The sequence below is a fragment of the Electrophorus electricus genome, chromosome 20 (assembly GCF_013358815.1).
Source record: "Electrophorus electricus isolate fEleEle1 chromosome 20, fEleEle1.pri, whole genome shotgun sequence".
Classification (NCBI taxonomy): Eukaryota; Metazoa; Chordata; class Actinopteri; order Gymnotiformes; family Gymnotidae; genus Electrophorus; species Electrophorus electricus.
Window position 1 is genome coordinate 3,080,244 of NC_049554.1, and position 72,089 is coordinate 3,152,332.

Genomic DNA, 72,089 nt, shown 5'->3' on the forward strand with positions numbered 1-72,089 from the left:
CTTCTAAATAAGCATTTCATTACGTTTACTGTCATCTGGTGTTTTATGAGTCAGAGGATATGTGGCTAATGCAGTCAAGACACCATGTTTGTTTGTTTACTTTTGCTATTTGAAATTTATGCTTCACTCAGAACACATATTTACATAAACAAGAGCCACACCAAATGGTTTCTTTTAGTTAATTTTAGTTGTTTGACCCAGTTTAGATTAAATAGCCAAGAGGTGAAAACACGTTCTCCACATTGTCCACATTAAGACTAACAGTAAGTAAGAGAAAGATAATTTTTATTGTCATTATACGTGAGTAGAATGAAATTTTATTGACAAGCTTTCAAAAGTAACAAAATCTACATTTATACATTTACTTGGACATCAGAGTGGGTAGAAAGAAAATATATTAAAATCTTTCATGGTTGATATTTACAATAGAAATGACAGTTTAACATAAGCAGCAGGGCGCTCATTGACTCAAGATCACAAAGCGAATTACAATTTATATGAACAGCATTGCGAATTACAATTTATATAAGTCTGGTGAAGCTTTTAACAAGTCCAGTGAAGCTTTCTATAAAATGTTCATTTAGGTGGGGTGTGAAACTCCAACCTGAAAGTATTTGATACTTTCTTTTATTACTTTGTTTAAAAACCGGACTGTTTCAAAGCTCTGACTAGAGCTTTGACTTGCTGGGTAGTGTGTGTGTGTGTGTGTGTGTGTGTGCGTGTGTGTGCGTGTGTGTGTGTGTGTGTGAGCAAAGAAGAGTTGATGTACCACGGCCCTGTCAGTCTAGCTAATCATCATGGAGACCGAGTCTTTTATCTCCGCATCGCAGGACTTTCTCCTTTGACTTTGGAGGTGCCTCCGTTCCTCCTCTGGACGATCTGAGCTTGCTTAATCTGCACAGCTCTTTCATCTCCTGCACACCCAGCACGGCTCTGCGCTGGAAGGAGCATCGTCTTCCTCCACAATTAAAATGCTTCCTGTCAGCAGGTGTGATGAGGCCAGGACACCTAGGTGGGCCCCAGCTGATGATTCGTTGAGCAGCGATGGGCTGACCAGCAGGGGTCCAAGCTGAGGACAGTGACAGCTGGACACCAAGCAGCAGCTTCCCTATAAAAGCAATGTCACCTCCAACCTTCAGAGGTCCCCTGAAAATGTCAACCTCTCCGGGACGATCAGTGGAAGAGATGATAGGCATCTTTCTCCCCTGCTTTGATGGATCAATGGTTCTGTCTCATATTCTCTCTATCTAGATAATGGGGTTTAATGGGACCTGTCGCTTGGGACATATCCACTGAGATAACAGCGGGGGTGTAGGGAGGGTCTGGAGGTCTCATCTGTTTTGAGTTTGCTCCCCCTTCATTAAACATCCCCCTTTTCCTGTCACAATTTTACTACATTTTGGATAGACAGGCCAAGCTGGAAATATTAATTAGACTCAGATTACATATGCGGCCATCTGCACATGGCACAAAAGAGCAGGATCTCTGCTGGCAGGGATCATTTAACAGTGTACAGGGAGCACGGCAGGACCACAGGGGGGTTCACATATGGATTAGATTATTAATTCAGATGTCCACTAGAAGCCACCTGAAAATAAAAGTTGAGATGAGTGAATACAGCATAGACATCATTAATGCTCAAGCCTGTAATTGTCTGCTACTACGTAATGGTGCTGTAACATATCTAATTAATCTTATTAAGGGTTTTATAACACCTATATGCTCACCAGCCACTTTAAACAGTTTAAACAGCACTTTTATTAAATAACATCTTGTAGTGTACAGTTGATGTGTATTGCTCAACTGCTGACATGCACAGCATGTCTTAGTCCTTCAGCAAGCATTGTTATCTGACCACAGGACCGCTGTGTGTAAGGAACAATGGCACATGTAAAAACGTCAGCAACACCATGTTCCAGATAACCTTGTAGAAGCTCAATATCCACTACCCTTCCACTTCCAGGTTGTTAATTGCTACTAAGAGAGTTGTGCTGAGAATGGCCCAACACCCAAATAAAATCCACTGGGGAACAATCCACCTGGCACAGACATGGGTGTGTGTTTGCGTATGGTTGTTTAGTTGTACAGATGCAAAATGCACATATATGTAGAGTAGAGGGAGAGTGTAAGCAGAAGGCAGGTATTTCTGACACATTGGCTGGTTGAGAGTAATTGGTTGTGCTAGACCTGAAAAGAGGGTTTGAGCAGGACAAGCAGAGGCATTTCAGAACCTTTCTGTACTGAGAAACTCTGGTGAGAGCGTTTAAGGAATTTGTCTTGGATGCTCCCATACTGTTTCATTGTGAAGATGAAGCGCAGCAGCTTCTAAGCTCCCTGACGTTACTGACTTCCACAGCACTTACCACCGAAGAGCAGAAACACCACACGTCTTAGCAGAACCCACTGGATCCTTAACGGCATTCAAAAATCAGTTATTTCCCCAGCACATGCCACACTATTACGCATTATGGGCAATAAGACCGTACATTAAACCCCTCCAAGAAACCAACATGAGGACTTCCTCTCATAAACAAAGAGAACTAGCCTTACAGGCCGTGGCCCGTCGGGTCTGTTGGCAGCCTCCTCGTCGCAGCCAGCTGTTGCTCATGTGAGTTGTTCTGGTTGGCTCGGCACAGGTGCAAGGTCCCGACTCCTGGCCTCACCCGTCGCCTGTTCCTCGGCTGTCACCAGGGTGTCCCGCAGGGCTGGTGGTGTTAGCACTGCCTCTTCCCGCGCCCCTGCACCAGGCTGTCCCGCTGTGCGGCCGTCTGATGCTCTCCCGAGATAAAGACGCTGGAACAGGGCTGGGCTTTATGGCTCATGTTTGCGTCTCACCCGGCTCTCCCGTGAGCAGGGCTTCAGTTCTCCAATCTAAAGACTCAAAATGCGTGGTGAGTACGCTGCACCCTACGTAATGACCTATGATGATGATAAGTGTCTTTACTAAGGACTGTCTTTACTCTGACATCAGAATCTCAAAAGCATCAGCATTATGTTACAAAGGCCCTGGTGTCTGCTCACATGCTGTAAAAGGGAAATATATATGCTTACTCAGCTTGTAGTGGAAAGCAGGTTATTTGATGTATTACTGGTCTAACTTGATTCATTTGTATATTGAGTTATCAGACTGTCATCCAGCTTGTTTCCTTATAGCAAAAAATAGCTATTTGCTTTTTCCAATGTACCTCCTTGAGTCTAAACTATTAATCCCCCAACAGAGTCATACACGAGTTCAGTTAATGCACTATATTCCAGAACTGTGCACACAGACTGACAGGAAGTTTTCTACAGTGTCCTTTTAGAACAAACCATTTAGCTACACTCTAACCCATTAGACATGCACACACAGCCTGGGGTGATGGTGCCCATCTCTGAGGGAGGACAACCCCCACGCAGCTCCCCCGGGGGGACCTGTGACCAGGTGTCAGCCATCAGGTGTGAGCAGTCGGCCTGCCAACACTGTCTTTAGCTCCACAGAGAAAAGGAGACTCGGGAGATGGGGACAGCCACAGCCAGTAGCATCTAAGGGTGTTCTTCATCTAAATGCTAATCGTCCTACTGCCCCAGAGTGGAGAGAAGGGAAACAGAATAAAGAGAGCTTTGTCGACCGGATGTCTCATGCATAACAGTGGATGGAGAAATCATAGTGTGGATATTTAGCGCAGGGTTTGCGAAGCCTAGAGCACTTTTTCAAGGGGTGCTTATGATTATATTGCATCTGCATATGATTGGGGTGGAGTGAGGTTCTATGTGTGTGAGGTGGGGGCGGGGCTGTGATTTTAAGTGTTTTGCACTTATTATAAGCTACAATCTCTGAAATAATTTCAGCCATTCAGTTTTTCATTAAGCAAATGACTGAATTGGCAGATTTGAAATTGTAGCCCTTCAAGCTGAACTTTCTATTTGATAATGCTATGGTCTATTATTTCGTTTTGCTACAAAGGATTTTCAAGGCTGCAAACCAAATCCCACTCTAACTTCTCCGGACTGGGCTTACAGTGGGCATAGCGGTGACTCAGTGGCCTCTAACGGGGCAGGACAGGGCTCCAAGGTACCATCATTCAAGGAGATGGCAGTGTGCACCAGCGAGACCCTGGGCAAAGTGATCGGGTTACCCAGAGCTTTTAGACATTGTTAGAAATCATTGCTATTGATCCCCTTCGAGCAACAGATGGAGCCCAGGGCCCCTTTAGGGAGCCTGGCACTGGCGACCTCAGACACCGTAACTCCAGAGTAAACGAGATCAGCTAGGCTCAGTATCAATACTTTTTCTATCATAAAATATCAAATTAAATATTCATTTTTGGGCCATATAAAATATGATGATTCTGCATTATTATTGCAAACTCAGCAGAGCATAACTGTGCTGTACTAGTACCAGCATTAATATCTGAACCACCTCCATGCCTTACTGAAGCTGGCACATATTGATATTTTCAGAATATGTGAGACAATGACAACAACAAAAAATGCTTTTGAAATAATTAAAAAGCAAATCAAGAAGACATGCAAAAATGTGTATTTTTTCAGTATGCCAAATTAAGTTTAGATTGCAGTGTATAACCCAGGTTGTTTCATTTATACGTGCTTTTATATTTTATATTCCATACTCTATTTCTTCCATACTCTATTTGTTATATGCTATTAGCAAGGAAACAGCAGGATTTCCAGTCTGAGTTCTTTCCAGCACCCAGATACACACTGGCATCATTGCAGAGTATCACTGACTATTCGTTACATGTTGGGAGAGGACCAGGATATAGTGTATCGTTTCAGCCTTGCAAGCACACGCCTGCGAACAAGCACACAAGCGTGCCGTACGTCTGTCACACAGACACCGCCGCCCTGCCCCATGACAGCACCGACAAGATCAGTTGAGGCTCTGGTGGTCAAAATGAAAATTAATACGACAGCGGGGACCAGGGAGCGACGGTGCATCAGAGGCTGGCGCTGTGAACGGAGCCCTCCTTTCAAAGACTCGGGGGATCTCCGGGGAATGGTCCCTGAAACGGGATCCCGTCCTTGAGCTCATGTAAAGAGACACGGCAGGGGAGAGAAGGCAAGAACTTCCAAGAAATCTTGTCAGATAAATGAATTTAAAACCCCAGCAATCTCAGCTGCTAGCCAACACAACCTATGTGTCATTTAATTAATTTTCCTCCTTCATGACTTCATCTGAGGCATCTGAGTTTCTTCATCAGTGCTAATCACCTTTCAGTGCATTTTTTTTTCTGTTAGCAGTATTCTAGTGTTATTTTAGTGTAATAAGTCTAGATACATTACTGCAAAGTATTAACATTTAAATTCCTTCTCAACTACTTATCAGAACTTAATAAAAGCTTGGTATTTTAGTTTCTGTCCTTCCTTATAATTCAGGGTATTTCTTGGTGTAGGCCTACAGTAAGTCTGCAAGTCTGGCACAAGTCCGACCATTGTACACGAAAAGATCTATTACCCTCTTCTGCCAATCTCCTGCATATTTCAGACACATAGCTGGGCTTATTGGAGTGCTCTGAGCAGTTCAGTAATGACATTCACCACCTGGTGCAGGTCTGAGTAATAGCCACCACAGGCACTGACAGACACATTTACAGGACTTTTATGGGCTTTTATTATATAACTGCAAACTAAACAAACATTGTTTGTCTTTTTAAAACATAAAGTGATGTATGGCTTGTGTGTTAATTAGGTTTTAAACAAATGGTGTCAAGAGATTTTCATTAAGTGTGAAGGGGGGGTGGGGGGGGGGGGGGGTGGGACGGGTGTACACTCCAACCCCCACACTGAAGAAAACTGCTCCTGTTCTGAGACAATACACTGTGCGGGTGTCTGATAACAAAAGAGAGGTGCATTTTCATAGCTATTGTAGCTCTGTCCTTATTATTCCATGTGACGAGAGAGTGGAGACACAGAGCGAGGGAGGGGCTGATGTTCAGCCAGGAGAAGGTGGATTGGTGCAGGGTTAGCGCGAGGGAAATGATAGGAGGGGGATGCTTTAGACTGTGAAAGGAGTGAGCGAGAGAAACCGAGCGTATCCCAATAAAGACATATCTTCTTGTGACTGTCGGCTTCTGCCTGACCAACAGAGTACTGTTAGGAGAAGACTCGGTCCGGTCCCTTTATTACAGGGCGTTAGATGCGGGCAGCATCAGTCACCCCCTTGCGCATGATCGGCAGACTACGCATCCCCTCTGCCGGGAGTCAACACAGCATCGCCGAACGAGGAGGAACGACTGCGATCGCATCCTAATTATTAAGGTAGGAGCACGCTTTCAAAATAACGCCTAAAGCCGAGCAATTTGTTGTCTCGGTTACAGACACATTTTTTTTGCACCTCGACCTGTTTTTAGAGGTAAAATAGGACGATGCGCCCCGATCTACACGCTGTTTCGAAAAATACAGAAAGGTCCCACATCCAGCTACAGCAACTGATTGCGCAATAGGTTCCTCGGGCTAAGGTATATTCTATATGTATTTGCAAAATAAACATAACCTAGCTACAACCCAAATACTTTAAAACGGAAATGACAGTTTCGTCGGACAGCTATTATATACATTGGGTTTACGCAGCTGCCGGCGAATAAGAAGCTCGTGTAGTTTTCCTTCCCTTGTCACTGAGAGGAAACAGCTCTCCTAAATATAACCGTCGCCCAGATTTTTGCCCAGGGCGAGAGGAGAGATAACTATGCTGCTGGAACAGCACTCTAAAACACAGGTGCGATCGCTGCCTTATGCGCCTTAAAAGCACTTATGATGGTGACTAATGTAAACGTGTAAAAATGCTGCCAGTTTTCAACGGCACTTGCCGTAATTACTAATTATAAAGCATCCCCTCCTTTGACTTCTGTTTTGGGAAAGATATTTAAAGGGTAATTACGAGCTTTATCAGCCATATCATTCATATTATATGTGAAAGTTGCATACACAGACAATGGAGTAATGTTGGAAGGAATGTACACCCATTTAGCTCTTTTTTTTTTTTCTCTCCATAGCATCCATCATTGGAGGCGAGGTAATGGGCTGAAGTTTGACTGCTTAGTTCTAATTGTATAGGATGAAAGTATGACTGCCGCACTTCTGAGAGATTTACTGATAACACTCAGATTTAGAGATGGAGAATGCCTTTCATTCTTTAGCATAGACGGTAACTGGTTATAGTAATGCTGTCTTGTTCAGCATAGAACAGTGTGCTTTTTGTTCAGAAATTTCAAATGACATTAGTTTAGTGGCAATCATCTGCAATTTAGTCATTCTAAAACTGCCATCATTTTAGCCCAGTTCACCAACAATATGTTCATACATAATTCAGTCAAGTTGCTACTTGAATTATTCTTTGCAATATAATTTTATGATTTCATGGTCTTTGTGTATGCTCCATTTAAATCTGACCTTTTCTGAGTATCCAGCCCGGTTTGCCTCTCGTAAAGCTGTCTTAAACATCACAACGCTAACAGACTTCGGGGACCAAACACTCCCACAGAAACTGCCACCTCAAAAGTGCCAGTGAACAGCACCTCTTTGTACTTAAACCCTAATTCCTAACAGTATCTGCAGAATCCCCCCAAGTGCAGTAAAGGGGCGACTGAGTCAGGAATCACGTAAGCAAGCTGAGGTGGTGTCACACATCACTGGTAACAGGCTTTGGGACTGGATGTACACTGAAGGTGTTTGGGGAGTTGGCACGCCTATGGTGTCAGCAGCACTGACAATGGTAACACTGGCCACAGTCAAGCAAATCAAAACCCAGTGAAGCAGGATCAGAAAGCCCAGTGTGACCTGCTAATGCTGACTACATCTGGCCAGGGGTCAGGAGCTACAGCGGTCCATGTGCTCAGGTGTTTCAGCAGAACTGAAGACGAAGCGCTTATTTGGGGGGTGGCAGTGTGAACGTGAGGGAGAGCAGAGGAAAAAGAAAGAAGGCTGGGAGCCAAACGACAGCCCAAGGACGAGCGTGCCGGTCTTTGCTAGCCAGATGCTTGGAGAGACATTGTGCTGGAGATAATTTAGTCGAGCTTCAGGTTCGTCCATGGAGTTGCCTATGACCTGGAAGTATATACAAAATAATGCATTCAATTATAAATTGATGCATGTAAATATCAAATTAAGCATGTAAATACTGCCTCATGCCTCTCGGGAAAAGGGCATGTATATGATTAAACATTCCTCACATTCATGTGTTTTCCAAAACAGGCAGAGCTTGGAGAGTGTTTTTGGGGAGACTGAGGGGTTTGAAGCTGAGGATGTGCCCTTCTGAGGGTTTAGCGTTGTTTATGCTCTGTCTTTTCTTCAGATCTACTGAGTTTCTTTCTAAATGGATGTACTATGGTTCTCTTTGTCACTATAAGGCTGTGGAGACCAGCTCAGATCTACTGCCCTGCAGAGGTTAACTCCAACACAATTGACTCTAATATTCACACGCTGCTCAGGGGTTTGATTAACTGGAACAGGTGTTAGATTAGGGTTGGAACTAAACTCCGCAAGGTAGTAAATCTCCACTGCCAGACTTGGGAACCCCTGAAAAAAGATGTGTATCTGTGTAAAGTGTGCATATATAACTAACTACTGGTTCAAGACAAGTACATTTCCAAATTCCTTTATGTAATATATTTCTCTGTTAGGATTGTATCAGTTTTTTTACATGTCAGTCAAATCTCACTGCATGTTTACTGGGGTTGACTGACATCATCTAGCTGTATAAATGTGCTTCAGATGAATAACAGTGATATCAGTTTGGTTCGAACCTTTTTGGCAGCTTGTCAGACACTCTCATTTCTTGCCAGCTTTATTGATTGTTCCTACCTGGCCCACTCTGATACAGTCTTGACTCCTGACTTTCATACAAGAGGGAATGGACCAATCCTATGAGGAAGGGTGTCACCGGGGTTCTAGAGGATGAGCAAATCAGGAATCCCAGTGGAGCATAGTTTTGTTTCCTGGGAAAAGGGAAGTGTATCACACCTGGCAGATCATATCTGCCTCAGCGTTTTGTAAATCTTTAAAAATTATTCCATCTTTTGCAAATATGTATTCCTATTCCATCATATCTAAGAGCTCTTTAAGGAGCAACTGAGAGCCTCATACTATTTTGTATAATAAGCTGCTCATTTAAAGAACTGAGAGTCTGCAGTGATGTGGGACAGAATTACCTGATGTTTGCTGGTAGAGCATTCTGTCTAGTCGCTGAAAAATGACCTTGTCCAAAGGCTTCAAGTCCATACAAGACAGCTAGAATCATGCACTTACTGCAGTGAGTCAGTGAACTGTTTGCAGATTTTAATAACATCTTCATCCTAAGAGCAGACTTACTTAACCTTAACCAAAATACATCTGGATCAACAGTGCCTCAGGGAACATTATTTACTACATCATTTGGTGGCAAGGCCACCAATAAATAAGTCTGACCAAAGAGTGCAAGTCACTTTGGATGGTCAGATGTCAGAAGGCCATATATGTCTGTGTCCAGGGTCAAAAGATCAAGGGTCTCTACATCTACCATGTCATGTAGCTCCAACTTAGATATGAGTAACAACAAGAAAGGGTGTTGTTGTGTGTACGGGTGGAGGTAGGGGCAGAAGAGAGCAGGAGGTTCCTTCATCTTTACTGCAGAGTGTTTCAGGACAGATGAGGCTCTGTTTATGTCTGGTAGCTGGAACGACACAGACACAGAGCCTCCTTTGTCTTCCTGGAACGACACAGACGCTGCGCTTGTCGCCGAGACCGTAGCCTGTTCGCTGTGACATCACTGTGCATGTTTATCGCTCCCATCACGCGTGCAGCTGTCGGTGGATCTGGCATCATTTGGTGCTCAATGGACCTCATCACAGTGGGTGGGTATCAATGAGGAGTGAGAGCCCCGTCACTCAGAGCAGACTGGGAATGTAAAAAAACATCAAAAAGGGTTAAAGGGTATGTGTGTGACCTTGGATTTCAGGGTCCCTGTCCAGTGCTCTGCTGATCAGAGAGAAATGCATGAGAGGACGTTGATGGATGAAATACAGCTGTGTCTTGTATATATGGATTTTGAGCTGTATGACTTATCAAGGAGTGAAGCACAAAAATCCATGAAAACACACAAAAAAAACCAATCAAAGCCTTTGCAGAAAGAACAGAACTGTTCTAGTAGCTTAAAAAGAGGAGGAGAAAGAAAAATGGTATTATGGTACTATTCCTGTGAAATGTCACCACAATGCAAGGGTGTCCTCTCCTTGAAAGAGGGAGCTTAACATTACCCTCTATCAGGAGTCCACCACATTCCTGGTACTCAGCACTCACACACTGTCATGTTGATGTGTCAGACACGGACTGGCTCTTGAACCTCTGCGAGGGCATTTGACTCTCAGAGGTCGCATGCCCTCCTACGCTCCCTCTCACCAGTTTCAGCCGTGCGCTTTTGACTCCTGTGGCCAGACAAACACCATCTTGCACACCATCTGCTTGGTATGGGGGGGGGGGGGGGTAGCGGGGAGGGCATGCCATTATGTGCACAGGCACGAGTCATCACAGCCAGAGCAAGCGGCACGGTCCTGAGCAGGAGCTGTCTGCTGTGGTCTCGCTGTGTTCTCTGTGCATGCAGAATGCATCTCAGAGGCACATCAGCTCATGAGGTGGACTAAGAACTCATGTGGTGATATCGCTTGTCAATGAATTGTTGGTGACAGGTGTCCCACTTCAACATACTAGGGTCAAATACTTTTTCATTGTTGCAACAATTAACTTTCAGTTAAGAATTCTAATATAAAGTGCAAGCACTGTTGCTATTTCCAGTTCAATTTGCTTTAGTGCAATCTTAAGAAACGCATAATAACAAGTGGGTATTGTTCGATTTTGCTGTTTCTCTCTGAGCTGTACTTGGGGAACCACTGGAAACACATACAAAGTGCAGTCACAGGAAAGGTCACGCATTGTGATGGTATGTGAAATCTGATCCATTCGAGCCACAGAGGATGACTGGTTTCCATCTTCCGCAGAGGTCAGGATAAAACGGGTGCACTCAGCGCTGCTTCTCCTCCCAGAGCTGTCTAAGTCGCTGAGCATTTTAAAAACTCTCTTTAAGCTCCTTTCTCCACGGAAATGCCAGCAATTAGTCGGATATCACTTTATTACTTTTTATCCAAATTCTCCTTGCTGTGAATCATGTTAGTAGAGATGGTGCAGCTAAGTGTAGCTAAAGATTTAATCTAATTTCTGCTCCAGTGTGTGGCAACATGGTGGAATATTGATGAAGGCACTGATAAGTAATGGATGAGTGGACAGTATATTTATTTGATTTTCAGTTAGCAGTGTGGAGTTAGTTTGCCTCTGTATGCTGGTCTAATGGCAGGACATATGACCTTGCCCCATATGGAGATAATAGCAGCAGAATCCATGGGAGAAAATAAATGCCATTTCATTACATAAGGTTAGAATTATTGACCCCCGGAGTAATAGTCACGTTTTCTGACAACTGGTCTAACCTCCACCTCATTAGCATGAGACATAGCTTGTGGCTGGAATATGAAGTACCAGAGGGGTTAACCGAGACCTGCTGAGAGGCTTAGAGAGGCACGGAGGAGAATGGTCACTATCTTGTGAAAGTGGGACTATTAGAGCCTGCATAAGAACACTCTGTGCACCTTGCTTGTAAACAGATTGATCTGTCAATCATTATTCAAAGAATATCATTTGTATTGTCTGAAGATTAAGATGATTAGGATCTTGTTCTAAAAAGGTGGCACCTGCCTGTCGCAGCCCATTACAGACTGTTTTTTAAATGTCAGTCATGCTTTCCAGTTCTGCTTTAACTTAATGTCATGCTTTGAATCGCACAAACCGAGCCTAACTACTCAAATAAGTTCTAATGAAAATGGGGGTTTGCAGATGTGATTTGACATGTTCTTCACTGATGTACGAAAATGGCAAATTTGCATTTCAAATCGTTTTTTAAATAGCCAGTGGAGCCGGCTCGTCACTGTGTCCAAGCACACAGTGCAGCAAGCACCTGGGTAAATGCTGAAGCATGACTACCCATTACCCTTAAAGCGTGTTGTCATCGCTCCTCCACTGTTTTCTCGAAAAGACTATCATGTGGGTTACGCGGGTTTATAAAACCTGGAGACAGTGATAGGGTTTATAAGAAGTTGATCACAAGTGGTATGGACAGGTGACGTGTAATATAAGAGAACTAGGATCCCATCTTCTCTTCTTATATTGTATATGAGGCCATGCACGAATATGCTTTTTATCAGATGCATTTGTAGCAGTTTTTAAATTTATTTGGCAAAGAAGATGTTCTTTGCCTTGGTAGATCATAATTGTGATTCCTCTCACAACTGCATCGTAAACACTATTCCAAGCAGGGACTGCATGTTTGTACAGGGACTAGATTGTCGCTGACACTGGCAAGCTAGTTTTGAGATCACGGCGAGACTGGCTGATGTTCTTGAGCAAGAGGCTATTCAATGGACTGCTTAGTTTAATGGACTTGTCTTTCCACATCTGCAGTGGCCCTGCTGATTTTAAGCAGGGGGTACAGGCAGGGGATTGGTAGAGACCTCAGAACTGGAAGACATGTTGCTCGAGCAAAAACTCCCTACACAATGAGGTTTTTTTGTTTTTCTGGGTGAGAACTGGCCTAATCTCATCCGGAGTCCAGGACCACATGGACCACCTGCTGGATAGGCAGTGAGCCATCAGCAGAGGGCAGCACTGAGAATCTCATCGCTTCAGCCAGAGAATGACTTTTTATAAGGGGAAAGATGAAGTGATGAGAAACGTAGAGAAAGTAATACAGAGTTTGGAATGACTGGGAATGATTAGGAATGACTGGGAACATCTACGTTTGTGTGTGTGTGTGTGTGTGTGTGTGTGTGTGTGTGTGTGTGTGTGTGTGTGTGTGTGTGTGTGTGTGCTAAAAGAAAGAAATGCTATTGATTTAATTGTGAATTTGCCATACTGCAATCAAATGTAAGCAAAGCATAGAAGCCTCTTTGGTTTCTTGTTCCTCAACCCAACTATATACAAGAAGACAAATTCAGTGTTCATACTGAGCACCAACTTAGGTCAGCAGACACAAATCTAGCCAATTAATTCTATGAAAACCTGTCCTGCTGCTAAGGGGGAAGCTGGAAGTGTTGCCACATCTTCAAACAGATGCCAAGAAAGCAAGCTTTTGATCCAGTCAGGCAGCAGCCAGCCTTCAGAACGCTTCTTCTAGGTGTAATTCAAGAATCTAGGGCTAATACTGTTGCTCTTCCTCACTTGAGCAGCTGTAAGTGACTGTTGGGCGTTGATCTGAGCACCACTCCTGTGAAGAGCACATGACAAGTAGAGGTGTATATTTACACTTTATCAACTGACTTACCACAATCCACAGTCCACAGTGAAGCGCTTTGTGCCATGAAAGGATGTTTTTCAGGCCAGGAAAGATGTGTGAATGCCAATTACAGGTCCAGGAAGGGGTTCTGCTGTGCTGTTGAGAGATATCACTCCACAAACTCTGTACACATACTGGGAGGACCTGATTGAGATCAGTGTAGCACTCTATTACTGAGTGCAGCCCAGCCAATTACCCAGAGCTATTTTGGAGAGGCTTCTTCCAGATGTGGACTCCTGTCTTAATAGCTCCTACCATCGAGTAGCAGGTGACAAATTAGTGGGAGGAAACAGGAAATAGAGGGAATGTCGGGTAGCTGAAGCTATGGGTTTGAGGTCAGAATATGATGTCAGAGCTCATTTGAGTATGTAAGGCTTAAACACTTGAGATGGCTGTTGGGAAACTTCCCGGAGCTGCTGTTTCAACGGCTCTATCAATAAGAGAAGGTTGGAAGGGGAGCACAGAGGAACACGTATGTTATTTTTCAAAAATGTGTGGACCAAAGGAGCAGAGCCATTTCGGGAGCTGCTCATGCTGCAAGCCTGCACACGCAGACACTCTTCCACACGTCTTTATTACCTACCCTCTTTCTTCCAGACATTTTCACTCATAACCAGCCAGGTTCTCACCTATTTAAAGACTTCATTTGCTGTTCTGATCTCTGTTAGCTGAATGGCAGGACCTGGCTGACAAGAGCACCAAAGTGCAGAGTTATTAGCAGTGAGTGAGTGACCCTGACTATCATGTCGCTCTACAGGTACCAGCAGGGCGTCTCTCACCTGGGTGTGACTGTGGAAGGAGGATGAGGTTTCTTTTGATTCTGCTAGCTCTCAACTCCCTGGAGCCCTGCCTTGCAGCTGGTAAGCAACCCCGGCCCCCTGCGGCCTCTGTTCTGTGACCCCTGCCCTTTCCTCGCACTGCCTGTTGCCAGTGAGATGTAGGAAGTCAAAGTGATGACGGGGCATTAGTCTGGTAAGCACGTTTGTATGCGTGTCGAGGAGGCTAGAATCTACATAAATCACTGATTGTGTTTTAGGTTAGTGAGTGGAAATGATTGGATTGTCTTGAGAGACATTTTCATGAGTTCTTTTCTTGGGATTGAAATAATTCACCATTAAAGGTTAATGAAAAGTCAATGCTGCCCTTTATTGCAATTAAACATGCCATTGCAGATGTAGGCTCCATTGCAGAAGCAGTCGCAAACCATTGCCTCACTAAATTTCTAACTGACAATTTTGGATGCATTTTGCATGAATGAGAAATGATATGATTGCTTACGGATTAGATTAGTGTCTAAAGGCATGAATATCTTTAGAAACAAAAGGTTCTCCATCAAGTCTCTTCATCAAGCAAGCAAAACTAATGACAGTGATTCAGCTAGCAGTGCTGAGAAGTCACTGTGTCTCACTCATTTCCTCTACTGTGTTTATAATGTGCATTAGTGGAGTATAACCACACAGAACATTTAATGCTGCCTCAGGCAAGAGCTGATGCACTGGGGGTTGCAGCTCCTGAGGAAGGTGAGTGTGAACAGGGAAGCGTTCATGCTGGAATTCAGTTATAGGATGAACCACAAGCAGCGACTAACTCGGGGAACTGGCCGATCAGGAGCAATCTCTTCTCCTCTCCTCTCCTCTCCTCTCCTCTCCCCTCCTCTCCTCTCCTCTCTTCTCCTCTCCTCTCTCCCCCTCTCCTCTCCTCTCCTCTCCTCTCTCCCCCTCTCCTCTCCTCTCCTCTCCTCTCCTCTACTCTCCTCGCCTCTCTTTTCTCTGCTGTCCCAGATTCCAGTGGGCCTTGCAAGTAGACACGCACTTGCACACATGCACAAGCACACAAATTTACATGCTCACTCATGCTCTCACACACACACACATGCACACACACACACATACACACACACAGTCACGAAGTCTGAATTGTGGACTGTAAATTCATAATTCATGAAACAATGGCCACACCCGCAAATCATTAAATCCTTGTGCACAAACCTGCATCATAAACAGTTGCATAGTACCAATGCAAGCACATATTTGAAAATGTTCCAACACATACACACACATATACAATGCAGAAATCATAACCCCTTTCTGTAGTCAGATATACATTCTCTCATACGCCCCCCCCCCTTTTATAGCAACCCTTATAGTCTCAGTCTCTGACCCAGTTCACATTGCACTAGACGTTTTTGCTGCTACCTATAGAACAAATGCTCTGTCTGTGGATCTCTGCTTCTTCTTTCCTTGCCACAGTAGTTGAGTGAATTATATCTGATAGCATGTATCCCCGGAGGAGTACTCCAAATACCCCACCACCACCACCACTGTGTGCACATTCACCATCTCAGCTCCTCCATTTCTTGGCTTCCACCTGCTGTACAAATTAGATTCCATTCAACAATGCAGTGGCACAGAGGCACAGAGATCATGTCATTTGTAAATATGCTTCTGTAATCATGTTGGTTATATGGCCCAGTGTCTTGTGGAACACCTTTGAAATCATTGCTGTTGTTTATTTTCGTGTGATGCTTTAGTTCTACAGTATTTCTATTACAAAGTGAAAACTAGTGCTAAATTATGTGCATGCTAGTTATTGGAGACAGCCATACAATGTGTGCGGTTGGGACTGGATTAATGTAGACCACCAAAGACGTTCACTCACTGTTGGTAACGCTGCAGTATAATGGAAGCATATTGGTACAGAGTCAGCAGCTATTATTGCAGAAATATGTTGTATGCTCTTTAAATACAGGAAATTGCTTACCAGTCAGTGAGTCCACCTAGATGTACCTAGTGTCTACTTGGAATTAAATTACTTTTTGCTCTCTGTATGTGTGTGTTTGTGTGTTTGTGCGAATGTACTCACACGCACATGTCTTAGGTGGAGATGTGTGTGTATCGGGTCATGACAGTGGGCCAGTGTTTGAAGAGCAGCCCTCTAGCGTGATCTACCCAGAGGGGCTGCCTGAAGGAAAGGTCACCCTGAACTGCCAGGCTAGGGCCAGCCCGGCTGCTTCCTACAGGTAACACATCCTGGTTCCACCTACCACCTAGGAGCATATAATCCACTCAACAACAGATGATCCCAATAGACAAATATAAACTTTATGCCTTCCAGATGAGTTAAATGTATACCTATAGGGCACATTATTAGTTACCCCTGATTCATAAATGTTTTTAATATAGGGGTACATGTGGCCTATTTGGTACTGACCAGTTTCTGACCTGGAGAAGATTTGAACGCCCCATTATCCCTGATATGGTAATGACATGTTTGTAGGTGATGAACTATTACATATGAATTAGACACACCAGTGTGTGGAGTTTTTATACTTTGGTTAAGAGTGAAATAACCAGCCAGCAGAAACAAACCAGTGAAGAAGGGCAAAAAGCGTGATAAGCACAAACTGCACAGCAACAGATGGGCTGCAGACTATACCTGTACACCATCTATGTACACCCGCAAGGTGTTTCTGAAAGAAATGGCGTGTCTAATAAAGAGAGCATTGAATGGATGTGTTCAAGTATTTTAGAAAGTGGTGCTGCACTGTCTGAATTCCACACACAGAAACTACAAGTTTATACTCTATTTTCCAAGCAGTATTATTCAGGGAATCTGCTATGAACCTTCTCCTTTCTCTGCGGTTCGGTCCAGGTGGCGTGTGAATGGCACAGATGTGGTGACAGTAGAGGACTCCCACTACACAATGGTGGCCGGGAACCTTGTGATCAATAACCCCCAACATGGCCGTGATGCTGGCTCATACCAGTGCCTCGCCACCAATCGCTGCGGAACAATCCTGAGCCGTGCTGCTAACCTCAAATTTGGCTGTGAGTGACGCTCAGAGCTCCATTAGTCTCAGCCCTAGTGCCCTGGTGAAAGCTAAATTCTGCAGCTGTATTATGTTGGACTCAGCAACTTGTGTTAGCTGGCTGATGGTAAAATAAGTTGGACGTCTCATGATGGTTTGTCTCTTTTAGACCTCCATGACTTCCCTTCAGAAAGCAGGAGCCCTCAGACAGTTTATGAGGGCACCGGAACATTCCTCACTTGCCAAGTGCCAGCTCATTACCCAGGTAGTCTGGAGGCCACAGATGAGCCAGCAATTCTGGGCAACTTTGTATGCCAAGCAAGGAAAAATGACACCGCCTCACCTATCCTCTCTCGCCAGCTCTCTCCTACCGCTGGATCCTCAATGACTTCCCAAGCTTTGTCCAGCCGGATGGGGGTAGGTGGTTTGTCTCCCAGGTGACGGGCAACCTGTACCTAGCCAGCGCCAGAGCTAACGACACAGGCAATTATTTCTGCCTCACCACAATCAACATGGATATCAGCACCAAGAGTACCTTCAGCAAAGCTATCCAGCTGACAGTGCAGCCTGACGGTCAGTGCTAACCGCTAACCTTTAGCCCCTCATCTCTGTACAACTGCCTACGCATATATTCCTGGTTATACATAAAGTTTCATTGTGACAATGTCTTTGTTGAAAGTACAATATAAATTGAATTGAATTGAATCATATAAGATTACTCACTAGACAAACAGGAGCTTGGCACCCAGTTCATTTACAGCTTCTTTGTCTGTTTATCAGACACTATTGATATTCAATTTAGATTACATTTTCACTGGAGGTTACAAATATACCATGGTGTTTTTGCTTTTGGCATTTGGTACTTCAGTTTGCCTTCGGTGTTTGGTTTGCAGACGATATTTACGATGCCAAAAAGTTGCTTTTGTCCTTTTTATGTTCTTTTTTTTACCGTCTGATCTTTAGCTAACCCCAGGAAGTCAGCCCCAAACATCCGTGTGCGTTTCCCCTCTGAGACATACGCGTTGGCTGGCCACACCACACAGTTGGAGTGTTTCGCCTATGGCAAGTACGTGCTCTTGGTACAGAAAATAGGGCTCCCTGTGGAACTCGCATTCATCACCTCTACACCTGCAAAATGCTGTAAACACAATGCTGGCATGCAATCAAAGCTGTGCTTTCTATTTATCTTTGTCTTTCTCTTCCTCCAGTCCTACTCCCAAGTTGCGCTGGAGGAAAGTTGATGGGTTGCTGCCATCTAAGGTTGGAGGCACTGCAGATAGCCCCATTCTTGCCATTCCTGACTTGACCTTTGATGACGAGGGCATATATGAGTGTGAAGCCTACAGCTCAGAGGGTCGGGATACACACCAGGGCCGCATCTCTGTCCAAGGTAGACTTCAAACAATCTAATCCTAAATGTTCTGTTCCTAGTGGTCTCTAGTGTAACTGTTAGTAATAACAAGACTTCATGTAGCCGCAATAGATATAAACTAGCCTATAAAAATAACAGCATAATAGGGTTATGTGGACAAGGAAGAAGAGTCAGAAGATAACATTACTGTTGGAGAAAAAGCAGTGCTTAGTCTCTAAAAGGCCCACAATGCCAAGCAAAAGCTTGACTGAACTTAACAGAGGAAATGAGCCAAGCTAACTAGGAGAAATGCACGGCACAATGATGGTAGCACATTTCTATACACTAAGAAACTAAACAGAGACACAACTAAACTGAACTAACACATGTCCATAATTGACCTGTTCAGAAGTCATCAAACTTGGCGCATGGCATTTTGGGAATTTGTGCTCCTCTCCACTCTCCCAACTGCTCCTTAAGTTTAAAAAAAAAAAAAAAAAGCTCACAAAAACTGAACAAACCTTACGTAAGTGCTGATCATTCTATAATTCTTACAATTCATTCATTTATTGGCCAACGAGTTATTGTTCTTTCCTTATTCAGCTGCGTTTAACACTTCAGTAGCGCTTGTTCCAATTGTTCGGATGAATGAGCCCTATTATTAAGAGTTCATAGAAACCCTTTGGTGTCGAAGTGGCAGACCGATTCACTCGATCCTGTTAATTAATGTTTGCACCATTCATAATGTGCGAGAATAAGTCTCCGCTGGCAGTTACAATGTGAATCACTTGGCCACAACCCAGACCACATTAACATCTTGGTGTAGCAATCATATGAATGTGTGTGTGTGTCCATGTCTAGCCCAGCCAGAGTGGCTCCAGGTGATGAGTGATTCAGAGGTTGAGATCAGTTCAGAACTGAACTGGAGGTGTGTAGCTGCAGGTAAACCGAGACCTATAATCCGCTGGCTTCGCAACGGACTGTCTCTAAGCACTCAGGTCAGCCACACGCACACACACACACACACACACACACAGACACACATAGTGGTAGAGAGTAACTGAATACCCTACATCATAAGCAATGGAGAAGCTAGATCAATGCGGGTGATCACAACACTCACATTGCTCACAAAAGACCCTCTGAACATTTTTGAAAGAACTGACCAGCATATTTCATTAAAAAAAATCTAAGTTAACAAAAATAATGAATCTATTAAAAAGGACATATACATGTGGATCTGAATTTGGCCTCTTTCAACCCCATCAAATACAGAAATGAAAAAGACATTGAATAATTAATTTGTGCTGCCCGGTTGTGCAAAGTGGTGCAAAGTAATATACACAGAATATACATATAATATTGTAGATATTTACTTCATATTTTCTATATATATATTTCATATATATTTCATATTATATATATATATATATATATATATATATATATATATATATATATATATATATATATATATATATATATATATATATACTTTTAATATTCAAGAGTTGTTGAACCTGTTATAAAATTGCATATGTATGCATGTGTGTACACACACGCACACACACACACACACACACACACACACACACATATCCTGAGGTACCCATTACAACATGTGGTTCCAGCCTTATCACCTGTCCTGGGTGTTATCTCAAACAAACTTGCCACACGTGTAGCTGTGAGAGCTCTCACTGATAGGTGATTCTAAGCAAAAGGCAGTGCAGGCAGACGTATTTCTGAAGGTTTAGTCCTGCCTGGGAGCCTCTGCAGGGGGCCCCAGAGAGCAGGTGGCTGACAATGATAATGTCACACAGTGATATTACTGCCACCTCATGGACAGAGCTGTTACTGACGTACACACACACACACATATATACACACACACACACACACACACACACACGGTCTGTCATTCACACACATACACAAATGCATGGTGCATACATACACACATACAGTAGTGTCCTGCGTAACACAGCCATTCTTTCTGGTTATATTGAGCATCTTTATTGAAATTGTATTGTGATGATTTTATGTCCTTGTGCAGGACCGTACGGAGGTGAACAATGGGCATCTGAAGATCAACAACCTGGCCCTGGAGGATTCTGGGATGTACCAATGCGTGGCCGAGAATAAACATGGAACCATTTACTCTAATGCAGAACTCAGGGTTCAAGGTGAGTAGAACCACATTCAACAAACACATTTTGCCAGAAAAAAACCTGATACTAACTTGTGTTATTTCACAATACTAATGAAGGTAATTCTCTCCACTCCACTACTACCTTCTGTTCTCTTGCTGTATCTACTGCAATGTCCAAATCCTGTTTCACCTACAGTCATACCACCACCCTGATTGTGGCTGTGTTTGTGGTTAAGTCTTCCTAAGACCTTCCTCCTTCCTCTGCTCATACTACGTGATTGTTCCTCTCCTCTCCTCTCCTCTCCTCTTCTCTCCTCTCCTCTCCTGCCTGTACTGGCTGGGTTATGCTCTCCCAGTCCAGGCTCCAGATTTTAGGCTGAACCCAGTACGGAAACTGGTCCCTGCAGCACGTGGGGGTCAGGTGAAGATGGAGTGCAAACCCCGTGCTGCACCCAAACCCACGCTCTTCTGGAGCCGAGGCACTGAGCTCCTCACCAACAGCAGCAGGTAACACACACCATCATCTCTCACAGTCTTCCTCCCTCTTTAAAGTGGTGTAAGAAGTGCATACTGTAAGGGAGAAATGGGAGCTAGACAATCACACTGTTAAAAAAATATTTAAAAAAAGCTCTCACACCAAAGAATTTCAGCTGATTTCATCATGTTTGGCAGTGTTGAAGTTTTTTTTCAAGATGGCCCAAACAACCCGACCTTGTTTTGCGCTCTCGGAATTCAATATAAAGATGAAAAGATGAAATAGTGATTGCAGCAGCTGGTTTCTTATGCTGGATCAGCCCCAAGCTGTGCACCTGCAGGTGCAAAGAAGTAAAGTATGATGTAATGGCATGCAGGGTAACAGTGACTTCAGACGGAGTTCTGTGGATCTACAACATCAGCAGGGCTGATGAAGGGAAATACACCTGCTTTGCTGAGAACTACCTAGGCAAAGCCAACAGCACCGGCCATCTTTCTGTAAGAGGTATGCCACCATAAACATTGAATTGAATGACTTGATAACAATGAATGGAATACATTGATAAACAAGTCAATATACCTGTATAAATTAAACTGTGAAAGTAGGCAAAACACACTGCAAACCTAAGCATTTCACTTTTATGCAACAGATGTAAATGTTAGTGAACATCTCTTTTGACACCCACCCAAAGAACCAAGAGCCTGTATGTTACATAAAAATATATATTTAAAAAAAAGTCTGCTTCTTGTTGTCGGACAGGGTCAGGCCAAAAGGACATCACGAGCTATGTCCTCTCTACTGAGACAGTGTAGGGAATATCCCCTGAAAAGACTCTATGGCTACATCCACTACATCTCATCTTTTTTATAGATGTCTGTCATACACTTTCCATCGCCATGTCAAGAAAGATTCCTCAGTTGAGGACTGGCTATGGAAAGAACAAATTTGTGAATCTAGCGTTACTGTCACACCATTCATGACCTTCGGTACTCCGATCAAAACTGACGTTATCCCAAAAGATCGCATAAGGCTGGTCTGGCTGTCCATGTCGCTGATGTCCCACTTCCACCGGTGCGCCTCTAACACTGCATGTCATCACTCACCTTCTCTTCAACACTCCTGTCCTCTCACCACTTCTTCCTCTTCCTTGATTTCTTGGCTGGGTGTTGAGCTCCTTTTTACCAAACATAGAGTGTTCCTGCGGTCTGTTTCACGCATGCACTCACTTTGCATAATAGGTCCCTCATTAGAAAAATGAGTCTGGAATTCAGATCACTTGTGTTTAGACAATGACAACTATGTGCGTTAACACTGAAGGTCCAGGGGTTCGGTGTTTTGAGTGGCTGTGCTTTCTGTTAGACAGCATGAGGCTGAGTGTGGTTTGTGGTAACACCTGGGTTTAGAGAAATGAGAATAGCGTTTAGCAAATTTGCAAAAATGCGTGTTTCATATTATGCAAAAAGAATGATCAGTATGGCAATTTTTCTGTAAAATTGTAATATACCTGTGATTCTTCTGCTTCTTTTCTAAATCTTGTATGGACACTGTACTCATCTTCCTCTGTTTTCTAATCACATCCACGCTTAGATGCTACCAAAATTACCCTGGCTCCGTCGAACGCTGACATCAACCAGGGAGAAAATGTTACCCTGCAGTGTCATGCATCACATGACCCAACCATGGATCTCACATTTACCTGGTCCCTCAATGGGGTTCTTCTGGACCTGGAGGAACCAAATAGACACTACCATCGCGTGGAGGGGGTAAACTGACTCTGCTCCCTCTTTCCATCACATAATTCCATAAAATCAATGCCATCAGCACAGAACACCCAGTGTTTCTGTTCTGTCTGGTGAAGTGTGGTGTTTTGCTCTAAATCAGAGACAATAGGCTTTGTTTGGTGAGAGTCAGCAAAGCTCCAGTTTCAATCATGAGCTGGCTTTGACTTTGTTGTGACAAATTGTTGTGAATTTCAGAAAAGGCTTCTTATTGTGAGATGATGATGTTTACTGTGAGTTTAGCAGGGTTAGTTGTTTCTTTTTCTGCGATAGGGTGTACTTCAAAATGAAATTGTTTTTCTACAGTTCCTATTCACTCTATTCTATATCAACAAATCTGTGGTTCTGCTAGGTATTAATATTTGAAGCATCCATAAATAAAAACAAAATTTTTTTGTCGAAAAGTGGAATTTTCATCCTACCCTAACGTTCTTTCCTCACTTTTTCATGGCTCGTCATCCTCCACAGAAAGAGACCATTGGCGACCTGGCCATTGTGAATGCCCAGCTGAGCCATGCAGGCACATACACGTGTTCGGCCCAGACGGTGGTGGACAGCGCAGTGGCGTCTGCCAGGCTGGTGGTGCGAGGTGAGGGGAGTTGGTGGAGGTGAGGGGAGGGACACAGATGGGGACCTCATTACAGGTCCATTACAGCTCAGGACAGAGGCAGGCCTCAGGCTCTGGCTGTTCCACTAGAGCGTTTCCTCTCAATTTAGCTCTGCTTGGTATTTCACATCCGAGGGAATTGGTCTGTTTCCATTGGCATAACAGGCATATAGGCATAACAAGTGGCATATGCTTCCGATAAGTAGACCAGCAAACTCTTTGACGCAGTTTATACTGCTTCTAAAAATACAGAGCAGCTCATGGAATCTTATGGACACTTTAAACCTCTGAGGGATGTGTTATGGCACGTTCATTCATTTGCTGAGTCTGAGTGGCTCTGGTGTGCGGTAAATTGCAGGGTGTATTCTGGACAATCGCCAGTAATGACAAAGTAGCTGTCATTTGCTCTCCCTCTTCCTCTCTATAAACTCTCTCTCCAAAACCACATGCTACCGTATCAAAATGTCAAAGTATATTTTCCACCAACTTGTGGTAATTAACCATATACCGTTTACAGCCAATGTGCCACATAATGATTTGGTACAGTGTCCAAAATATCTATTTGCTCATGATCTAACAGTACATACTAATAAAATGGTAATATAAGTGTATAGTAAGTAAAGCTTTTGTAGTATGTGTATAACTGATTAAGTATGTAGCATGTAATATGTGGTTTGGAACCTTAGTCTCTTTCTCTCCATTGCTGACTTTAGGACCTCCAGGGCCCCCTGGAGGTTTGGTGGTAAAGAGTGTGAATGAGACATCAGTGGAGCTCAGGTGGAGTCGTGGCTATGACAACCACAGTCCCATTGGGAAGTATGTCATCATGGGCCGGTCAGAGCACTCACATGACTGGAAGAGGATGAGGACAGGTGAGGCACACGTGTTCATTGCAGTACTCAGTGCAGCTGAGAACGCACTTCTGAATATGAGAAAGTTTGGCGGCAGCACATCTATCTTAAGCTGTCAAAAAAACAAAACATGAAATGTAATATATTTAACATTAGACTCTGCTGATGCCAGCTGCTGCTTTTAATTTGTGCACTGGAGACTGTTAGGTTCCATGACACTGTAACCAGATGGTGATTTATCATGCAATGCACATTAAGACCCCGCTAATATCGAGGGCAATGCTGAGTCCGCACGTGTGATTGACTTGCGGCCCTGGATGGACTACGAGTTCCAGGTCATCGCCAGCAACATTCTGGGCAGCGGGGAACCCAGCATGCCATCGCAGCCTGTCCGAACCAAACAAGCAGGTTAGGGGAACCCCCGCCCCAACTAATCCTGCTCTAACCAGACACCTCAAACCAGACTATGGCTTGTTTAGCCAGAGGGATTTTTCACTGTCCTCATGGTTTAGTACCAATACCAGACTTGGTTTCAAGACTAGGCTTAGTTTCAGTTCTAAAGTTCTAAACAGACCTTGCTATACTTTACTGTGTTCTTTAAAAGAATATTTGAGCATTTTTCAACCTAAACTCTATCTACCAAAAATCTCTTTTCTAAACATAAGGTTAAGTGCAGTTCCTTCAGTAAACATTTAGTAAACATTTAAAATATGTGATAATATGATGCAAATTTGTCAGTGTAGCATTACTGTCACACCATTCACGAACTTCAACACACCAGTGGAAACTAACACTAATGTCTTATGATAGGCACACAGTACATGAAAGAGTAGCTTTACCAAAGTTGTTTATACAGTATGACTTTGTGTCTGTTGTCCCAGCGCCTACAGTAGCACCCAGTGGCCTGGGTGGGGGAGGTGGAGACCGCAATGAGCTTATCATCACATGGACAGTAAGTGTGATCTTCTCACACACTTCACCGCTTTCACCTTGAGTTGTGTTCATATGGCCTTTCTTTCACTTTTTTTAAAGCCCATGGCAAGGGAATATCAGAACGGAGATGGCTTTGGCTACATACTGGCGTTCCAAAAGCTGGAAGCCCCGATGTGGATGATGGTGCGTGTGCCTGGTGTGGAGTCAACACGCTACGTCTACACTAACCAGAGCCTCTCGCCGTACTGCCCTTTCGAAGTCAAAATCAAAGCGTACAACCGGAAGGGCGAGGGCCCTTTCAGCCAGATAGCACTGGTCCACTCTGCAGAGGAGGGTACGACATGGAGCACAAACCTGTAACCAGCCTCATAAATATGCTGTACTGAAACACACTTAGAGGCTTACCCATATTTGTATATATTTGGACTATAACTATAATGGACTATAAACACCATTTACCTTGAAAGTAAAACCTGACTCTAAGCTATTCTCTCTTTTTTGGGTGGTCTTTCTAGTTCAATTTGACTAGCTGATTTTTACCACTAGAGCTCAGACCTAGAAGTGTTCAGGCAATCGCTCACTTGGCGTCCCAGTGTACACTCTTTTCTTCATCGTCTGTGTCTCTGTCCATCTGCACCAGAGCCCACAGTGTCCCCTCGCAGGATCAATGCCACGGCTCTGACGGCCTTCGATATCCAAGTCTCCTGGGAGCCCGTGCAGCACGTAAGCGCCAATGGCGTGTTGCGCGGTTATGAGGTTTGCACAGACCTTACCTTACTTACTCCTCACATTCAAATAGTTAAGCTTTGCAAACACCATCAACTGATAAGCACAGATGCAAAGAAGAAACAAAAGAACTGTGATTTATGCACAGGTCATGTTTTCATATAACCCCAGAACATGTTTCTTCTTAAGCTATTATCGAGCATTGGCTTTATTTATTTATTACAGCTGTTTTCTTTGATGTGTCACAATGTGTTTATCTGCATTGAGCAAGCTATATACTGCTACATTACTTAAAGTGAACTTTGTCTTGCATCATAAAATATCTGTGGATTCACTGAACAAAAACTGTAACTCATCTTTATTCAACCCTTTACTCTTTACTCATTCTGTACTTTATTGCCAGTAGAGAGATATTCCATTCCATTTTCATCACATTCACCCATTCAGAGTGCAACTTTAGCGACTTTGAAAATAAGGTGCAGAGGATAAGATATTAGATGGAAATGAAAAGCCTAGAGAAAGCTTTACCATTGCGTTTTCTTATCAATCTTAAAAACAATAAATGATTCTAAGCGATGTAGTATTGTTGGGATCTAGAGACACAGACATACACATCCATGTTTTTGATAACTACTGAGGTTGTGCTACTATTCTAATGGCATGTAGATCCGGTACTGGAGGCAGCACGAGAGAGAGGCAGCGGCAGACCGCGTCAGGACAGCAGGCCTAGAGAACATGGCGCGGGTGTCAGGCTTACGACCCAACACCCTCTACCATGTGACTGTTCTGGTGTATAACAGCGCAGGCACAGGGCCGCCCTCCCCCCGTACCACCGTCATTACAAAGAAACCCCGTAAGTTTTACTCTGGCCGTTGGTCCGGAGGTATAAAAGGTTTCTGGAACCTCTGATGTTGCCACTGTTGATTCTTAATTATCCAATTAAAGTCCTTTTTGTGCTAAAGTGGAAGCAAACATAAATACAAATCCCAGAGGCTATAGCAAGTCTGTAAAACCAGAGAGTGAATGTACTAGTCTCACTTAAGAGCCGGAACTAAAAAGAACCTTCTTTTGAGCTTAAAAGTGCTGAATGTTGGGAATTAGAAAAGTGGGATGAACTGTAAGTTCTTAGCTTTACCTGCCACGGATAATCATAAATGCTACTTTAATGTATTCATGATGTCTCATGGGAATGGCCTTGTTGTTGAGAAGAAAGTGAACACTGCATGACTTCACTTACTATGCATGGCCTCATGTTCAGCCCCTAACCGTCCTCCTGGAAACGTTTCGTGGAAGACAGATGGTTCCTGGGTGACTGTGCGATGGGACCACGTTAAATCTATGGACAATGAGTCTGCAGTACAGGGCTACAAAGTGAGTGACAGTCAGGGGCATGTGCATGTTGGATCATATGTTACGTGAAACATAACACGTGTAGAATATTTACTAACCCTAACCCTAGAGTCTTCTTTAACATTACTTCATAATTGTGACATGACGAGTTAGGTAACTTGAACTGGTAGTCTCATTTAATGAACTGGCAGTCTCATTTAATCAAAAGTGCATGAAACATGCCTTGTGATGAATTAGTTCACGTGTCAAATTTGTCTTTCATGACACATGACAGAATTAAGCAGCCATCAAAGCCTTTCAGACTGTGGTTTCTTCACTCATCACTACCTTTCTGTCTTATTTTATGCTCAGTGTTTCTTTAGAGTCTACCATGTTAGAACTCTCAGAGCAAACCACTTTCATGACTGATTCTGTGTATTAGACAGGCTTGAAAAGAAGCAAAGAAGTCCCCTTAATTGAGGCTTTGTGTCATAAACTAGAATTTTATCTGTGAACTTCATCTGTGCATGTATCAGATGAATATCATCAAGTTTTTATCCAGCTTCCAGTGTGACTATTTCTAACTGGAATGCTACACCTGTGGATTACCATTGTTGCTGTAGGTCCTGTACAAGCATGAGGGTCAGTCAGCCCTCAAAGTTCTGGACAAAGGCAAGACATCAGTCAACCTCCCCCTGCCCAAAGACAACGGCTACGTGTTTCTGGAGATCCGCTCTTGGGGAGAGGGAGGTGATGGGGCAGCTCACGAGATCATAGTATCTCGAGATTCAGGTATCAAAGTGTTCATGAACAGGAGAACAGAACAGACATTCTCAGTAGGATGCATTTAGGCCCGATGTTTCCAAGCCCCCTGATAGGTATATTTGTTTAGCATAGTCTACATGAGTGGAAAGGAAAGTTGGGTGGAGGTAATGCTGTTTCTGCTTCTTGCACAGGAACTGGAATGATGGTTCAGAAGAACAAGGCAGGCGTTCACCAATCACATGGCACCTACCACCTCCTGTCAGCTGCACTGGCTCTCACTCTGATTGGCCTATCGGTACTGTGATAAGCCGATGAAAAATGGTTCTCCCGCAAATACTGCACAGACATTGGCTGATTGCTTTCCAAGAGGGGTGGCACTTCTGGGCAGTGGGGGCTATGAGTGGGGAGACTGGGGTAGTTAAGTAGCTGGAGTAAACAAAATGGTGAATGAAAATGGTGAATGGTTTTATTCTTTTGTATAAAAAAACTTTTTTAACAATGACAACTGGTCATTGTGGAATGGATGAAGGACTGACTTGTGATTGTGTTGTAAACCTCGCCTTATGAAGAAGTTTTCTTTTTTGTCGTTTCCTTGGAAATGGGCAATGATCATACAGTAGTTGGTACTAGGTTTCTCAAATTCAGCCATCATTTCAACATACACAGAGAGTTCAATAAGTCTGCTATTATTTTAAGATAGTGCTTGGATATGTTAATGGAGGTATTCCTACACCACACAAATGTAAAAATCAATTTCTAAGTTGATGCTACTGTATGGCAACATGAGGATCAAATCTAAATGAAGATCCAAATGAAAGTTTACCTTTTGATTGTTATGGTAAAAAAAAGTTTTGTGTGTGTGTGTGTTTGTGTGTGTGTGCACGTATGAGTGTGTGCAGGCATATGTGTGTGTGTATGTGGGTTTGCACCTGTGTGTGTGTGTGTGTGTGTGTGTATACATGTGATTGTGTGCAGGCATGAGTGTGTGTGGGTGTGTGTGTGTGTATGTGTGTGTGTGTGTGTGTGTACATGTGATTGTGTGCAGGCATGAGTGTGTGTGTGTGTGTATGTGTGAGTGTGTGCAGGCATGAGTGTGTGTGTGTGTGTGTGTGTGTGTACATGTGATTGTGTGCAGGCATGAGTGTGTGTGTGTGTGTGTGTGTGTGTGTGTACGTGTGAGTGTGTGCAGGCCTGTGTGTGTGTGTATGTGGGTTTGCACCTGTGTATGTGTTGTGTGTATGTGTGTGAAACACTGCAAAGCCCAAGCCTCAGCAGTATTTGTGTTCAGGTGCGATTGTGTGTAGATGATGCTTGCCATGCCAGTTCAAAAACAAAGGTTGATTATTAATATATGAGGTACAGATAAATGAGATACAGGAGCAAAACACAAAGTTATCATCTGTAGGGTTGTAAACCTGTAGTCATTATTGTGTGTTATCTTTGTCAGTGTGTGGTTAATCATTGTCCATAAATGAAACTTTTGCCATGAATCCTGTAAAAAGGTCAAGAAGGAAGATATCAACCAATGCAATGAGTTGCAGTGCACTGTGGTTAATCATCCCACCATGGTCATATGTAAGGCAGTGTTTTTGCCTGTCCTTTATACGCTATGTGCAGTATAGGGTTATACATGCATGGACTAGCTATGGTGAAAGATTCAGAGACAAGGTCCAAAATCCTTATGTTCTCGATTAGAATTTCTTGTTTATTAGTATGTGGAACAGCACATCATAGACCATGTTAGCATACCTTGCATTATCTAAGTGTCAGTGTGAATCCTTGACTCTCTCAGGCTATGTGTAGTAGGGAACCTCTCCAGGCCTTGTCTTGTCAAAACATCAAGACAATCTTCTGGCATTTGGATTGACATTGCAAATATGTCAAGTAATTATAATACACATATAGGTATGAGCTATGAAAACATTATAGAAAATTACAAATAGAAAATTACATGCAATATTGCATGTAATATTAACTTAAAAAATGTGATTTTTCAACTGAATGAATTGTCAAAGCCTAATATATAATTTGCTTCAGTTCCTTCAAAAATTCATTTTTTTTTAAATTAAATACACATTTTAAAGTTTGTATTTACAAAACTTGACAGAACAGTACAGGTTAGTTCTTTTATCTGCCATTGACCCCGAAGGTGTGTTATACACACACACAGATACAAATGGTGTCTTGCATACACACACACACACACACACACACACACACACACACACACACACACACACAAAAGGTTTGCCTTGCATACATGCAAACACACATGCACAGAGATGTATGAAATATACTCTGTTCATTTGAGGATCAGTATTGTACTGCTTATTGAACCATTTCACTTTTATTGTAACTTGTTTACCAATTGCCAAAATGATTTGGAATTCAAACTAAGACTCACAATACTGAAAGAATTTAGAAAAGGTTCAGCCACAAATAATTACAATCCATGTAAAGGAACACTGCCTGTTAGAAGATCAGCTGCACTGTAGAAATTCACCACACTCCCTAATACATTATACTCTCCACATCAATTATCTTGTCATAACATAGAAACCTGTAAAACAGGTGCACAGGTTTGGTCTATGTTGTTTGTTGGTGCTTCATTTATCCGCATTTTCCATGGGCGTTCATCTGAACACCACCCAATGCTTCCTTCTCCTGAGACTGACTGTACTTTGCTGTTGCTCTGTCTCATGATGCAAAATTCTTTACTGCTACACACCACCCATTTAATCGCCTCTACTGATCCGCAACATTGGATTCCAGCTTATTAACTGTTATTGTTCATGAGAAACCATCTGTAAGGCAACACCGAGCAAGTACTAAAACCATCAGAGGTTGGAAAATATTGTCTCTGATTCTGAAGACACTTTGTAATCCAGTATGATCATTTTGGTTCTCCAGGTTTTTGTAATCCATCTGATATGTACAATAAGTCTCATGTATAACCTTTGTATTGTCATAGCATTGCAAAGAGGCTGTCTTAATTGCTGTTCTAGGATCAATTTTGTCCAACCATAATCTGACATTTTACCATCCACCTGGTCTCAGATCAGGAAAAAGTGGCCTGTTTCCTCGAATGTGTTTCTTTTTCAAGGAATGATGTGTGTAAGGAGTCTTTTGACTGACTAGTTCAGTATTATCTTCTTGAGTCCGTTTGGGGGGTCTCTTTGAACTACCGCATACCCAAACCGTCAATGTTCAGTTGAGCATTTCCAATGTGAACTGAATGAACCTACTATATGGAACTTGTAAATATTCTTCAATAAACACCTTTTGATTGTATTTAAAGGAAGCATGTCTGTGTATTTTACATTCATATTCATTTGAGTCTACCACTAATATCCAACAGAAGTCCTAGGGATAGTGTGTCCTTACTGCAGAATAGCTTCTGGAGAAATCAATACTGAATTCAATATGAATATATTTATAAAGGTTCTTAAGATATTTCCTCTTGATCCATTTGCTCTGCCCCCTGCCCCCCATTAGTGTTTCAGTGAATTTAAAAAGAATGAATTCACTTAAACCCTTGACATTTTTAAATTTAACATTCATTTTACATTTTATGTCATGTCAACAGTTCTTTAGCAATAAGCCTTCTCCTTACTCCATGCCTAACAGCATCTACATGTGGAATGCAAAACTGTTACAAAACTGAACATATTAAAGGCAGGCCACAGTTTTCAAGGGTGGTAATGGTCTTCATGGCAATTCAGATGAACCCAAATAAATTCCTCTTGCAATAATTATTATATGTTTATGGTGCCTTTGAAAGGGTAGTAGTCTACCCTTTTGTAACAGATTCATCTCATCTTGAGATAGGGACACAGAACATCAAAATTCCACAACACCTAAAAAACCACTAAATATTTAAAGATGTCTAAAGATTTTTGAACTACTTGACCAGCATTTAGACTATGACTAAGCTTTTGGGCAGTGCAACAATAACTGACACATTTACTACTGATGACCATGTTTCTCGTAAATGTAATTTAAAAATGTCTGCATTAAGGTTGGTTGAAGAGAATGATTAATGCAATATTATGCGCTCCATAAATGTTTTTTAGGAATTCATCAGTTATCAGTGTATTTCCTGCTTCCTGAACATTACTTATCACCTGTACTTTGGTACCCATTAATATTAGCTAAGTATAAATGAGCTTGAACTTGTTCAAGTTACCTCAGAGGATTCTTTGGGAATGAGACAGGTAAAAAATAATCATTTACTAATTGTAGTTTCAGGGATGACCAGCAAATCTTACTAATGCACTGTGTATTTCTCAATGTGTATGATTGTGCTATTGTCAATCAGGATTGGAAATGATGACCATATTGTACATTTATTTCATGTGAAAGTGACTAAGTATTTAAGAACAGCTTAGGCACATGACATAAAGTAAATAAATAACATAAAAACTGCAGTGACAAATAGTTTCCCTCAATAGGTGAAAGTAAACATTTCTCTGTTGCTAAGAATATAGTTAAGAATATACAATAGTCTGCAAATATAAATATATTACATTTATTTCATACCAAGACATCTTTTATTATTATGTATATTGACTGTTCAATACATGTGTCTCTAGGTGGCTTTCTAGAATCATCTGGAGGGATTTAATATCACAATGTCAAAACTACATCTAGCAGGTATTTTGATATTTATGACATCCTCATTTTTAGTTTACCTGCATTGCATTTGTGTTTCTTTCTGTTAATTCATGCTTGTTTGGCTTCACCCTGTCATAGGACTGGGACTCCTCCTTACACTTCAAATAGGTAATTTAGCACTATGCATTTATATTTTTATCCATTTAAAGAATCCTATCTCTCTCTTTGTCATTTGTCATATATATATATATATATATATATATATATATATATATATATATATATATATATATATACTACAGTACACTGCAGTTACTCACTTAGAATCTTCTTCATATATGTGTGTGTGTGTGTGTGTGTGTGTGTGTGTGTGTGTGTGTGCCAAATGATGTATATGTAAATTAAAATCAAATCATATTACTCTAACACATAAAACATAAGGATTGGTGTGATATCAACTGTAGCTGAAAATAAATATTTTCTTATAGCTGCTTCTACCAAGCTGGTGTGCTACTTTACCAACTGGTCCCAGTACAGGCCAAGCAGTGGAAAGTTCACATCTGGAAATGTGGATCCATTTCTTTGCACGCATGTCATCTATACGATGGCCACTGTCGGCCCAGACCACCAGATTGCTACTGTCGAATGGAACGACGAGATCATGTACAAGAACCTGAACAACCTGAAAAATGTGTGAGTGTGACCTTACAGTGACTAAACAGTGTATTTAATATAATTTTCAATAACCATGTATGGCTGCAAATATTCAAACTGTGATTGATCTACAATGATGGTGCATGTTATTAATTTCACACTGATATTTATTTTAAAAAGTTTTCTAAAAAAAAAAAAAGTGATGGAATTTTTTCTCCTTTTCAGAAACCCCGTAATGAAGACACTGCTCTCAGTTGGAGGTGTGTTCATGGGTTACAGCCCGTAGGTATCACCCAAATAAACTTGTCATAAACTCTACCATGCATGCTGCAAGCATTTTATCAACCTTAACAAACACATGATATGATACAAATATGTTATATACCTCACTTACTCTGATCAGGAAATATCAGAAATGAAAAAGGAAGTAGGCTATCATGCCCAAATAAAAAGATCAGTCTGTCTTTCAACAATCACAGCAATGTCACACAAGTGACTCTTTCAGGTTTATTGATATGGTGGCCAATGCAGCCAACCGTGCGACCTTCATCCACTCTGCCCTGCTCTTCGTCCGCACTCATAACTTTGATGGCCTGGACTTAGCTTGGGATTACCCTGGGCATAATGGCAGCAATGCAGAAGACAAGCAGAGATTCACCGCACTGATTCAGGTGGGTAGGCAACATGCTGAGCCGCTGACTGATCTCTGCAAGATGGTTTTAACTTGGAATACACACCTGTCAGCATCTACAACTTGTTAATGATCATGTCTGTCTAATTCATTTTTTACTGTTATCATAATTTGCATGGCTTTTGGGGAGTAGTACCTCATGGTTTGATGTTGAGTGTATTGTTACATCACACAATTTGCAGGAGCTGAGGGCAGCAATCGAGCAAGAGGCCTTAGACACCAAGAAGACCCCACTGCTGCTCTCTGCCAAAGTGGCTGCCTTAAGGAGTGTCATTGATATTGCTTATGAGGTCCGTGAAATCTCAAGGTATGCTGAGATACTTGAGACTGCATCAGTGTACTACTTTATTTTGAAGACACAGGAATCCATAAAAGGTCAGCAATGTTTGCACCCTATATCTTAACTTTTGTCTTTACAGCGAGTTAGACTTCATCAGCATCATGACTTATGACTATCATGGATCATGGGAAAAAGTCACAGGACACAACAGCCCCCTCTTCAAGAGCTATTTGGATAAAGGAAGCCACATGTATCACAACATTGTAAGAAAAAACCCACAAGCCACATTTAAAAAAAGCTCAAATGTGCATCAGAATTAAGATGTGGCCTTCTCTCTCACTCTGCTCAGGACGCCAGTGTGTCTTACTGGATCAGTAATGGAGCTCCAGCTGAGAAGCTACTCCTGGGTTTCCCACTTTATGGACGCACATTTCTCCTCAGCTCTACTGAGACGGCTCTTGGTGCCCCCGCCAATGGCCCTGCCGCCGCGGGTCCATACACCCGTGAGGCGGGTTACTGGTCCTATTATGAGGTAAATGACCGCAGTGGCTCCATTTATCCTTAATTCTGCACCGATGCATTTCAGTGGAAAAAAAAAATCTAGTTTGTTTTTTTTTAACTTCAATAAGCATAAGCAATGAAATTAGTTCAAAAACAGAGATAGATTAGTATGAGATTTCTTTTTTTTTGTTGTTCAAACTAATGATAACTATAATATTTAGTTGATGATAACTAAAGTCTTAAAGAAATGGGTGATAACGGTAATGATAGTAACAATATTCGTAGTGATGAAAGGTTGTCTGCTCCATAGATTTGCAGCTTTGTATCAATGGCTAAAGTAGGATGGATTGATGAACAGAGTGTTCCCTATGCTACACAAGGAAATGTCTGGCTGGGATATGACAATAAAGAGAGCTACTCTGCCAAGGTATGCTAGACTATACAACGCAATCAATGACAGAATTTAGTGCAGTGATTTATTTCCTCTGTTATTTAATTATGTATTTATGCATATCTTACCTGTCGTCATATTGCAATATCTTATCGGTCTGTTATATCAACCTCATCTGTTCTGTCATCTGTTGTGTTTGTTCTCAGGTTCACTGGCTCAATTCCATGAATCTCGGTGGAGCATCAGTGTGGACCCTTGACCTTGATGACTTTCAAGGACAGTTCTGCTCAGATGGGGCCTACCCCCTTGTTAACCATCTACGTAACTCTCTTGGTAAACAAGCTGTATTGATTTAAGATGCCTGGGCCATATCTCTCTTTAGTTAGACCATATGTATATTACTATATGGATTTCTTATACTGATTTGGTATCAATGAATAAAGTTTCACCTGAGTGCTATTGCTGAACAATAATCATGTACTCAAGATTTTTCATTAGTTGCTTTTGCAAATCTCAGTCACAGGTTTATGCTCTTAATATATGAAGTCATCAAATGTTTAAACCAACCTTAAACCAGTTGTAATTGTTTTTGCCATCATTAAGTACATTATGTAACAACATACGTCTGTCTGCAGGTTTTCCTCCCAAGCCGACCACCACTCAGCCTCCGACCACCACCCCAAACCCCATAACCTCCTTCTGCACTGGAAAACCTGATGGCCTGTACCCTAACCCTGCTGATGAAACCACCTACTTCCAATGCTTTCGAGGGAACACCTACCTACAATATTGCCAACCAGGCCTGGTCTTTATTGACGGATGTAAATGTTGCAATTGGCCATGAGGGGAACATGTTGTCTAATATATGATCAATGTCTAATATATATTCAAATCAAAGCTGCCTCCCTTTCACAGAATTCAACATTCAACATTGTTGAAAATGTCAAAAATAAAACTTCCAATAGATATTTGAAAATGGTTAGTGATTGACAACATGGTTAATGTTTTGTACTTGCGTATAAAAATATGCAAAAATGTAAGTGCAAAAAGGAAACATGAGGCAGACACAATCCGTGCAGGAAGGCTGCTGGTGTGAACTCAAGGTAGGGTATTTGGTGTGGGGACTTAGTAGCAGTGGGTGCCTGGTTAAATATGTGCTGAAACACAGGTCCCTGCCTTCTGAAGCCTTGTAACCTCCAACCCTGGGGAATCACAGTTGCTGAACACAGTTGCTGAACAGATATAACAGAGTTATCATAAAATAGAGCAATGGACCATATGACTTGAGTTGAGAAACATTCACAATGATTAATTTTTTTGTTAAACAGAAAAAAAAATGATATGAATTATCTTGTTCTATGTGTTTAGTGAGACATGAGATGTTGGGACGTTTAAATCTTGTTCTATTAACGAAATAATAACAACGTAACAAAGGTAGGGAATTGGAATTACAATGGAAATGAAAGTAATCATAATGAGTTGTTATAATGGCATGGGCCAATGTTTATGCATCTTTTGTGTTCAGCAAATTGAAAAGGTGAGTTATATTACAAAGATGAAAAACCGTGAAATTGGATAGAAAATAATGAGCTTTAAAATTAAGAAGGATCTCAAAGATTACATCAAGTTTCTGCAATAAGAAGTGGGGAGTGCTGACAATCATCCCATCAGTATTAAAGGCAAGATCAGAGATCTTAGGAACTGAGGACAGAGACCAGTCAGTAAGACTTTAAATTTGTCAGTGCTCATTTTCAGAAAACTGGAGTTCATACATAGATTTAAGCGAAGAGGTCAAGATTTAGGAGTGGGTGGTGGTTAGGATACAGTGGTGATGGTTAGGAGTCTGTACTGGACATCATCAACACAACAGTTATATTGGTGATTTTGATGATGTTTGATATGATGCACAGGTAGTGAGAGACCACTCCATTATTACTGCTAATTGGTTAATTTAAAAATTGTTGTGCTGTGCCTTTCTCAGAATTACTCACAATGGTTTTGTGACTACACATTACAAAACAGGGGGCCGGGGTCAAAACTAGCTGTTTTCTATGGTCATGATCACTGTATTGTTCCAGGTGAGCAGAGCACACATACAGTACTTAACTTCTAAATAGAGAAAGTAAGTAACAATTTACTGGATATAACGTGTTTTTGGCAAAGGCCTTGAACTGTAGACTGTAGTGTAATGTAGCACACATATCACCACCTATGTAGTAAAAATTAATGTAAGCCCATAAGTGGTCTTTTCAACAACATCATTGTTTAGCTATGCCATTAAAAGGCACATCACATGTCCAAAAGGAAAGAACAAAATCACAAGAACAAAGAATAAAGCAGAATGGTCAGACAGATGATACAGGAAAATGCCCAGCACCATGACAAGACTTCACACTGAAAGAATGCAAGAGGATTGTAAAAACACTGGGGTACACTGGGTAACCCCGAACAACTGAGACAAGGGGAAGGCATACAGATGAAGGGGACTCAGAACTCCAGTGAGACCAACTTCTAGTGGCCAAAGGTAGCATTCCCCCAGAGTCAGTGTGACAGGCACTGTTAGTTTCTGTCATGTTATTCAGCACCAGTGAGTAGATGTAGTATTTGCTACCAGCAATGTGCACCAGCAGTGCATTATTCTTTTTTAGATTTAGAATAAATTGTTTTGTTTTGAATTGCTTTTGAATATGAAATGTGATGTGACTGAATGTACATTCTTTGAAGCTGTCAGTGTATACAGGAGAAGTTTTCAAAGCACGTTTTTCCAAACTGTGCTTTTAAATAAAAAATTTATTCAAGTAATTTTACATTTATTGTACTGTATCTGTGAGACTTTCCATTTTGGCAGAAGAAAATATAAGTCAGTAAAAAATAAGAGCGCCAAATGGTATTAGTCAAACACCTTGTCTGTCCACCTAGCTGAATGTACACCATTAATCACAATAGCTTCAGGCACAAGAAGCACAGCTAGCAAGCATAAACAACTACTCATGAGCATTCTGTTTGTTAATCCAACTGGACAACTTTTGGGTGAAACCTTTGTGAGCCATTTAGCCTCAGGGAAGATGTACTTAATGTGATTTTGGGCTTACTATTACTGTCCAAGGGACATGGCTCCATGCTACAAAGCAAAGCCATCAGGTATGTATGTATCTCTGGATATGATTATTACCAAATGCAAAATATAGAGTTTAGAATTCAGTGAAGGGTTCCCCTTTTTGGTACGTGAGTGAAAAAATCTCATGAACGATGGTACCATGTGAACTACCTTAGTAGATCCTACCTATCTGTAATGCTCACTCACCTATCTCTTTATTTCTTTTTAATAAAAATGTATTTCATATCTGCATGTTCTAATTACCTTTAGGTACACTTTATAAGTGTACTTTATAAGATAAATAATCTATTGGTGATTAGTTTCAGAACCAGACCCTTATCCCTTTCAACTATCTTCTACCCCTTACTATACTTTGTTGATCTAAAATCCTAGAACAGATCATCTTAAGGATGCCTACTAGCAGTCTTAAAGTCATGCCAGGCAGTATTCCAAAAAAGGTTTTAAACAAGCCTCACATTCTGGTCTGTTTTAGACAAGGACCAGCCCTTAGAGGATATGTATGCTAATTTTGAAACAAGTTCTCTTGTTAGCCAGAACAAATTACAGTTGCATAACATTTATTACAGTGCAGTTGCATAACAGTTGCATAAAACAATTCAAGGTGTTCAATAAAATAACAGGGTTATGGTGATCACCTGAGTCTTCTATTTAATGTGTACTATATATGGCTTCCTAATCTTAAACAACTGTGTAATAACAATAAAACAATAATATGCATAAAGTTGATTAAATAGAGGAAGAGCTAAAATATTTCCTGGACCATTAGAGCAGTTACACTGTATTAACTGTCCTGCATTAATAAATAACGTGATAATATAGACGCTGGTCTAAAATGTGCAACTGTCAGCTTGTAGATAAATGTGTTTATACTAAAGGTAAAGAGCGTTCCTTATAAACCAGAACACAGCTCAGATAATGCCATACTTTGAATGTCTTAAGACAGATACTTAGTCTGAAGTTGGAAATGTGCAAAAATCAATTAAGACTTCCTGCAGTTACTATTGATCTTACTAAATTGCTGCTGTTATTTAGACTGCAATATTTCTTTTAGAACTACAACTCTTAAAGCATTTACATGATGAAATTTAGCTGAAGTTTAACTATAAACACAAGCATAAGACAAACCAGAAATGTTTTGCATGAATGTTCACCTGCTGCATTTCACATACATACAAATACATTTTTGAGATTTTTTAAAACCTTGTATATCTAACTAAATGGTTGTTAATTGTCTAATACAACTGTACATCAGCTCTGCCAGCTTCTTCCTGATATATGTCACAGTTAGGAATATAATTTAAACAATATATTACACATTATAATGCACAATGGTTTCATGTCATCAGATTATCCCCTTTCAAAAGTTCAAAGATAGGACAGAATTTTGTACTCTGACAACATGCTATAACTGAGTCCGTTCAGTCCACAGTTTACAGTAGATATCTTATCTCTGGACGTGCTAATAAACATTTCAACCCTTATCTGATTATTGAGGACTCCAGTCTACCAGGTGCTTATTTAAACTCAGTGATCTAAGGGTTTGCTGGCCTTTTTGCAGATGAATAAAGGCGTTTTCAGCGTCTAAGAGTACCATTTCAAAGTTTGCATCTATCTACATACCAGTAGAGACAGTGTCAGTGCCGCTGAAAAACATTTTGCTTCCATCAAAATGGCTAGGCTTACGCTTTTAGCAGGTATTTGAATTTATTGTTTCCAAGCCTGTTTCTTAATATTTGAATAATTATACTGTTTACTAACCTAACATCTCCATGTTACTAGGCTTATGCTTGGTGCTATGTCATTTTGGTGAGTCACAGAGGATTTACGTACCTATCAATGAACTATATCAATCAGCATCTGTTGAACTTATTCCAGCATAATTTAATGAATTTCTATCTTTGTTATGCAGCATATTCTGAAGACCTGGGATGTTATTTCACCAACTGGTCCCAGTACCGACCTGGTATTGGGAAGTACATGCCTTCCAATGTGGATCCCTTTCTCTGCACCCATCTGTTTTATGCCTTTGCTATGATTAACTATGCTAATGAGATCGTCACATATGAATGGAATGATGAGACCCTTTACGAAGCCTTCAATGGCTTAAAGAACAAGTATGTATGACAAATAGATTCCCAAATGCGTAACTTTGAAGAAGGTAGCCATTTGCAAGAGTGTATGTTTTCTTGATGTATGTTTTCTTGATCAATGCAGGAATCCTGGTCTTATAACTTTTTTGGCTGTTGGCGGATGGAATTTTGGCTCAACCCAGTGAGCATTTTATGAATTATTTTACTTCACAAGTAATCCTAAAAGTACCTCTGAGTTTCAATCATTTGCAACTGGATAACAGTCTCCATGCTTATTACAATGCAACTCATTTAAATGGTTAAAAATCAACCTCAGGTTCTCTATCATGGTGTCCTCTGCTGAAAACCGTCAAAAGTTCATCCAGTCCACCATCATATTTCTGAGGAGATATGGATTTGATGGTCTGGACTTGGACTGGGAATACCCAGGCTCCAGAGGCAGTCCTCCAGAGGACAAGCAGAGATTCACCCTGTTGTGCAAGGTAGGTCTGATGACTTAATCCTAGTCCATTTAAACCAAAATAAACCGCTGTAAATGTGTTCATTTAAGTGGTGTGGTAATGTTCCTGGGTTTCCTCGCCATCCCTGCCTGCTTCAATTGTTCAGGAACTGCTGGAAGCTTATGAGGCAGAGAGCAAAGCTACTGGGCTGCCTAGACTCAGGATTACTGCTGCTGTATCAGCTGGCAAAGATACAATTGATGCTGGATATGAAATCGCTGAGATTGCCAAGTAGGTGGTGAAGTGGTATAATTCACAGACAGTGTATTTCTGTGAAATCTGTGCTCTATACAGATATCTGCAAATCTTGACCAAGAAATAATTCAAATATATTAGAAACTAGAAACAAGCAACTATACTGGTCAGGATAGCATTAAAACAGTTGTGAAGACTTTGTTCACTCTTCATAACATTAATGATTATTGTGTCTAAAACTCTAGATATCTTGACCTCATCAACATTATGACCTATGATTTCCATGGAACTTGGGAGAGATTTACAGGACACAACAGCCCCCTCTATCAAGGAGCTAAGGATGAGGGAAATCTTGCTTACTTCAACACGGTAATAACTCAGAAATGAGGCTTTCCAGATAGGATTCATGTCTTGATTTAAATATCCTTGTGCTGAGTTTAGGGATTTTAAATCTTAAAACATTCACTTATAAGAAGCACTGGGATATCACCAAATATTTCTAACCTAACCGACACTGATGTAGAAACTTATATTACCCACCCAATCCTGATATAATATTTGTCCCTCATGTTAAGGATTATGCCATGAGATACTGGAGGGACAATGGTGCCCCTGTGGAGAAACTGAGGATGGGGTTCGCCACATATGGTCGTACCTTCCGTCTGACTTCCTCAGATACCGGAGTTGGATCTCCAGCCAGTGGACCTGCATCTGCTGGAGTCTATACCAGAGAGGCTGGCTTCTGGGCCTACTACGAAGTACTGGGCAAATAAGATGAGAAAAGGGTTTGAACTAACATTTCCCCCCCAAGCTATTGGTTTATGCTGTTTCTTCCCCATAGATCTGTGGCTTCCTTCAGGGAACTACACTTCAGTGGAGTGAGGATCAGAGAGTACCCTATGCCACCAAAAGTGGGGAATGGGTTGGCTTTGACACCAGAGAGAGCTATGAAATCAAGGTACTTTACAATTTACAGAGCAGGAATGAAAAATTGGGTGGGATAAAATGTTATTGAAAATAGACTACAGAATATTTTCAATAGAAAGAAAATTTAAAATAAAAACAAGGGTGCTAACAAAATTATTCTAATATCTTTTCAATTTACATTTTATAGAATCCTCAGTTTTTTTCCCCTTCTGCTTCATAGATCCGCTATCTGAAAGACAACAAGTTTGGAGGGGCTTTTGTTTGGGCTCTGGATCTGGATGACTTTGCTGGTCAATTCTGCGGGCAGGGGAACCATCCTCTCATAAGCCACCTGAGAAATCTTCTGGATATCAGTAAATTGATCATATTCTTTGTTCTATGTAATATGTATCTGATTTTCCTTCTACAGAAGACAAAGAATGCTGCATTCTGAATTTCTCACAACTAAATATATTCTTTTCAGAAGTGCCTCCGACACCACCTCCACGACCCACCACCACCCGCAACCCTAATGACCCGACAACCTTAAAACCCACCACAACCACTACAACTACCACACATAAACCTAAACCAGGTTTCTGTAATGGAAAGCCCAATGGAATGTATCCTAATCCTGATAATCCCAACAGATATTATGATTGTGTAAATGGTGACACCTATGATAGAAATTGTGGACCTGGCACAGTATTTAATGACAAATGTAAATGCTGTGCCTGGACTACTAATTAAACTCTAGCTACTGTACAACTGATTCCCACACACTCCACCTATGTAGTTTACGAGTCACTTTATTTTCACCTTCTGCTCCCTCTTTTTTATAGCTTTTTTAGAATATTTGGATAGTAGGCTTGTTTGTGATTATTTGTGTGTGTGTATGTGTGTGTGTGTGTGTGTAAATCACCATTTAAAGAATAAAGTTTAAATTTATTATTTTATTGCATTTGTAAATATTTCCAAAATATTCAATTTATGTCAATGAAATCAGATAAAGCACCAACAAATGCATTATATTAGTGCATTATACTGCATTTCTTAAAAGTATTTTTAAACATACATATAAACAAATGTATTGATGCAGACATCACTCACTGATGACCATAGCCCACTACAACATTACAATAAACCCAAGGCATGAAAAACATTACATGGTTCTTCATCATTCTTAACACATTATGTATTTAAGAAAGCAGAAAAATAATGGAAAATAATACATACACTCTCTACCCACTTTATTAGAAGTTCTACTGTTTTCTGGAACTGTCAATCAGTTTTTAACTACCCTACACCAAGTTCATCACAGTTCATTCAGTTTCTGACCACAGTATGACTGCTGAGCAGATATTATTCAGATGGTGGATTGTTGCTTAAAAAGCACCAGCTTTGATAGAAGCATAGCTGTTGATGCTGTGCTAGTGTGAATGAGGTTTTGCAGCAGCTGCTTGAGTTGCATGTGATTTAATAGCTAAACACGCCCAGCCGACTGCAGTCCTGTGGTCAGAGAATGAACACTGAAGGTATTACAGGATGGCTAACACACACCGGCCATGTTAACACTTGGACTATAGTCTAACTCTAAAACCTGTAAAACACGTAACATTTTAACTTTTGACAAAAACAGCCATGTGAAAATACTAAATGTTTGTGAATCTGTTGATAAAGCACCCAGGACACCATGTGCCCTGCGTGCAGCATCATGGCAACATTTTGCTTTTTTTCTGCTTCAATGAGCTGGCCCAGTGATTTCCAGTGGCTAAACCTGACCTCAGGGAGTGCCTTGGACGCTGCTCTAAAGGAGGAGGATTTCCACTAGGTCTCCTTTTTTTACATGTCTCAACAGAACTAACATTAATGCATACATGATCTACAGACACTTTGAAATGCAGAAGATTCACTCACCCTCCTTGTAACACCACCTTTTGTTCTTGCATCTATAGATACATTAAGACACATTTGTCCATGAGATTTACTCCTCCCATGTGTTTATTATGCACCCATTCTACCCTACTGAAAATGTCCTTGGGCTATTCATCATTGGCTTGGCTTTCCTTTTACATATTCTTAATCTGGGTTATGTCCTGTGTGCACTGACGCAGACAGGATGAAACAATGTGGATGTAACCATCATGTGATGATGTTTTCAGCACGGGTGACAACAGAAAGTGCAGCACTAGCTTCTTCTTTGGTTTTCCTTTTTCAAGTTCATCTGTGCTCCCATGAGCCTGTTAATTCTAAATGCACCTGTACTGTAGGCGCATGACTATCTGCATTGTGACTGGGCCCAGCTGTACCCTGGCTCAAGTCAAATCTAAACACGTTCCCTGAGGTTCCTGCTCTAACTTGCACTTTCAAGTTTCAATTTCAAACGTTTTGGCTTTTTTAATGTACTGCTTGAATGAGCCATTGAAAGGAATAATCAATTTTTCATTTATCAGGTCATCAGGAAACAGATGCATAACAAAATCTGCAGTTAACTGAAATATTACTAGAGTGTACTGGACACATGCCTAATCATAATTTGGTGCTTATATGTGTCAGGCTTGGGAGGCAGAAAGGGAGTCGGATACTGGTAGAGATAATAAGGCTTAATTTTATAAGCATATAATAAGCACAGGGCAAGCCTGCAGCAAAAAACAAAACAAAACAAAAAACACACAAGGCTCAAAAACAGAATTAGAAAATGAACAGACTAGGGGTAGGTAAAAAAAAAATCCAGACACAAGATCAAAAATCCAATCCAGGCACAAGATCAAATCTAAAGTGGCATGCAAAACAACACAGAAATGGTCTGGAAATGCTACGGCTAGGCTGAATGATACTTTGGGAAGAACAATACAAAATGAGGGGTTTAAATGCACAGATATGTTAGAGACAACCAGACCCTGAGACAACGAGGTGAAATCAGTAGCCTGGAGATTGGGAATGCAGAGGAGGATTATGGGAAATGTAGAATATAGTCTTCAGTGCATGATGGAGGCTGCAGATGTGATAACATAAAAACATTGCTTGAAAAACAATTATTTGGTTTCCTATGTCATATTTGTGTGATATTGTATCCACTTGCATAGGTTTTTTACTGTAGAGAGATTGAACAGAATTATTTGAAGTCGGTGGTGCTTCTGATCCAGATTCAGACATATGTGTAACCTTCATAGCACTTACAATTACTTGCTACTATCTATGGGGTTTTTGAGCAACATCCACTAATGAAGCTGATACACAGCTCTGACAAATACCCTTAAAACAAATCCCTACCAAAAAAGAGAGATTTTAAATAGTTGTCCATCATAGTGACCAACATGCATGATCAGTCCAGTCTCCTACAGCATGAAATGATTCAAGACCCATGAAAGATGTTTCCAAATGCCTTTCATATCCCTACTAGGGCTTGCAAAATTTCTGTCTCAAACCTTAGGTAGTACTTTATAAGGGAAACTGTATGGGTCTAGTTGGATTTAAGCATTTCTATCTACATTGCTTACAGAAATTCATGATAAACAGAGCTTAACCTACAGCTTTAAAACCTGATTCACTGCCTATGGTTCTTGCATGTAATGATTTGTCTTTAGAGTGTCACTTGTAGCTTACCTCCAGGCTCTTGCATGAGCAAGTGTAAGAGTTACTAATTTCTTCTCTCCAAATACAGAATGTACGTTTCAAGTCCTCTATGATCAAAGAGCCCCAAGCTCATGCTGTTTTGAATGAACTGGCACAAATTCCCACAGACCCATTCCAAAATCTTGTGTATTAGCTACTAAGGTGTGTGTGCGTGCGTGCATATGGGCAACTTATCAGCCCTTCTTATTTTGTGTATTTCTACCTTCCTTCTGTTTTTCTTTGCCCTTTATTTCATTTAGGTGACAGGTTGCCAACCTTTGCTTTGATTTATGACTATGATAACTTGATTTCCCCCAATAAAGACATCAGTTTGAACATAAACCCTGTCTTGCATCCATGAATTAAAAGTCATAACGGTGTCAAGGGAAGGTGTGGGGGGGGGGGACAAAACCAATCTGATTGACCCAGATCACTGGCTCCTAAAATGTGTTGTCTGGTTCTGCTGCATTGTTTCTTCCAGTCCAGTGAATTAAACAGTACGCACAACCTTTTCACTCTCTCTCTCACCGTTTCTGATTCAGTATCTCTTTACGTTTTCTTTGAATACCCTTGTTCCTTATGACTTGGAGAAACCTCTACATCTCCAAGTGTTTTGCTGCAGTGTCATCTCAATTTTGAATGTGTTTATGGTCCTCAGCCCAATGAGAGATACGGTGTTGTTTTCAAGTAAGTAGGCTGAACAGGGATAGAGGCTAAAGGGCTGTCTGGGGTTGGATGTGTGCCTCTGAGTGTGATTCCTGCACTGGCGTTAAGTCCATCCCTGCTGCCTACGTAGATGGTACTCAGCTTCTTTGTTCTTGTGTCCTGGTTTTCGAACAATCTAATGGATATGGATTGCCCTTTGTTTCTTTTGGTTGCCAAGTCACACTTGTTTTATGACTATGATTACTGGATTTCCCCTACTAAATATGTCACTCATGTTGTGCTTTGCTTCCTTGATTGTTACAATGATAAAATCTAAGCCTTTTTTCTTATAAGCCTTCAATGTATTGTGCCTGCCAATAAATAAAAACACTGTTAATTACTTAATTACTGAAAGCAGGAATTGTGACTGGATTTTTAGTGATTTTATTTAACATAAAAGTGGGAAAAAAAGAAAACCAAGGCAGCTACAATCCATGTACGAAGGCTGCTGGTGTGAATTCAGAGTCAGGTATTTGGTGCTGGGACTTGGTAGTAGTTCTTGGTTAAATAGGTGCTGGTTTTGAAAATGCTTTCTCATCAACAACCCCGAGGACTCCTTTGTTTTACTTACCTTTGCTTCAACTCATCAGTGAGTGATCAGTAGTCATATTACATCACAGAACAGAGCCAGCTCAAAACTTTCAAAAAGTGGAATTCATGACTGAAAAATTGGAATGTAAAAGACAATAAACAGACAAAACACAACAGCTTGGTACTGAAGCTTATTTGGTAGGCACTGATAACTGCAAGATATGCAGTGATTGAGAAAACTTCACACAAGTCGAACATAGGACAAAACTGTCAGTTGTGTAAAAACGAGCTTCAGTACAGTAGTCACAGTGTGTTGACAGCTTCATGTGGTGACAGCCTCAGTCTAAAAGCATGGGAATGGGCCTTTGTATGCATCTGTAAATATTTCAATCTCATACTTATAGAATCGGTCTAAAGACTAACGACTAATTGGTCTAATTGGTTTAATTGGCCATCTCATGTCTATTATGGGCATGGGAAAGAGCCAGAGGAGTTGCTGGTATGACCACAAAATGCTAAAGGTTAATATTAGCTAACCCTGTAGATCAAACATTTTATCTCCTGACCCATCAGAACTTTGCACTTTGTGAGTGCCATGTTCACAACAGTCTGGTGATATCTTCCTCCTGTCCTTTTAGTACAAGCCTGTATGGCACTGCTGGTATCAATCTCATGATCTCAAAAGGCATTTCCCCTATTTAAGCTTGTACTGATGGGACTAATAAAAACCGACAAGCTCCTCAACATACTGGCAATACCTGTATCCATTTTTTCAACAGTGTCTTGTTTTGCACCCGAATCCAATCTTACTATAGATCTCTAAAATTTACAGATTTTTGCATTCAGGAACTGAAGATACATACTCTAAGGATTTCCCAGAGTTAACTTGAAGGACTTTATTTCTTTTTGTAAAACAAATTACTTTGGTTTTACATTACAGCATTTGGCAGATGCTCTTATCCAAAGTGACTTATTTATCAGTAAATAATGTGTGTTCTTCCTGTGAATCAATCCCAAGACCTTTGTGTTGCTAGTGCCTTGCTTTACCTGCTCTGTTAGATGCGCTATGGCTATGTTTTCTTTTTATAATGGGGAAACATAGGTTGGGCGGAAGGCAGGATGCAAGGGCAAAGAGAATTTTTAATAAAATAATCAAGAAGGCAATAAAACACCAAATGGGAAAAAAAACAAACCCAAATCAAAACTTAACCAATGAAGGATGAGAGAACACATGGCAGAGGACAAGAAAGCACATAGAAGTTTGCTAAGGGAATCGTGGCACTTTTATTCACAGAAAGTCAAAGTCCCAATTGTTCACCCAGTTTTCAACTGTGGTGGATGCTGTCAGCATTGTTCCATTACATCAAGAAATCTTACACTCTTTCTCCCATATTGCTCTATCACCTGCATATACTGATTTACCGAACCATAAATTCCACATGTGAGATGTGTTTTAGCATAATGTTAAATAAACTGGGAAGCACAAACCACCTCTGGGAGTACCATTCTCTACAGCATATATAGGAATCCACATAGGAAATCCAAATTCCAATGAAACATTTTTCCTCCTATTACTATTTATCCAATGTCAGTGTCAGTTCAGTGTTTTTGCTTCTACATCATATGCATTTCAAACACTGAAAATCACTACAATTACTACTTTTTTTTTACTTGTGATTTTCCAGCATCTGATTCTAGACACTGCACTGCGTCCATTGCACTGTGGAAACCACACTGACAAGATGACCAGAGACCCCTTCCTTAAGGGCATAATTCATGCCATGCTTGACATTTGTCCCATTAGTTTAAACAGATTTGAAGTCAAAGCAATAGGTTTAAAGATTCTGGTCACCTTACTTTTTTTGACTGCGACTATTGCTCTCTTCTTCTAAGAAGTTGGCAGTCTCCCTTCATTGCTCTTTTTATTAAATAAGTACAGAACTCTCAGCAAAGACTTACCCGAGGGGGCTCAACCTTCATAGCATATTTCATCTTTTCCTGAGGAAGTCAGTTTTCACTTTTCATTCATAGTCAGCTCTATATCCAGGAAAACTATTGAAAGGATTTTATATTTTATTGTTGTATTAGCAAATATCTAAAACACCTCAGATTGTATAAGGTTAGCTATTGATACTTGCTCCTCATTTTTAAGAATGGCAATAATGTGGGTTTTCTGATTATTCCCTATACTTTATTGGCCTGTACTTTGCCACCAAAAGCAATCTAAACAATCTTTCACAAAAATGATTTTGTTCCAATGTATAACTCTCTATAACTACACACAACCGCAAAGCCCTTTTTATATTGAACATAATCAGCAAATAAATGTTGAGATTTCATTCCTTTGTTGTGCAAAAATCTTGCCATAAATTATGCTCTCTAAAACAACCATGTGTAACTGAACATGGCCTAAAAAAACCTGAGGTGAACATTCAAAAACCCTGCATACCCTCTACCAGGCAGAGCAGTATACTGGACCTCTGCTATTTATTACACCCAAATTGCTCTACAGCAAACATTACAATACTTTGAGCAGGCCTTCACATAAGTATTTGATCACCCAGCGTCAGATAGGGATGTTGTAACAGGGAAAAAGTTGAAAAGGTTGTTCCCTGAAAAGGCTGTTTCAGGGAAAATGTTCTGTAGCAAAGTTTGCTTTCAGTTTCGGCACCCTCACTGCCGAGAGTGGCTGGACTGGGCCAACCCTGAAAGCAATCATGGATTGAATGATGCTCTCCAAACAAAGTTAGCCTGCAGAGATGGACAACTATCTCCCAACCAGTTCATGCAGTTTGCTGTCTGAACAGAAAATCTATTAATGGCCTGGCATTCCCGGTTCAGGATTAATCCTCAACCATCCACCGTTGATTTTAAACTAGATAGTGAATGTTATGGAGATTGGACACATTCAAATTGTTTAAAAAGTCCCTTTAGTTCACACGTAAAATCCCCTTAGCATTCATTGGACGGAATGAGTGGTAGTTCCCTGCATGATTAAAGATTAAGGTGAGAACTATACGTCGTGTTGTGTACACTGAATTACTTCATACTGAGACCATCAACGTTCTCCTCCCAAGTGCTGTCATAATCCCATAGTGTTAAGCACTGCCTTGTTAGCAGTCCATAATCTCACAATAACCTGGAGAGATGTCAAACTAACTGTGTGGAGTCTTTAATGTCATGACACATACACCTTTTTATTTCGCACTGCCCAAACAGATGGCCCTGATACAAAGAAGAATGTCCAGATTCATTCTCCCTATCTAGAGCTCACTGAAGCATGGTTAGAGCCTCTGATTTATCCCTTGTTTCATCCCTGGGATTGTGCCATTAACTTTTAGAGCTCAAAGTAAGATTCAAGATGTGGAGTTTACGTGGTGATCCAAGATGGCAGTGCACAGGATGCAGCAGCTGAAGTGCCTCCCGACACAATGTTTTGTTTTCCATTTTATTTTTATGTTAGTTTCAACGTTGTGTATAACTTTTGGCAATGCTAATCGCTACTACTACAGCTGCCAAGAACAACTGAATTGCAATTCGGATTACGTGCTTAACCATTATGGACAACATCCCCAGAAATGTAAACAAAAGAGGGGAAAGCAGGCAGGGCGAAATGCTAAGCTCAGCAGCACCCCCTACAAAGATTTCGCTCGCCAGGACTTTTTTGGCCAGTGTTTGCTCACCGACAAACAAATGGACAAGATAAAACTCAGGCTCTCCTCTCAGAAAAGGCTGGAGAATTGCTGTCTACTGATTTTTACTGAGATATGGCTCAACAGCAACCTTGCTGACTCAGCTACTGAGCTAGAAGGCCACACAGTCTTCCATGCTAACAGAACAGCAGACTGTTTGGAGGAGGAGGCTTGAGTATTTAAGTGAACAATTTGTGGAGCAATAACACAAAGGTCATTGAAAGGCTTTGTTCTATTGTTTTTGAACTGTTCATGGTAAAATGTAGCCCTTTTTTATCTACCTAGAGATTTTCACAGCCATTACCATCTCTGCAGTATATTAAGGACTCTTACAAGGCTACTCCCTGCCCTCACCTTGGGCAGTCTGACCACCTCTGCCTGTTTCTGACCCCAGCCTAAAAATCACTCATAAAAAGGATCAAGCAATCAAAAAAATACAATCACTGTCTGTCTGGAAGGAGCTGTCTCTGAACTACTGGACTGTTTCGATAACACTGACTGGAATATGTTTCAGCAACTTATGGCTCTCATACTGATATCAATGAACACATCCCCTGTGTTATCCTACATCTATTTTTGCACTGTAACAGTCACCACAAGAGAAGCAATCAAAACTTTCCCAAACTAAAGACCCTGGATGACCAGTGAGGTGCGGCAAAAGCCATTTAAGCGTGGAAATTGTGAGGTATACGGCACAGTGTAAAATGGAGCAAATGAGAGGCAGACACAAATGCTGAGAGGAGCGAGATTTATTAAGGGCAAATCCAGAATCATTGTCATAATCACAGTCCAGGTTCAGAGAGCCAGCATGAAGAGCCCGGGAATACATAGCAACAGGGAACAATACAAAGACAAAAATAGAAATAGGTCACAACAAAATAATAACACGAGCAAAATAATAATACAAACATAAGCAGCAACATGAACAAATAACATAAGCAATCACAAATGAGGCATGGAGTAACAAACAGGCTTGGAATCACAATGACCAACAACAAGACTGAACAAACACAGGGCATAAATACGTGGGTCAATGAGAACTATACAAGACACATGTGAAACTCATGAGGGGCACAGAAAACAAAATTAAGGAATGGAGCCAAAAGAAGGAAGCACATGGAAAAGAAACCAGGAAGAAACAAGGACATTAGAAAGGATCGCCAATGTGACAGACACTAGGAGGGAACAATCGTGACACACACCTAGATCCAACCTCAAAAATGTTATGATGGGAAAAAAAAAGACAGCCAAACATAACTACATGCTACATAATGAGGACCACTTCCACCTCAACTCAGACTGTCGGCACTTATGGCAACGCATCCAGACAATAACTTATTACACAAATATCTATAGTACTTCCCTCTCAGATGAGCTAAATTTGTTCTATGCCCACTCTGAAAAAGATGGCACAGATCCAATCAGCAAATCTACCACATATCCAGGAGAACAGGTGCTTATCCTGACCACAGCAGAGATTAGAGGAAAACTACGCTAAATCAGTGCACAGAAAGCTGCTGGTCTGGATGGTATCTCAGGATGGGTACTCCAAGAATGCTCTGACGAGCTGGCTGAAGTTCTCACCACCATATTTAACCTCTCATGGTCCCAGTCTATAGTTCCCACATGTCTCAAGACTACCTCCATCATTCCTATCCACAAAAAGTCATCACCAATATACCTGAACGACTACCAACCGATAGCACTCACCTCCATTGTGATGAAGTGCTTTGAAAGACTGGTACTGGCCCATATCATGAAAACACTCCCCCCCTCACTTGATCCATATGAGTTTGCCTACCGTCTGAAAAGGTTTATGAACAATGCCATTGCCCTGCACACTGACCAATCTGGAGCACAAAAACAAATACATTAGGATTTTGTGTATTGATTACAGTTCATTACACTGATCCCTTGGCCTTAATCCTTCTCTCTGTAATTGGACCCTAGATTTCTCAGTCTGTTAGATTAGGCAAAAACACCTCCTCCTCCCTGACCTTTAGTACAGGCACAATTCTAACACAATAATCAAGTTTACGAGTGACACCAGTGTGATATGCCAAATCAGCAGCCATGATTAGAGCCTATAGAGATGAAATTCAGCAACTCACAGCATGGTGCATTTCCAAGAACCTCTCAAATGTACAGAAAACCAAGGAATTTATTGTGGATTTCAGGATATTTTAAAGCAAACACTCAACTATCTACACTGGAGATCAAAATTAGAGAACAATTTATGAACACTTGATTTTTTCAGAAATAATGTAATCTTCATTGGTCAACATTTGAAGGATTTTTTTGTTAGGGGTATACCATGCCACTAGAACAGTGTTTTACAAAGTAACCAAGATATTTCAACATAAAACCTTTATTTTGCAGAAAACACAATGACCAACATTAGAGAACAGCATTGGCTGTAGCACAGATTACAACTACATTTTCTGAAGGTTACAACATTCACCAATCCATAGGACGTGTACGGGCCGTTGCTTTGAATGACTTCAGCACATCTGCGGCCACAGGACATCACTAGTCTCTCACACTGCTCTGGTGAGATTTTGGTCCACTCGTCTTACAGTCTCTTCCACAGTTTGGTGACTGTTGTGCGTTTCTTGGCCATAACTTTGTCACCAAGGATTTTCCAGAGGTTTTCTATTGGGTTTAGATCAGAACTCTGAGCTGGCCATTTCATTGTTTCAATGTTTTCAGTTTCAAGGAACTGTTTTGCCCGTTTTGTTGTGTGACAGGGGGCATTGTCCTGCATGAAAATTGCTTGCTGATTGAGTGATAAATGCAAGGAAGCAACTACCTATTGTTGAAGAAGGTTCTGATACACATTTGCATTCACTCTGCCATGTAGCTGTATGAGAGGTCCAACTCCTGCTGCCAAAAACATTCTTCAATCCATGTCTCTTCCTCCTCCACCTTTCACTGACTTCTTTACACACTTTTGGTTCAGTCTTTCCCCAGTTTGTCGAAGAACATGTTTCCCATCAGACCCAAATAAATCAAACTTGCTTTCATCACTAAAGTGAACTTCTCTGTCCACACAACATGCTCCTCAGCAAAGGTTAGTCTAGCCTTTTGATTCTTTCTGCCAATGAAAAGTTTGGTCACTGCAGAGTGGGCTTTCAGTCCAAATGCTCTTAAACGTCAAGACACTGTATGACGAGACAGATCCTTACTCTGTTCAGTGCTGAACTGATGAGCAATTCTGTCACGATCAGTCCCTTCCATGTTCCGTGTTTTCCATGTCTTGTGTTTTGTTCCATTCCATTGTTTTGTTTTGTGCTCACATTGATTGCGTACACCTGTCCCTCATTTCTAGTTCATGTATTTAAACCCTGCTGTGTGCCTTGGTCGTGGTTGTTCATTGTTTGTTTGGATGTTTGACTGTTTCATTTTGAATTAATGTTTGATGATGGTTTCTTTGTGCTCTGTGTCTTTGTGTTTTCTAGCTCTGAGTTTTCCCCTGTCTTAGTTATAGCCTGTTTTCCTAGTTTGCCTTCGTGTGTTTTTGTTTTGTAATGTATCCCAGTACTCTCCATGTCGGCTATGTGACCCTATTAAATCTCGCTCCTCTCAGCACATGCGTCCGCCTCCTTACCGCTCATCGTTACAAATTCCAGCTGCAGTGTTGAACCAATTACCCATGGAGATTCTCCTCATTGTCTTATCCTCTCTTACAGTTGTCTTTCGTGGGCGACCAGCCTTCTTGGGGGACTTGAATGAGTTTGTGATGTGGTAAAGATGCAATATTCTAGAAATCACAGACTTGGAATGACTACCTTCTCTTGCTGTATGACTATGTATGTGACAAATAAACCAAACTTGAAACTTGCTATGACTGATAGGGTCACCCCTTTGGCCTTCATCTGGACAACCTGCTGCCAGAGTGTTTCAGTCACTTTGGAACGGCTCACCATTTTGCAAATCAGTGAAAACTGGAAAGTAAGGCTGCCAGTTAAATAGAGTTTGTCAGATAAATAAGGAAATTAGCACCAGGTGCCAGATTAACACCAATAACCTGCAGGTATCTGAAAGTGTTCTCTAAATTTGATCAATGTTCTTTTTCAATTACCTCATTTAAGTTTTTTATACTGTGCTTTAGAATATATACAACTCATGAAATAAGCTTAAAATACTGCTCTTTAACTCATGTTAGGATAAATTCACATAGGACTACACAATGGCCTTGACATTTAGGAAATTGTGTGTTGTTCTCTAATTTTGATCTACAGTGTATATCAGTGGGGCTGATGTGGAGCATGTCTCTTGCTTTAATTTTCTAGGAATCCACATCCATGGGGACCTTATACACACATCCAGTATGTAGTAAAGAAGCCCCAACAATACCTGCATTACCTGAGGAGGCTGAGAAATGCCCAGATATCACTGAAACTACTCACTAATTCCTACTGCTGTACCAGAATCATAACTAGCTGTATCTCAGTGTAATAGAGCAAACCCACATCATCGGACCAGAAAGCCTGACAGAGGATTGTCATGGCAGACCAGTATATCACCGGTATCCAGCTCCCTGCCTTTAAAGGCATTTATCATAAACAGTGTTTGCACAAAGAAGAGATCCCACTCATCCCAACCACAGTCTGTTCTCTCTCCTGCCCTCTAAGTAATGCTATAGGAATCTCTGATACCGGACAAACAGGCTCAGAAACATTTTTTTTTTCTATCAAGCTGTTATACAAGCTACTGACCCCCCCCCCCCCCCCAATCCATGCATAACTCTTTTTGCACATCCGAATATTGACGTCTACAATACATTATACATTTGTCATTTGCACAGTTTACAAGTCATTTGCAATTTTCAGAGTTTGCACAAATCTATGACATTTCAATGTAAATTTTCACTTTACTAATATTGCTGTTAATAGTTTATCTTATATATTTTAGAACTTTTGTATATTTCTAAATGTCTTTAACTTTTTAAAATCTGTCATTTTTATTCTACCTGTATCTTAATGATGCCATACCCTCTTTAAGTTTACACACGTGTGTATTCATATTGAATTGAATTGAATTGAAATGAATTGGATGGCCCATAGGCTCATGAAATGAAGGAATATGTAGGATGCATTAGGTTATGTTCATCCTCCATTTCCCCTGTAGCATTTAGCTTCTTCTTTGTGGAGAAGAGGGATGGAGGGCTTTAACTTGAACATATTTTTGGACTTCACAAAATTGACTGCATAGTATCTGTAACGTTCGGAGGCAAAGCAGGATGCGGGGATGAGTCTAACACAATGAAACGTTTTATTACACACATAGACAATGATGTGGTTAGGAAGCTAACCTGCTTCAAACAACGACAACACTAGTACGTAGACAAAGGACTTATATACGTACACACTAACGACACACAATAAGCAGCAGGTGTGAAACACAAGGAAAGCGTGGTCATACACAGAACACACACATGCACACACAGGGAGAGGGGCCATAACATGACAGAGCTCCCCCCTCAAGGGCGTGACTCCCGGGGCACCAGCTTAACGGGCTGTGGACCCGAGACCAACGCCAAACGGCGAGGCCAGAGGACCGGGCAGTCCGCCAGGGGCCAGCATGAGCAGAAGCGCGGAGGGGAACACCGGGACTTGGACAACAACAGACACAGGGACAGACACACTGACCGGAACAGGCACTGGCATAAAGGGAGACAATGCAACAGGTACTGTGACCAAGACAGGGATAGACCCAGTGATCCGGACGGGTACAACAACCAGATTACACAAATGGCTACTAAACAGTCCAGGGAAGGCAGCGGGAGCTCCAGCCACGCTCCCAATCGTCGGCTGGGTCGGAGTCCGTCCGGGATGGACGGGACGTGTGTGGGGGTGGCTGTTCAGGCTTCAGCGTACGTGCCTCCGGAGATGCCATAGCCGATTGCCTCATCTCGGGAGCGGGCACCGGTGACGCCGCCTTCTTGCCTTTGCGTGGCTTTGGCTTCGGCGCTTGAGATTTGGAGCTGTGAACCTTTGTTGAGGGAGTGTCCTCCTCTGAGGACAATATCCCCTCGCAAGCCCCCTTGGGCCTCCTGCTTGTTCTGGAGCGGAGTCTCCTGGGTGGTGCCTTAGGTGGCACCTTGGGCGCTGGAGGCTCTTTGCTTTCAGAGTCCACCAACACCGTGTCTATATCCGAAGGAGAATCCCAATGGAGAGCCTCCTCCACCTCCATCGCCAGATTCTCCTTCTGATCGACCTCCGAGCCCAATCGGGAGCTGACCTCCGTGTATTCCGATCGGAGGTCAGTGTCTGTTTGGCGCTCACTCTGATCTTGCTCCCGGTAGTACTCCTGGTGGGCCCTTAAGGGTAATAGAACCCCCTCCTCTCTCCATCACCTGCGTAGCCCTCCAAAAGGTCCATAGAGGACATTTGAGGAGAGGGGCCGTAACGTGACAGTATCCAAAGCTTTCCCTCTATCTTCACTGCCCAAGGATAACCTAAAAGGCTTGAATGGAATCATTTCATGTCAGAGACCTTTCAAACCCTGACGTGCCCCCATTCTTCATCATCCTGATCACACATTGTTACTTGTGGTAGGGATAGATAGTTCAGAGAATGTTATGGGTGCTGATCTCCCACTGCTATGGGTGAGTTAAATACATGTGATTTTTCCCCAGGAAGCTTAACCCAGCAGAGTAATATTATGATGTCAGAAATCAGCAACTGTTCATCAAGGCAGTGGAAGAGCAGAGGCACTGGCTAAAAGTTCCTTTTCACTTCTGCACCTTAAATGTTTTGAGCTCAAAGTTGAATTCACCATAAAGTTCACCATACAGGTCTTGAGTATGACAAGTAAATAGACTGAATCCTTGTCAGGCAAGCTTTTATTTAGCTGATTTTGATTCAAGCTAATGTGCAGACCAGGCTCAAAGAATACTGATGTGGATGCCTCATCCAGAATGTAAATGTGGATGTCTATCCAAGAATCCAGGATGGACTTCTTGAACCCTTGCCTGAGCAGACAATCTTCCTGTCGACCTGGGTCATAGCACCAGAACATACTTCTGGGGTTGGCCCACAAGCTATGCAGAAGCAACTCACCTGTTGGCTTCACACATTACATCAAGTTACCTAGATATTCAGAAGATGTGTTAAGCAGATCTGGGTGTCATCCTGACCTTTGCCCGCAGGACAACTAGAACTATTATCCATATCTCATCGTCCATGTTCACACATTGTAGTTAATTAATCACTAATTAATCACCAAGTCCCTGATCATCTGCTTTTCTAAAGCTTATCTTTTAGTGTACACCCCATCTAGTGCACTCAATACTCCTCATAGCCATGGACACAGTAGTAGCCCTCTTCAGGGAGGTTTTCCATTACTTTGGTGTCCCCGAGGTCATACCTTTGGATAAGGGGTACATATCACTCCCCCTATTTGAAAGTTCATTTGTCAACTTCTGAACATAAGTGTAAGCCTTTCTCTGAGATACCACCCAGGGAGAAACAGTCAACAAAGCAACCAAAACAGGAAACCCCAAGTTGACCAATGATGCAGCTCACACCCAAAGATAAGCACAAGTTTAGTACAAAATGTTTCCAGAAAAACAATGAAAAACAATGTTTCATACATTTCATTCCACTGTATTCTACTCACATTATTTGACATTATTTATATCACATTATTATTTGTATGACATTATTTATATCACATTATTTGACACTTGGTAGTGGTCTTATTTTACTACATGTGCAACTAGAAGTTAAGGCTACCAGCAAAAATCCTCATTTTATAAATAAAGATGTTTTCTAAGTTTCAGCACTGAGTATCCTTTCTGGCAGTATCTCGGTTTAAAGGTATTTTTGGACTCTAAGCAAATATTGTATTTTTGGACTCTAAGCAAATATTGTAACCTAAGGTTACTTTTCTGACTACTAAAGCACTTTTGTAAGTCACTCTGGATACAAATGTCTGCTAATGGCATAAATGTAATTGTTTTTATGATTATGCAGTTGCTTGACAGTAGCTAATGTATTTATAAACCATTTAGTATACATATATATTTATATTACACCTTCTCTAACTCATCCAAAAATAAAAAAAAGCACACACAACAAAGACCTTTTCATTCTGCTCCTGTAACAAGGGACTCGCCAGTAAGTGAGCTTGAAAAAGCAAAAGGAAACAAAAACAAAACATCCAGCTCCACCAAGAACTACCATTAGCTGGACCTGGGTAACTACTGGAGTTGGCCATCCAAGGAGAAAACCAAAAGACCCAAGGAGGGGTAAAAACCCAGCAGGCTACATGCATTCCACAGAGACAGCATAAACAAGCTCAACACAAAGAGGCTATCAGGGGAAAACAAGCTGCTGTTCTTAAAATGGTATAGCACAAAAGGAAAATTTAAATTGACAAAAAAGTTGGCTTTCCCAAAAAGAAAGCAAACAGAATTCCAAGGGCTGGGAGTAATCTGGCAAGGGGTCGAGGGAAGTTGAGAAGAGAGATGACATGACTCAAGGCTTTTGGAAGAAGCTTGAGAGGGGAAGAAAGGAAACGAGACCCTGGAGGCAGATCTTGAGGTCTCTACCGAAAATACCCGCCTTGTCTATTGCCAGAACGCTAAACAAAGACTGAGCACCCAAGAGCCTGTGAACAGCACTTAAGTACACAGGAGTGGAGAATTGCTCTTGATTACCTCGGAGCCAACCTGTGCCTCCCTCTGGTGACCAAAGGTGGCCTAACAGATGGCCCAGTACTGGATAATTATAGCTCCGTAGAAATGAATGAATTAAAGAAAATTAATGAATTTCAGACTTCTACCACTCTTAGTGGGCATTTTTCTTGCCCCTCCTTCCTCACATTAGTAGTCTCAAAAATGGTGGAATAATGTCTATTAAAATTGTCTATTATAATTGAACGGCAGAACTTATTCACATTGATGTTGTGCTATTTTCCCACCAATGTTATAATAAGGTCATTGGATAAACCTTAATGAAGAAAAATAAGGGCTCATTAGGTCATTAATTTATAACATTGTTGGTTTTGTTGCTATTGGACCTACATGCTGCTTTTTTTCACTGAGTTTGATGCACTAATTAATGGGAGTGTTGTGTCAGGAAGGAAATCGAGCGTAAAACCTGTGCTAGATCAAAATACAGACTAGAGCCACTGTGCTGACCCCAAGAAGGGCGCAAATTATTAGTGGTAGATTTGGATTTATTGTTTCAAAACAATTTAATCAAGTTGCAATTTGAATAATTGAAAAATAAGAATATTGATTTTTAGGTTTACTCCTAAGTTTGGAATAGCCTACTAAACAGTTTGATGATGTTAATAAGTCCAGTGTCATTGTTACAGTTAAGAGAAGTTGTTCTTTTATGGTGCAGCAAATGCCTGGTCAACAATGTAGCTGTTTTTCATGTAATTTTATTTCACTTAATAAACTTGATATTTCTGAACAAAGCACAACAGGTACAACACAGAAGAAAAGGCACAAACTAAGTAACATTGGTGTATTCACACATAGCCAGGAAAATTAACAAGATACAGATAAGGGAATAACGAGTAATCAGGGGAAATAAGACTGATATTTGGGAGGACACTGCCCTCTGGTGGCCACTGAGAGTAACTGATGGGATTCTTACTATAGTCGCTCATAAAATCTCATTCAAATTATCAAGTTAGAATGTGTTAAGGAAATTTAATGACAAGATTGAAAGAAGGGTAAAATAATACACAAAACTCAAATATGACCCTGGGTGCACTCTAGAAGGCTCCAATTTGAATGTACTATATAAGTATATAGGCAAATATATTCCTTTCTACTTAAAAAAGGATTAATCCTTTTAAGTGCTGTTTAGATTAAATTGAATGTTTATCAGTTAGGCTATACCTTATATCTCAGGGGATATTAAGTTTCTTTATTAATGAGTATTACATTTATTTATGTTAATAATAATGTATTAGTTTGTGATTTCTATCTTAGTTTAGGATATAATGCATTTGGGCTTCATTCAAGGTAGATTCAGGTATAGTTAGCATCCAGACCTTTTCTACTTTATTTTATGCAATAACGTAAAAATAATCAGAATTTTTTCTACCATTGGGCTTAATCTCTAAAGATCCAGTAATTCCTGGACTCATTTATCAAGTATATCCCAGTCAAGTAAACAGTCCTAAGAAAGAATTCTTAGCTTTTAGCATGTTGACTCCAGTGACACTCCTCGAAGACACTTTCTGGGCCAGGATGACAAAGCATGTCATCAAAGTTTTTAATGAGAAGCTTAGTCACTGGATAATAATGAAGGGGTGCATGAAACCCATCCCTAATTCTTCTATTCTGTGCAATCTTCATCCAATCTGAATCACTACAGTGCTTCTGTGATAAGGAAGTAAAGTGACTGTTGGAGTGTAAGGATTGCTCTGAAGTAGTAGGCTCCTTTGAAAATGAAGCCTTCTAGGATTGTTGAAGCAAATGTTTCCCTGTGCTATATAGTTTGCTGCTTTCATTGCTTGGAATGGCAGAAAGGTGAGACACCACATATGACTGGCCTTCATGATTAATGACAGGAATGATAGGCCAACAAGTAACTCAGGAGTACAAGAACACTGTTCCAAGATTCCAGCAGTATGGATGTACTAGCTTCCAAAGACTTCCTTCAAGTAATGTTATTTGCTGGATTATTAACAGAATCACATACCTCCAGATCTAAATTTCTGCACCTCAAGTTCCTACAAATACCAGTGAATGAAGGCAGTGAACTATGGTGATGGAATCTGACCACAGAATGGCGTACCAGATGGAAATGGCTAGTTATGTTTATAGAAGCTGAGACCCAGTGAGTGTTGCTCTTCCGTTGTGACAAGACACTGATATCTGTTTTTTAGGTGCTACTCTGAATGTTGCAACCACAAATTTTTAAGTTCATCTATAATTTGCATGTATGCTCCTGAGCCATATGCCCATAAGCACTACAAAAGTGGGGAGGTTTCCGGTACATGCCTTGTCTACCTGTAAGGCAGTATAGCATCTGGGAATTTCTAAGTTAGAGCTCTCCGGTTCCCACCAGACTTCCCACCTGATGTCTTCTTTTTATATTTCCTGGACTATTACCTTTGTTCTTGTGTTGTATGGCATTATGTACCCCAGTAGTTTATACTGTGATGCCAGTACTTTGTATATGTTTCTTAAAGCTGGTCCATACATTGAACCTTATAATCCAGTGAGTCATATATATACACTTCCACCATAATCCAAAGGTTACGTCTTGGAGGTCTGATCAATCTAGGATAACGAGAGCTCAATGCCTTTCAATCTAACTTCTGAAGGAAGGTGCTCTATGACTTCAGGTCTGTTGCTAGCCAACTGGTAGACTTCAAACCACCCCAGCAAGCAACAGTTTATGTAAGCATTCCACACAGACTCTTTATCTATTGAATGAAGTCTGAGAATACAGTTGTCAATGTAGAATGACTGTTCCATACATTTCATCAGAGCAATTTAACTAATGTATAAATTCTCTTTCATTCTGCAAAAGGTCAAAAGTATCAAATAAAGCAGAAAATTCTTGGGCATTATTGTCCTTGGTATTATCTAAGTGATGGAGATAGTTCTGTGAAATCATCAATGAACTTTGCACAGTGTTGCACAGTGTTTCTGTAAATGATTCAAAATAAGACTCTGGGAGCACCTTTTATTATAAAGCAGAAGTATTCAAAAGAAAGCTACCAAGGTAAATCTCTGTCCATCTGGATGTTTCTTTGACTAAAGATGCGACTTCATCTCCTCTCTTACCAGTTGAGTGTTTATTATGTATTTTTGCATGCTGAATCCAAATATGTTTTCATAATTACACATAGTATAAGTATTCTGGAACAGAAATATGTCATTATGTATGGTATAGAAAAGCAGTACCAAGGAAAGTGGAGCCCCTCTTTGTTGACAGACTATTGCTGGACATTGCTGATAAAAGAGATGTTCCTGAGGCCAAAATAGGCAATACACTGCATATTTGAGAACTTATACATTGCATATTTTAGAAGTATGTTTGTACACATTTTAAGTGTAATAACAGCCTTATTTATGAATAATTAATATATAATGAATGTACAATTTACACACTTAAAAACCACACAATAGAAAAATTCTAAAAAATAAATGTCAAAAAAAAAAAAGATTCAGCACAAAACATACAATTTGTATGAAAATTCAGCATAAATCTTGATAAATTCAGCATAATTTTAGTTTGGGAAGCAAAAAAACTTCATATTTCGTTGCCCAGTGTAATTATTAAAATACATGATTGTGGGGCTTCCACTGAGTTTTATTACTGTGTTCTCCTAACAAGTAAAACACATTAAATCTAGTTTGTGTACTTTTGATAACATCATTTACTAGTAAAGATTTGTTGGCCAGAGATCTGATGCTAAGATCCACCTTGTACTGGTGATGAAAGCCCCTGGGCTTGTCTGAGATGGATATGTCACAGATTTCATACCAGACCAACTTGTTTTCATAACAGCCATTAGCATCCTCTCTACTCATCTTGACCTAGTGCAAATCAAAAGAAGCTATCCGTGTTACGCTTATCAGTGTCCTGTAACCTGCTGCTGCTATCAGCTGTGCTTACTGAACATACTCTGCTCTGTGTTTCCCTATAGTGATAAAGGACAAGGCTACTGCTGACAAATTTGGAAAGAGCTTTCACTTTAAGCAGATTTGTCCTCATACACTAAGACAAAGAAGGATGTTGAGAGACTGTAGAGTCTGAGTGATGTTTGCAGTGATTTTAGTTGTGGTCTCAGTGACCCTTGTAGATAGTGCAGGTCACTGTGCCTCTCATTTAGAGGTGGATATTCAGACTGAGTCAAGTTATATGGCTGTGCTGTGCCATTACAGTCCTCTTCGGGCTCCTATTATCAGGTCAAGGGACAGGTGGAATGGGCGGGGCTGCATGTTGAGTGAAATCAAGGTACTGATAGTTTGCGGAGAGTGAAAAGAAGGTTTTTACTTCAGTCCTGTTTAAGGTTGACACCATCCAGACTAAAAAAAATATCTGTGCCCCCAGAACAGATTGAAATTTCTATTGTAATTGAGTCCCTCTAAGATGTAGGTTTGACTGAGCTACATGTCGTGACTCAGCAGCCATTAGTTCAACCAGAAGATATACCCCAGCAAACCATGATATAATGTAAATGCTGGCAGATGAAAGAGACTGAAAGAAACCCACCTTAAAATCTATGCATCAGAGGTACTTCTGAGGCTTTGCAGTCTGTACTGTCTTGTCGAGATAATCAACTCACCTTGTCCCAGTTCATGTAGCTCTCTGTCTGCACAGATAACTTCCTTTGTGTGCTCTCTCCAGGATAGTCCCCAGTCCCCAAAACAACCAAGAAAGTCCTTTTTAGGTTGATCCCATCCGGACTAAAAAAATTTCTGTGCCTCCAGAACATAGTGAAATTTCCATAGTAATTGAGTTCCGTTAAGATGTAGGTTTGACTGAGCTACATGTCGTGAATCAGCAGACATTAGTTCATCAGGCTAGAAGGTCTGCTAATGAGAGCTGACTTCACCTTCTCACGTGTACTAATGAACAGTCTTTTTCAGTTAGGGGTTCTTTTAATTTTTTATTTTAATTTAATGTGTCATCCTGTCAGCCATGACTGGGATCTATGTAGTCTGCTGTTATCAAATTTATCGTATGGTCTTATAATTTTCAATTTTTGTACATTTTATGCAGTGTGCATTCTGATTTCTTTTGGAGGAGACTGATAAAACCAGACAGCTATGTTAACTGATAACAGACCTTGACAGGTGGATCAGGTTGAGTGGACAGGATAGAATTCTTCACTTCTCTGAAGGAATGCAGGAGACAGAGCTTCATCTTCTTTCCCCCAGTAAGGTAAGCTGAGTCTTCATCATCATCATCATCATGGGTGCTGTTTCTATTCGCTGCGGGACTCTAACCCATATCCAGCTCATGAAATCTGCCTCCTCTTCATCACTCTGCAGGCTGGTAGTATGGTGGAGACGCCTCCCCTTGCTTGTCCACTTCCAGCTCCAGGTCTGCAGACCCACAGCTTAGAACAGTGTATCCACTGGTGCTATTTGAGAGACAGGCTTAGTAGGCCTCAATCAAATAGCTATACAGTGCAAAACAGAAAGCCACTGTACTGCCAATTTTCATACATATAATAATCACCCATGGTGCAATTTCACAGCCACTGGAGGTTTTCTAGAACAGTGACGACAACATTTTTCTAGGTTGCTGACAACTGCTTCTCTCTATTTGTTGTCCAGCCAGGCAATAGGCCACCTCAACTGCTCTTGGTGCTGCTGGATTTCATTCCTTCACATTTCCATTCAACTCCTCCTCTTCACTCCCAACAGATAATCAAAAGGTGTTCTGCTCTTTCATATTCAACCAAACAACCTTGGACTCAGAACATTTCCCTTGATCTTAGTGGAGATGAGCTGACATGCCATAAGACAGAATACAGTGCTTTACCAAGCATACGTTATCATACTCTAGCTTGAGGTAATGTGAATATCTAGTTAGCCAAAATTACATATATCTGAAGCTGTTGTTTGCAATAACAGCTTGTCTCTGACCCATTGGCTACTGCTAACATTAGCAAGCAACTTGTATGGAAGAGCCAAATTGTAAGGTTAACTAACTTTGCCATTCCTGTTCCTGCATAAGCTTACTCTAAATAGATATGTCATAAGAGTGCACACAGCTTAACAAATACTAGTTCGCTAGCTAATATTAATTAAAATTAGTTAAAACTGCATTGGCTGAATATTGATAATACTAGATTTCTATTCAGAGGATTTCTTTATGGAACCATACTAATGTTAAATGTAACTATCTATCTGTCTCATCTAATCTGTCTCATCTCATTGATTCCCCTCCTCGACTGCAGAGGACACTGTCAGCTCAGTACTAGCCCTTTCTCACCTGTTTATAGCCTGTGTTTGATTTTGTTTAGTGCGGTCTTGTCAAGCTTTATTCCTGTCAGTCATTTTGTTTTGTTATCTGTGTAGTTATTAAAAGTTCTACCAGGGACTGAAATTGAATGAATAAAGTTTAATAAAGAAGCTTTTAATTAAGTGGTTACTGTTTATTTGCTGTGGAATTATTAGAATGAGATGAGATGATGGTGGTGGGTATTGGAGTTTCTGCCTATTTCCTATGGCATTTTCAAAAGATTATCAGAATACTGAAGAAATTTTGGTAGCATTGTTTTGGTAGCATGGTTTAGAGGACCACATGGCACCTACATAAGCTCTTCATGACAACTGACTTAAACATACATAAACATTTATAAATACTTATAAATGCTAACAACCATAAGCTGTCAAAAATACAAACATTCAGTGACATTAGTATGTGTCAAGGCACTTTGTGGTGTGAAATGACATAGCATGTTATGACAAATAACTTTGCATCTGTTTTTTTGGTAGGTTAGAGTGACATGATGCTGATATAAAACATCTTGTCAAGTAAGGCTTGACGAGTGTCGTGTGGCGAATGCTGCCCCATAGACCAATGAAGTCATATTATCATTCTGTCATCAGCAGCATGATTGCATGCCTGTGCAAGCTATTTCGGGTCTAGGGGATTTTTCGGGTCTAGGGGATGCAGAAAAGTTAATGGACTTTTTGAAAATACCTTTCATGCCAGTCGATATGTTTTGTCCTAAATTCATTTTTCTCTCAGATATACCTGGATCATTTGAATTACAAAGTCATTTAACAGTCAAACAATGAAATTAACTATAAGTAAGCTAAAGCTACTTTGCACTGAATTGACATCATAAGAGTATCAAATTCTTCTGTTATTGTGGTTTTTCATTCTTAGTTTTTAATTAGGGTTTTTTATTAGCAATTTTGTCAAGACCTTTTACATAAATATTCTTGTTCATTTACACAAGCCAAAATATAGGTGATTTTTGAAAATGGCATTAATTTTTTAGATAGAGATGAACCCTTTAGACCCAGAGATCCTAATGTGGGTAGGATGATTACTGGATGATGCATGCCTTCAGTGGTCTATGCCAACAGAGATCTGCCTGCTGTCAAATGTGTCATGTTGCTTTGCTTACTAGCAACAGTAGATACTGCAGAAACACATATACTGCCAGCAAACATGTTCTGCAATTTCCTGTTTTTAAACCAATCAACAACTGGAGCTTTGTCTCACTTCACAGCAGCCCAAAACAATGAAGCACAAAGAAAAGAATGGACCAAATCACAATAGGAATACAATGACCATTACAAAGACAAATATTTTTATTGATTTATCTTCTAAACAGATATGTTTTGAGAAAATTAACATTCACAAATTGTTTAGAGGATTAAATTAATCTGAATATAAATTAGTCATTGGTGGTGAAAATAAAATGCAAATACTGATACACAAACTCTTTGACACACCTTAAAAATGTCTAAGACATATCAACAGGTATCAGATGTGATTTTGGGTGAATATTGCCAATTTAAATAAGGCCTCTGCTATTTCAGCTTTTTATTCATAAATCTTTATGCACTATTGCTAGGGTGTTATATTGCAGGTACTTTTGAGAATGTTTTAATTATTAACCTAGTATGAATAAAACCTTTAAAATCCTTTCCCACTACATTCATTTATCTATGTATCTATATGCCTATAATAAAGATTAAATAAGTTTAAACTGAATATCAGTTTCACTGAGCCTCCTAAGACAAGACAAGACTTCACTAAGAACAAGACATATAAAGTGGAGTATGACAACGGACTATATTAGGATCCTTCAACACCAGTAGACAAGGCAAAATCATGTGTCACTGATCTAGATAAATAATTTAGAAAGAACCTGAGGAGTAGCTGTTGTGTTTAAAACAGCAAATATACTACAGCAGACCATGCTATAATGTATATGCTAGCATATGAAAGGCTGAAACAAACCCACCTTAAAAACTATGCATCAGAGGTACCTCTGAGGCTCTGCAGTCTGTATTGGCTTGTCAAGATTATCTACTCACCTTGTCCCAGTTCATGCAGCTCTCAGACTACACAGATAGCTTGCTTTGTGCACTCTCTCCAGCATGTTCCCCAGTCCCCAAACCAACTCCTATGGAAGTCAACAGCATCGCATTTACAGGGAAGTTATTCCACAGCTCAAGGTCTTTGTAGTAAAAGGCTCTGCCCTCTGCTGTAGGTTTCAGAATACTAGATTCCACCAAACAGCAGTTTGTACCTGTAGCACCCATGGCAGATCATACGGAATGATGAGATCACACAGGTGATTAGCAGCAAGGTCATGTTATACTTTATATGTTAATAAGAGAACTGTGCATTTGATGTGAAATTTACCTGTCAGCCAGTGCAGAGTTAACAGAATTTGTCTAATATGGTCAAATTCCCAGGTTCTAGTTAAGACTAGCTGCTGTATTCAGGACTAAGTGAAGCTTGGCAAGACACCTAATGGAGCATCCAGACAACAAAGCACTGAAGTAGTCTAACTTTCAGACAACAAGGCATTGAAGGTGATAAACACATAGTTTATAAGTTTTTTTCACATACTTTCTAAGTTTTTCAATATTTCTTGAAAATATTTGAACTGTAAAAAAATTAAGCGACACCAACTTAAAATATTAAAGTAACTGATTTCATCACTTTTTTAAAGATAGTACAACTTTAAGGTTCATCTGTTCTCCAACATACAAACTTAAGTTAAAATGATGCTCTGCAGGTGACCGGTGAAATATCAAAATCTCTGGAAAATGTGGCACAAAGACCTTTTGCGCATGCTCAATAATTTCTACATTCAACTGTTGTTTTCAACCAACACATATTATGTTGAACTTGAAAAGTTGACTGAGCAATGCTTTTTTCTGAAAGTAACATTTTAAGTTAACACATAGTTATTGATAGAACATTTGTGTGTGTGTGCGGGGGTGGGGAGGTATTTTCATATTTTATGTTGTGCCAACATGTCTGTGATCAGCATAGCAATGTATAGTGCTATAATATATAGCGTCAGCATAGCATACATTTTGTGGAGATTAGTGGTCAAAGAGCCATGTCACACCCCATATTGTTCTTTTGTTCATATAGGGATTCTCCATTTACATTTACAAAATAATGTCAGTCAGTCAGATAGGAAGCAGCATATGAACCAAGATACTTCTTTAATCCCAACTAGATTTTCTAGCCTGTCTAATAATGCTATGATATACGGTGTCAAAAGCAGTACTGCAATGAGACATGATCTCAGGCCAATAGTAAAGCATTTACCACTTTTACTGGTACAGGTTCAGTACTGTGATTTGTTTTCCGGCCTGGTTGGAATAATCCATGAATTTGGTTCTTGTGCAAAAAAGCATTTGTACTACACGTTGTTCTATGATCATGAGCAGATTTGAAATCATTAATTTTACTAGCACCTTTCTGACATAGGAAACCAAGATGACCTGACCAGGATGAACCACTGGAGTATTGGTGCCACAAGCTTGAGAGTACTGGGTATTAATTCCTCAAGTTTTTCATGGATCATCATAACCTCAAGTTTGTTTGAGCAGCCAAGAGGCTTAAACCCTATCTGCCTTGTGAGTGCTATTCTTCACTCAATTAAAGTTTCTACCTGCTTACTGCCAAGGCTCAAAGAATTGTTAGAGAGTCCCAAAAAAAATCTCCTGCCCACCATTCACATCTGACGGAAATATTGAAGCATATACATCAGCGAGATCCAAACACTGTGATATTCAGCGCACCTCCATTAAAACCTATTCTTCATCAAAATCTATTCCTGACTTGGTGTTGATGAACAATAGGTTTTAGTGGAGTTCCATTGGCAATTTCTTCATTATCAATTTACTTCCACCCAACAGCAAAATTGCTATCCTGGTCATCATACACCATTTCTCTAAATCCTCTCATCTGATACTTCCAACCTCTATGGAAATCATTGAGCACCTATTCAATAATGTTTTCTAATTAATACCAGAGAACACTGTGTTCAACAGTGGACTGCAATTTATTTCCTGTCTATGGAAAGCTTTATGCCAGAGCCTCCAAAATAGTGTGATTCTGTCCTTTGGGTATCATCTTCAAAGTAAGTAATAGTCTCACTCAAGAAACAGAACAGTTCCTTCTATCTGTCTTATTACTCAAATAATCAGAAACCATGGGAGCCAATTCCTTCCCAGAGTCTGCCCTGAACTCACACATTCTTCCATGGATCTAATACCATTCCAGTGTTTTGGGCTACCATCCATCCTTCTTTTCCTGGCCCAGAGAATCTTTTTCATGTCTCTGCTGAAAGGTGTCTCTCCATCTATCCAGGAATGGGTGTGTGCATCTGAACTGCTCTCTCTCCTGTCACCCAGGGCAACCGGGCCTACATGGTCCAGTATTTGCTTGATTCACAGAACTAAGGTCAACACATGTACGTGTACATGACATCAGCACCTACACATTCCAGTACTGATAGCAGCCTGTCAATGGGTCGGAGAGGTGGACTGGTCTTGATGGTTCTGTGCTGACAGAAGATGGCCACTCACAAATACTAAAACCTACTACTAACAATTACTAGCATCATCTATTGTTTTGGAGCTAACTGTTCCATACCTTTGCCTTGTTCTTTGGAATTTGCCTGGATCTTGCCTTTTGAAAAGTACTTCCACGGTATCTCTGTTTAGTAGGATTAAGTTTCTAAACTATTTCTAATATGTTATGCATACTCCTTGATCTTATTAAGTTGTTATCTATTCTTTGGATTGGCTGATAAGTAAAGTTCCTTATCATCTGTACAACAATAAAAGCCAATACATTTTTTATGAATAATGGCAACATATATAGGATCAAGAGCAGTGGACCAAGAACAGAGCCTTGAGAGATACTAAACTTGATTTTGTTGATTAAATTTGATTTACTAACTATAAACCAGGACAGCATTCTTGGTTCTGTCCCAACAAAATTCTCTAGACTATATAATAAAGTATAGTGTGATTTATAGCGTCACGATCAGTCCCTCCCAAGTTCCATGTTTTCCCTGTCCTGTGTTTTTTAGTTCTGTTCCATAGTTTCGTTTTCACCTCCCCTCCTTTGATTTTCAATGCCTGTCCCTCATTTAGTTCATGCATTTAAACTCTCTCCTGAGCCCTGTGTTTTTGGCTGTTCATTTAAATGGTTGTATGTTTATTTCGTTTGGTTGTGTTGGTTTGTACTCCGTGTTTCCTAGCGTCTTGTTTTAGCCTGCTTCCCCTGTTTACCCTCATTTATCCTAGCTCTTGTCTAGTAATCATGTATCCCCTTACACTCTGTGTTGGCTCTTTGACCCTGGCCTATGACTATGACTCAGATTCTGGATTTGCCTTGAATAACTCTCACTCTTCTCCACACACGTGTCCACCTCCTTACTGCTCAATGTTACATATAGTGTCAAAAGCAGCACTAAGATTCAGTAGTACCAGCAGAAAGATGCTGCCCTGGTCTGAGGTCAGTAATAAATCATTCAATACTTGCTCCAGCATAGTCTTGGTACTGTAATGAGGCTTCAGCCTTGATTTAAATAGTTAATGCATTTGATTTCTGTGCCAAAGAGCTTATTGTGTTAATATTGATCTCATAAATATCTTGTGAACTGCAATGTTTCCTTTGATATAACAAATCTCAAAGTCATTAGATAGCACTTGTTGTTACAAGTATGAACAAAAACATTTAAAAGCAGGAAAATTTACTCATAGAACTTCACTCATCATTAAGTTTTACAGGATCTAACCTTTAATCAAGTACCCATTTTTTTATATGCTTAATATTTACACTTGTAATTTCAGTACTTTGTTAAACATCAAAAGCATCAAATAGTAAAATACAAACCTGATAAGTAATGTTCAATAGCTTTATGATAATGTGTCTCATAAAACAGTGCATCCTGATAAGACAAGGCAGCTTTGTCAATTTACTATATGAAGTACCTTATATAAGTGCAATGCATATTTTAAACTGCTACACAGAAGAAAGTGTCAGGGCAGTTAATTGAAAGTATTTCATTTTATCCACTGCCTGGAGCCACATGCCACACATACAATTGCACAGCTGTTCCAAGACTCCAGTTGTATAAGAGATGGTCTGATTAGGAATCTAATTTATTACATTTCTTAATAAAACAGCACAAATTATATGTTATTAATTTTTCTTCTCGAAGAATTCAAACAGTTCAAAGGTGGGGCAGGATCCTTTACTCTATCAACATATGGTTCTGATGTCATTTCAGTCCACAGTCTACAGTGATATCATATCTCTTCATGTTCTAACAAACCTTCCACCCTCCCTAATCTGATTAGAAAGGAATACTGTACAACAAGCCAGTTATTTAAGATCAGTGGTCTTCATACATTTATGACTTTCCTAGAGTGGGCAATCCCAAGGAGAAGCTGAAGTGCAACTGACATACAAGATTATACTGGTCTCAGAATGGCCAGGGTTACACGTCTAGCAGGTATTTGAAAAATTTAGGTTTTCAAGT

General features: G+C 40.6%; 4 protein-coding genes across 6 annotated transcripts in view; all 4 read left to right on the top strand.

Annotated features, from left to right (window-relative positions):
* The first annotated feature begins 5,934 nt into the window (after window positions 1–5,934).
* Window positions 5,935–29,038, top strand: cntn2 (contactin 2). 3 transcript variants are annotated; one of them, XM_035520568.1, is made up of 24 exons: window positions 5,935–6,258; window positions 6,993–7,012; window positions 14,109–14,211; window positions 16,229–16,370; window positions 17,003–17,178; window positions 17,329–17,424; window positions 17,520–17,732; window positions 18,123–18,225; window positions 18,368–18,549; window positions 19,372–19,508; window positions 20,564–20,693; window positions 21,016–21,166; window positions 21,511–21,638; window positions 22,722–22,897; window positions 23,381–23,501; window positions 24,233–24,391; window positions 24,629–24,778; window positions 25,252–25,322; window positions 25,403–25,637; window positions 25,944–26,059; window positions 26,696–26,882; window positions 27,288–27,400; window positions 27,982–28,150; window positions 28,315–29,038. In XM_035520568.1, exons 3-24 carry the CDS (start codon window positions 14,154–14,156, stop codon window positions 28,425–28,427), a joined length of 3,126 nt encoding a protein of 1,041 aa, XP_035376461.1. In that variant the 5' UTR covers window positions 5,935–6,258; window positions 6,993–7,012; window positions 14,109–14,153; the 3' UTR covers window positions 28,428–29,038. The 3 variants fall into 3 exon arrangements, with proteins under 3 accessions (XP_035376461.1, XP_026884217.2, XP_035376462.1); XM_035520569.1 differs by lacking the exon at window positions 5,935–6,258 and adding an exon at window positions 6,406–6,458; XM_027028416.2 differs by lacking the exon at window positions 6,993–7,012.
* A 3,809-nt stretch (window positions 29,039–32,847) lies between these two features.
* chia.1 (chitinase, acidic.1) lies at window positions 32,848–36,098 on the top strand. The gene is made up of 10 exons (XM_035520593.1): window positions 32,848–32,905; window positions 33,226–33,430; window positions 33,617–33,673; window positions 33,897–34,062; window positions 34,265–34,389; window positions 34,502–34,625; window positions 34,712–34,894; window positions 35,174–35,290; window positions 35,461–35,587; window positions 35,890–36,098. Exons 1-10 carry the CDS (start codon window positions 32,848–32,850, stop codon window positions 36,096–36,098), a joined length of 1,371 nt encoding a protein of 456 aa, XP_035376486.1.
* Window positions 36,099–40,041: 3,943 nt separating this feature from the next.
* Window positions 40,042–42,813, top strand: chia.2 (chitinase, acidic.2). The gene is made up of 11 exons (XM_027028414.2): window positions 40,042–40,066; window positions 40,152–40,178; window positions 40,282–40,486; window positions 40,587–40,643; window positions 40,779–40,944; window positions 41,069–41,193; window positions 41,403–41,526; window positions 41,733–41,915; window positions 41,999–42,115; window positions 42,305–42,437; window positions 42,548–42,813. Exons 1-11 carry the CDS (start codon window positions 40,042–40,044, stop codon window positions 42,811–42,813), a joined length of 1,428 nt encoding a protein of 475 aa, XP_026884215.2.
* Window positions 42,814–72,037: 29,224 nt separating this feature from the next.
* LOC113588993 (acidic mammalian chitinase-like) overlaps window positions 72,038–72,089 on the top strand; it is a 2,818-nt gene continuing 2,766 nt past the window's right edge. Inside the window, exon 1 of the mRNA XM_027028413.2 lies at window positions 72,038–72,062. Coding sequence (XP_026884214.2) covers window positions 72,038–72,062 — 25 coding nt within the window. The remainder of the gene's footprint in view (window positions 72,063–72,089) is intronic.

What these genes read in the sequence shown, in the direction of transcription:
- cntn2 (XM_035520568.1), top strand. Translation starts at nt 14,154, where the DNA reads ATGAGGTTTCTTTTGATTCTGCTAGCTCTCAACTCCCTGGAGCCCTGC. An exon ending in AGTGCCAGCTCATTACCCAG is followed by an intron (nt 17,425 to 17,519) that starts GTAGTCTGGAGG and finishes CTCTCTCGCCAG; the next exon opens with CTCTCTCCTACCGCTGGATC. An exon ending in TGCAGAACTCAGGGTTCAAG is followed by an intron (nt 20,694 to 21,015) that starts GTGAGTAGAACC and finishes ATGCTCTCCCAG; the next exon opens with TCCAGGCTCCAGATTTTAGG.
- chia.1 (XM_035520593.1), top strand. Translation starts at nt 32,848, where the DNA reads ATGCTTGTTTGGCTTCACCCTGTCATAGGACTGGGACTCCTCCTTACA. An exon ending in GATTCACCGCACTGATTCAG is followed by an intron (nt 34,063 to 34,264) that starts GTGGGTAGGCAA and finishes CACAATTTGCAG; the next exon opens with GAGCTGAGGGCAGCAATCGA. An exon ending in GAGGTCCGTGAAATCTCAAG is followed by an intron (nt 34,390 to 34,501) that starts GTATGCTGAGAT and finishes TTGTCTTTACAG; the next exon opens with CGAGTTAGACTTCATCAGCA.
- chia.2 (XM_027028414.2), top strand. Translation starts at nt 40,042, where the DNA reads ATGGCTAGGCTTACGCTTTTAGCAG. An exon ending in TAGGCTTACGCTTTTAGCAG is followed by an intron (nt 40,067 to 40,151) that starts GTATTTGAATTT and finishes CCATGTTACTAG; the next exon opens with GCTTATGCTTGGTGCTATGT. An exon ending in TTCAATGGCTTAAAGAACAA is followed by an intron (nt 40,487 to 40,586) that starts GTATGTATGACA and finishes TGATCAATGCAG; the next exon opens with GAATCCTGGTCTTATAACTT.